Consider the following 72089-nt stretch of genomic DNA (forward strand, 5'->3'; position numbering starts at 1 on the left):
TCTGCGCAGCCCTAGCAGGAGCGCATCTAGCCACGTTAATCCAACGTGAACTCACCATTCCGGTGCACAGAACAATCTTGTGGTCAGATTCCACGACCGTACTCACATGGATCAAGTCTGATTCATGCAGATACAAGGTCTTCGTGGGAGTCAGAGTCACCGAGATTCAAGAGTTAACAGAAGCAGCGAGCTGGCGGTATGTGGACACCAAACACAACCCAGCTGACGTCATCACCCGGGGAATGTCCCTAGATGACCTCACCCGTCGCAACATCTACAGTGACGGACCAGAGTTCCTCAAGCTCCCGGAAGAAGAGTGGCCTACGCCCACCCCACGGGAAGCGAGTAAAGAGGAGGCTGAGAACAAGAAACCTATGTTCTGTGGACTGAGCACAGTCGCCTCCACAGACCCCAACATAGATGATTGCATTACCCTACAGAGTGCGCAGCTAAAGACATTTCTGCGGCACCACCCAGAGATTCAGCCCACTGCCGACATTTCAGCAGCTGACTACGAAGAAGCAGAACTTCTTCTACTACAACGAGCCCAGAGAGACTCGTTCCCCGATGAGCTAGACTGTCTACAGGGAGGAAAGCCCGTCCCATCAGACAGCAGACTGCTCCACCTGGCACCCGAGAGCGACGCCCATAATCTCATCAGAGTGGGTGGTCGACCACGGAGAGCCCCCGATCTACCGGATGACGTTAAGTACCCGATAGTCTTGAACAGTCGACACAAGGTCACAGAGCTGATCATAAAGAAATACGACGAGGATGTGCACCACGCAGGAGCAGAGAGAGTCTTCGCGGAGATCAGACGTCGCTATTGGATACTTCAAAGAAGAGAAGCAGTGCGACGCTTCCAGCGAACCTGTCTAGACTGCCGAAAGTGGCGCGCGCAGCCCAGCATACCCCGGATGGCTGACCTACCTCCCTGTTGCCTCCGACTCGGCGACAAGCCATTCCACTCCACAGGCATGGACTGTTTTGGCCCGTTGTATATAAAGAAAGGAAGAGGAACCGAGAAGCGGTGGGGTATTGTATTCAAATGCATGACCACCAGAGCGATACATATCGAACTCATTCCGACCATGAGCACAGACTCATTCCTTATGGCCTTCCGAAGATTCACATCACGGAAAGGAAAACCGTCTACATTGTTGTCTGATCACGGGACAAACTTCAAAGGCGGAGAAAGAGAGCTGAGAGAGAGCTTCCAAGCTATGGGCCCAGAACTTAAGACCCACCTCGCTCCATCCCAGATTGACTTCCAGTTTAATCCCCCGAACGCACCCCACTTCGGTGGAACCTGGGAACGAGAAGTACGTTCTATAAAGACAGCCCTGTACGCCGTGCTTGGGGCCCAGACTGTGGCGGAAGAAGTCCTAATGACAGTCCTCACGGAGATCGAGGGAGTATTGAACTCCAAGCCCCTCGGCTACGTCTCCAGTGATGTAGCAGATGTCGACCCAGTCACCCCCAACACACTCTTGATGGGGCGGCTGGACCCCGCGCTACCCCAGACAATGTACAGGCCTGAAGAAGCGAACGGCCGAAGAATGTGGAGGTACAGTCAAGTACTAGCTGACAAGTTTTGGAACAGCTTTCTACTCCACTACCTACCGTCTCTACAGACCCGCCATAAGTGGGTAAAAGAGAGAGACAATTTGACAGAAGGAACAGTCGTCATGATTATCGACCAGTCACTACCCAGAGCTATGTGGCCGGCTGGCCGCGTAAGCAAAGTGATCACCGGTGCCGATGGCAAGGTCCGAGCAGCTGAAGTGCTCGTCCAAGGGCGAACTTACACACGACCCGTGGCGAGGCTAATAGAACTGCCCAGACTCCCAGACACTATCGATGACGACCATGACCCCATGACTTTGTGAGTTGACTGACCCTTACAGCGGACCTTGAGTGGTAGACAGTGCGGTTAATCTGTCTCTGCTTAGCTAATTAGGTGGGACTAATTAGGGGGCGGCTGTTGTGAAGGATCAGATTAAACCGAATATATATATTTATTTATGGATATATATTTAATAGTATTTGTATATCGTTTGATATCCCTTGTATATTCCTTGTACATATACACTGAATATCCCTTTAGTCTACTAACAGCCCATAATAGTTTCATTCTCTCATTGGACAAGAACCTGGCGCCAGCAGCCAAGCCCCTTGGTTCAAGTTCAATCGTGCCGACGAACATGTCGTTACAAGCCCGGTTCCGCGTAGGAATACGTCTGGCGAAATACGAATGGTACTATTTGTTCACAGCGCATATATATATGGCGCAAGTAAAGTAGAACTTTCTTTTAGTCCATTAGTCCTTTACCCTCCAACCTAGTAACAGACGTGAAGCCTCACCCACGACCCACGTGTGGTGCAGTATGGCCTACTTGGCCTCAGAATAGGTATTGAGACATCGTGTGGATTAATAGTTGAATTGTCATAGTTTGGCACTATACCGTCGAGTGGGACGTATTTCTATTAAGTTAATAATAGTCTATTATGTATGGTGCATCGTTCGGTTAGAGTTATAAAGTGAGCAGTACCCCCATCGTTCCTGGCGTTATCTAGAGTCTTAACCAGGCTGGGCAGACCACGTGTGGTGCTTTCATCCGAGGAGTTCTGGGCCAGGACGAGTGGACCTGCACATTGGATTACTTTACCCGGACGACGGCGAGCCCTACACGGCTTGGATTATCTACTTGCTTTGGGTGCTTTGATTATGCCATGGATAACAGCCAACACTGCTGAGTGTTGGAACTACCCCCCGAGAGGAGTCCAGGTGAGACGGCGCTCTACCCCGAGTGAGGTCGCCTCACGTCTCTTCGTTGTGGACCGGCAGCTACCGTCTACAAGAGGGCCCAGCTGTATTCATCTGTGGACCGAGGTTCTGTGGGCACCGTGTTCAGCACTCTGAATTCTCCCAAGAAATCGTTGGCCAGATGGGATATCGCCGGCGGCTCTCCTAACCCCCCCCCCCCCCTACTGACTTACAACCAGCGGGACCCCCCCTTTAGTGTATCCAGCTATAATCATTTAAGTATCATCGCTATAGTTCCCTAAAGAACCAGGTTGTATACTTGCTCCCTGCGTAACCAGAGATTGGACATTCAATGTTGATTTGCCTACGAATACTCATTTGCCTTACAAGTGCATTCAAATCATAAATGTCATTAAGTGAACGTTGTATATACCCTTTGCTATATAAAATATTCGATTTATACATTTGTGTGGACTTCGTTTCATGGTGGGAAAGTGTTCATCATATCTATATCATGTACTGTGTGGCCAGTAGTTAAAGTACATAATCGGTAGTGGTTTAATGATACCATACTTATCAATACAGTCAGGGAATTGTACCCCTCAGTTACAGTCCCCATAATGGTCAATAATACTCCACACAAAATTGCTCTCCATGCGGATGATCTGCTGATTTTTATGGACGACCCCTCCCGGTCGGCCACGAAATTATTGGGAATAATCGACGACTTTGGTAAAATGTCAGGCTTTAAGATTAACTGGAACAAATCAGCCTGCCTACCTCTTAATGAGCTGGCCAAGGCGGTACGACTACCAGCTGATATCCCCATAGTAGAACATTTTAAATACTTGGGCATGGAGATATTCCCCACGCTGAATCAAACTACTAAGTACAACTTCACGGGTACTTATGATAAAATACGCCAGGATCTAGACAGGTGGTCGTCCCTTCCTAACTCCTTACAAGCCCGGGCTTCCATAATCAAAATGAACGTCCTGCCTAGGATACATTTTGTTAGCTCAATGCTCCCCCTGCCCCCTCCAATAGACCACTGGCGCAAGGTACAATCGATGGTATCTAAGTTTATCTGGAATAACAAACGCCCGAGAATCAAAAGGGCTACTACTCAACGTAGAAAACAAGATGGGGGCCTCGCAATCCCTGATTTTAAGCTTTATTTCTGGTCCTTTTCACTGAGACCTCTGATGTGCTGGCTAGACCCTGTTGAGGCTGTATCTTGGCGCACCTTAGAATCGGCGGCGGTTTCACCGCTAAGATTGCAGGATGTAGTGTACTCCACTGTCCCTATTTCGAAATGCCGACTGAGGTATGGACCGATCATAACTCACGTGATCCAAACGTGGCGTAATGTACAGAAGTCGTGTGGGGTTAAATGCCCATGGCACCTGGACTCTCCAATTTTTAATAATCAGCAACTACTTGTTGGGCATAAGCCGGTTAGTATTCCTCAATGGCAAAGGAGGGGAGTTCATACTCTGGAGGATATTTATGATAAGAACGGCCTTCGGGCGTTTCAGGACTTAAGAGAATTTTATGATCTTCCCGGCGAGTCTTTCTTTCTTTACCTTCAACTAAGGTCAGCGCTGAGGGCGCATGGCGTGCCGTGGGCTCAAGCTTTGCAACCACACCCCTTCCTCAGGCTCATAGTGGACAGGACGACCTCCAGAGGGTTTGTCTCAGACTTTTATACGCGTCTCAATCCACGTATTCAATCCACGTATTCAATCCACGTATAAAAATGTATCATTGGATACAATCTGGCGTGTGGATATCCCGGAGTTGGACCCCGAGTTTGACTGGGATGATGTTTGGGCAAATGTGGCATTGTCTTCCCGCAACCCCAATCACCAGCAAATTCATTTTAATTATATTCATAGGACCTATCTTACACCTAGGAAGCTATTTGCTATGGGACTGATAACCGACTCTCTGTGCACTTTGTGCTCTCAAAAGGCCACTGGCACTTATATGCATATGTGTGGGATTGCCCACCAGTGGCCCGCTTCTGGAGGTCAATAACGGACAAACTTTCAGATTTGTGTTTCTTAACTATCCTATTCACAGCTGTTACGCTACTCCTGAACGATATAACGACATTACCCGCGTCCGTACAACTGAAAAGGGTTGTCCTAGCGGGCGTCCAGGCCATGTGAGCGGATCGGAGCGTGAGCGGCGCGGGGCGCGGAGCGGGCGAATTTGACGTGAGCGAGGAGTGGGTTTTAAAATGAGTCGGCGCGACGTCCGGAGCGAGAGTTCTCCTCCGCTCCAATCCACTCCAGGCCGCTCACAGTGGTTTAACACTGTTGATGTAATATATACATGCAGTACAATGCCAAAGCAACAGATGGCGATGTACAAACATGAAGGCCATTTTCAACCAATGAGAAGGGTTCAGGCTTCGTCACTGTAGAGACGCCCACCATAGATATCTATGACGCCCACACTCACTCCTGGTAGAAAAAGTATCGACGCCATTGTTGTTGACGTTAGCTTACATGCTAACGTTAATGGCAGCGACCATAGCATTGTGGCTCGGCTAGCCTATCATCGCTTAATAGAGCTAGTTTATGGATAAACAACGTTATTTAACATTGCAGAATGGCTACAATTACAATGCGGCTCAATACAAACAATTGTTAAGGGGCCCAGGGGGTGTAGACTGTTGTAGTTTGAGCTCATTTACACCATGCTCCAAAAAAGAAAAAGAAAAACCCTGGGATCTTTTTTTATTCTTTTTTCAATCAAAGTCGACTATCCAAATCCTTAGTCGGGGACAGCCCTAGTGGGCACTGATGTCAACAACAACACTACTGAAGCTAGCACGGCACTCTGTGAGAATTCGTTTTCTACCCTCAAGAACGTCTTTACAGAACATCGCCATAGTATGCTTCATCGACGCAAGGCCAATTTAATTCAGTTGGCATTTGAGAAGGACTTAACAAAAAAGTTCAGGAATGAGTGGCGGGACAGTGTTTTAAGAAGATTTCACTCTGTCCCCAAACGCCGCTTGCCGCTCTACTAATGATGAGGAATTTTGTTTGCTTTTTTATGCACCTTATTTTTGTCAGTTAAGTTCAGTTTGTCAGTGAATTCAGAAGTGTTGAATAAATGGAGACTTTTCAAAGATATAGAATAGAATAGAATAGAAATGTATTATCCTGAGGGAAATTTGACACTGCAAATCACTCAACATTAAACATTTAGACAGAACAAGTCACAAATAAGAATAACAAAACAAATGGCCTAAGAATAGAATAAAATGAAATAGAATAAAAATAGAATAAAAGATACAGTAAATAAATAAAGTAAAAATATACTGAAGTCTACAGTAGGTGTAATATTGCACAGTGCTGTTTAAAAAGTAAGAGTCCAGGAAGATGGTAACTGTCACCCTGTGCTCAGTGATGCAGTGAGGCACAGTGATGCATTGTATAGTCTGATGGCTGTCGGAATGAAGGACTTCCTGTGCCGTTCAGTGCTGCATTTAGGTAGTGTGAGCCTATAACATGCTCCTCCTGTCAGCCAAGTCTGTGTATAGTGGGTGGGAGGGGTTTTCCCTGATGGCCTGGAGCTTAGCAAGGTTCCTCCTCTCCGCCACCCTCGCTAGAGTCCAGCTCCACCCCAACCACGCTACTGGCCTTCTTGACCATCTTATCCAGCTTGTTTGTGTCCCCTGCTCTCAGTCCGCTGCCCCAGCAGGTCTGTTATATATATCCGTTCAGTCTGTTTTTGTATAAGTGAAAGTTCTTAAGATAGAGAGAAATTAGATTTTTCAATTGCCTCTCTGCTGTTTAGTTCAGCACCGTGGGCAGCGCCAAGCAAGCCACAGCGCCGCTGTCCCAGCTGAAACGTATAAAAGGGAACCTGTGTTGAAAAACCATTGTGCCCCCCCGAGAACATTTTATGCCCCCCCACTAATTTGTTTCTGCAGCCTGGTCTGTATAGCACTCACAAACGTAAACAGTTGCCGGCAGCGTAATGAGAGAGATACTATTACGAGCACGGCGCAAGTCGACTAGAGAGTAGAGAGAGAGAGAGAGAGAGAGAGAGAGAGAGAGAGAGAGAGAGAGAGAGACAGAGAGAGAGAGAGAGAGAGAGAGAGAGAGAGAGAGAGAGAGAGAGGGGGGCGACCCAGTGGCCACACGGCCGACCCGGGTTCGACTCCCGAACCCGTCGTTATTTGCCGAATGTCTTCCCCCCACTCTGTCTCCCATTCCTCCTCTGTCTCTCTCTACTGGACTGCCCAGTAGCAATAAAGCGATAAAAATAAATCTTTAAAAAAAGAGAGAGAGAGAGAGAGAGACTGTCCGCGTGCCTGTCATTCATTTGAGTTGGGTCGCGCGCCACTAGGCGTCTGTCACTCATTTGCTCTAGATTAGGTCCTATATAAAGTTCGATCGCGTTCACACCAACAGCAAACGCACCATGGTCCACTTTGAAACAAACCGAGTCCCAACTTTTCAAGAGGACCATGGTTCTGGACACTTTTTGTATCACAAACAGTACTGTATTTGTCAGTATGTCATAAATGTATAGATGTAGCAGTACTGTCTATCTGTATGTCGTATATGTTATGATGAATTGAAAATGGGGGACCCTGATGTAAACAAGACGAAAGTCTTTCTCTGGTCTGCATCCCCTTAACAATGGTATGTATTGAGCTGTACTGTACTGTACCCATTCTGCAATCTGTTAATAAACTTTTCAATCAATCAATCAATGGTCCTCAAAATAGTTCGGTTTGTGTTCACACCTGTACAAACGAAACGGACTATTGATCTAAAGGGACCATGGTCCACTTAAAGTGGACCAAACAGGGTAGGTGTGAACGCGCCCTGTCACGCAATCTGCTTGGGAAAATTAATGGGAGTCCCAAGGATGCCCCAAACAAACACCTGTTGTCAGACTGACTCAACAGGTCCCTGCAGCCACCAGCCTCCAGAGGAGACAGTGGTCAACTCTCAACAGATTCAGGACCGGCCACAGCAGCCCATGCCTGGCCAACCTTCACAGGGCGAGGCAGCAGTCCAAGCCCACTGTATGCATGTGGAGAGGTTCTAACAATGGAACACATCCTTGAAGCTTGTCTTCTCCAAAGACTAAAAGGATCAGTCGCCCTCCGTACAGCAGATCAGGAGGCCACTGCTTGGCTCGAGGGCTTTGCATTTGCTAAATAAATAAATGCGACTGTGCTGTCATCCTCCATCGTGCTATAAACAGAAGAGGACGGCACTCCCAAAGAGAAAACAATATTTGCGCAAATCTCTCTTTGCCTTCCCTTGGCAAAGGTAATAATAACATTAATAATGGGTGCATTCCATTTAGGTGTGCCAGTGAGTTAGCATACCAGCAGATCTGAGAAACACAGGAGTATGGAGGAGTAGTAGTGAAAAATGTCTATTACCTTACCTCTATTGGCGTTTTTAAAGTCAACCTAATTGGTTCTGAATCACAACTTCTGACCGAGGTGTTCAATCTATAGCCTATCCATTCGGCTATCTTGTCCAACATTTATCAATCTGCTACTAGCCTGCAGTGTGTGCCATTTGGGCAGGCAATGTGTCAAGGTCCATGCATTGCTGAAACCATATAATTATCAGGTTGTGGCGATCTTAACATCACCCTTCTGTGTTCGTCAGCTCAGGTCGTTTGTTTTTCCATCTTATGTGTGATGTGGGTCAACTGGGTACAGCTGAGCACAAGAGAAGCAGTGAGCCTGGGGCTGCCTCAGTCTGCCGGACCACCCCCACCCACCCATTCATCCCATCTCTCTCTCTCTCTCTCTCTCTCTCTCTCTCTCTCTCTCTCTCTCTCTCTCTCTCTCTCTCTCTCTCTCTCTCTCTCTCTCTCTGAAACAATCCACATCCTTGCTTTTGGCCTCTCAGTGGGGTAATGAATGTAGCCATCCAGTGTTTTACAGAATACTATGCTGTAATGAATGGCTTCTGTAGGATCACAATGGTAATTATCAGGGTGCCCCGCCTCCCTCTATGGCACATTATCTTATTCCGGTAGGCCTGTACACTTGAGCTATCCTCAACGAAAGAAACCCTTCAGCGACTAATAGTCATAGGCAGGGGTGTAAATATTTGACCCTACAACAATTCGATTCGATTGCGATGCTTCAGGCAACGATTCAATGCATCATGAAATCTCTTAATTGAAGAAACGTGGCTTGGTTTCAAAACCAAATTCTCAGCAATACTAAACAACATGGCCCCCCTAAGAACCACCAGGGTCAAAAATCGCGCTGAGCCATGGATGCACTCCGAAATATTGGCCGCTATGAAAACCAGAGACAAAAAATTCTCTGCGTTTCGTAAAAGTCAGTCAAAGCTTACAAAAAGCACGAGCAGTGAACTCCAAGCCCACGTGACTGAACTCAAACTGGAAAGAAACAGACTAAGAAATGACGTAAACTCCATGATCAAAACGGCAAAAAAAAACTTCATCAATGACAAAACTGAGGAAAACAAAAACAAACCACGTGAACTTTGGAAATTACTCAACAATCAACTAGGCTGCAGTAAAAAACTTAAAACCAGATTCTCAAACATAAACATAAAGACGGACAACACACTCATCACAGACAAGCTAGATGTAGCCAATTACTTAAACATCTTCTTCACAAACATAGCCACAACACTGGTAAACAAACTACCCTCCCACTCAGGGCATTATGGGGTAGAACACATAGTAGCTTACTACAAAAACCTAGGGGTCCGCAAAGACGACTTCAAACTGGAAATGGTAACAACAGATGAGGTACTCAAAAAACTGAGCGCCCTCCAACCTAACAAGGCCACTGGCCATGACAACATCCCCTCCAAATTCCTCAGAGACTCAGCAGCCGCCATCACCCCAGTCATCACACACATAATAAACCTCTCCATAAAACAGGGACACGTCCCCAAGGACTTCAAAATTGCGAGAGTGACCCCTCTGCACAAAAAGGGCAGTAAATTAGACCCAGGCAACTACCGCCCTGTTTCTATTCTTACCTCCATCTCGAAAGTCATGGAAAAAATAGTCTACAAACAGATTGAAAAGTACCTAGCGGAAAAAAATCGAATCTACGAATTCCAATCTGGCTTCAGAACATCCCACTCCACTGACGCATGCCTTCTCTATTTGAACGACCACATCAAACAAGAGGTAGACGCGGGCAAATACTGCGGCATGGTCATGCTGGACCTACAAAAGGCCTTCGACACTGTCAATCACACCATTCTGATTGACAAGCTAAAAGCAATGGGTTTTGATAGTCTATCAGTGAGATGGATGCAATCCTACCTAGAGGGGAGAGAACAGATGGTGGAGGTAAACGGTACCCTAGCCCCCCCTTTAAGTGAGCTGTGGTGTTCCACAAGGAAGCATACTAGGACTGCTACTGTTCCTAATTTATGCAAATGACATGTCGTCAGCTTGTGACTGCAACTTGTTCTTGTTCGCAGACGACTCAGCCCTGCTGGTCTCTGACAAGAACAAGTTACAGGTTGAAAAAAACCTCAGCTCGGAACTAGGCAAAATCTGCATATGGCTCGCTGATGACAAACTATCATTACACATGGGCAAAACAGAGTCCATTCTCTTCGGTTCAAATAACAAACTCAGCAAGACCGACGGCTTCTCAGTTACAGTGGGTGACAATATTGTCACAAGGAGAGATGAAATTACCTACCTGGGCTCCATCCTAGAGGCTAATCTTTCCTGTGACAAAATGGCATCCAATGTAATAAAAAAAGTCAACCAACGAACTCGATTCTTGTACCGGATCTCCTCTCTGGTAAACAAGAACACCCTGAAGACTCTGGCAGGAGCACTCATACAAGCAGGGGTGCAGTGCTGGGCATACGCGGTCAAACGACGTTTGGGCTTCGTCACTGAGGCCGAAGTGCGCGCATCCTATTATTATGCAAAGTCTAGGTGATAAGTGCCGGCGCGACGACACAAAAATGACTCGTCGCGCCGTATACCCCGCCGCCGGCACTTATCACCTAGACTTTGTATAATAATAGGATACCGACAACCAAATACAAGCCCTGTAGTTGTGGTGGGGGGTTGCTTGATCTCCCGACTGGAAGGATGAGACAAGGTGTATCATCTGTTCTGTGCGCAACCGAGGGAACATGTATGCGCGCGCGTGCGCGGGCGTTTGGCCTTCGCCCATATTACGACTGCACCCCTGCATACAAGGGTACTACGACTATGCTTGCACCTCATGGTACCAAAGCACCTCAAAGGCGCTAAAAACAAAATTACAAACATCTCAAAACTAACTGGTCAGACTACTGCTTGACCTTACTCCTAGAACCCACCTCACCCCTGCCCACTTTGACAACCTAGGATGGCTTAGAGTAGACGACAGAGTACAGCAACTTGCAATGGGCCTGGTCTACAAGATACACTACACGACCAAGGTACCCATGTACATGTCAAAATACTTCCCAAAGGTCAGTGAATACCACGATCACAACACCAGAGGGAGCTCCACAAAACCCAGATTCGGCTCAAACAAGGGACTAAACACGTTTCGCAATTATGCCACATCAATGTGGAACGCCCTACCCAAAGCTGTAAAGGAATGTGAATCACTACCCACTTTCAAAAACACTCTCAAAGAACACCTACGGGAGACTGCAATTCGAAACTGGCCCATGTAAATGTCCTAACCCAACCCCCTCCAATGTACAGTAAATGACCAAGTATGGTTGTCAATATTCCAATGTACAGTTTTGCTTGTACAGTTGTACAGTGATCCCCCCCCACCCCTCCTGCCCAACCCCCCCCACCCCACCCACCGAACCACCTCCAATGTACAGCCCCCCCACCCCACCTACCCAACCTCCCCCAATGTACAGTTTTTACGTCAAATGTATATCTTTTCTGGACTATTTTTGTATCACAAACAGTACTGTATTTGCAAATCTGGTATGTCATAAATGTATAGATGTAGCAGTACTGTCTATCTGTATGTCATGTGTATGTCATATATGTCCTGATGAATTGAAAATGGGGGACCCTGATGTAAACAAGATGAAAGTCTTTCTCTGGTCTGCATCCCCTTAACAATTGTGTGTATTGAGCTGTACTGTATTGTACCCTGTAGTAGAATTCCAGCCAAACTGGTGTTTATTGTACTGTATATGATGAAGCACAGAATGGCGAAAACACAGAGGTAAGATACATACACTTTTCTCCCCCCCCCTCTTAAAGTACAAGAAACGAGACACCTCTGACTTAGTAATGCGGCTGTTGGTTCAGGCTTCCTCAAATCTCTGTGGAGGGGGGTTGAAACAAGCAGACGCTTATTGAGTGAGAGATAGTGTCTCGTTTGATCCTTCCTGGGAAAGTCAATAACATGGGTGATTTTACAACCCAGGGCCCTAGGCCATCTGTTCCAACAAAGAAACTGCCATGGGAAGATGCCAGTTTGTCTCTGCTGAAAACAAAAGAGCAGATAACCATCTAAGATCAAAAGAAAAGACCATTTGAAACCACATCGTGACGCAATTCGATGTAAAACGTCACGATAAGGAGTTAGCCAATGAGAATTGAGAGTACGTGTCCTCCAATAGGAACACTCGAGGAGAGGTTGGAAAACGCCCGCTTGCCGTAACATTAGAGGCGGAGCCTAAATTTGATATTAGCAGACTCCGTGCTAGTAGAGGACACAACAACAGACCCGAACAGAGACCCAGGAAGCGACAAAGAACACACACCCTTTTTCTCCACAACAGACTCAGCAGCAGAGAGACGGCCGCGAAAACCTACCATCTGAAGAAGCCGTGACGAGACATGCCCATAGATATTGAATATTTAGCCTAAAGTCTGGTGAACCTCGGCATAGTGAGGTCTTCCATCAGGTTTTATTGCAATTGTTCTTTCAAATCTTTGATTTGTATTGATTGAAATCCTTTTTATTAAACACGGATTCCTTTTCAAACTGCTCAGAACTCGATTTCTTCAACCGCCGCGCCGTGTTCTCTGAAGGTGTACGAGCAGAAAACCATCACATACATGGTTATCTGCATTTGTAGCTAAGTAGTACTTCAAAGAGCTTTATAAGGTTTAAACACAGCGCAGAGTACGAAGATTAAGCTAGGAAGTTACTACAACCCATTCTGCAATCTGTTAATAAAGTTTTCAATCAATCAAACTACAATACGATGCGATTCGATACATTTTCTATCCGTTAATTCCCCCAAAAAAAGATTATACACAAATGTGGCTGGGGGAACTGATTCACTCAGCATGAATGCACTATAGCTAGGTCAATAAAAAATCGACCTATTAAAAAATTATATATTAATAAAATTCTAATCGATTCTAACATTTTCAAATCGATGCAGTTGAAACATCACCTTAGGATCGATGCATTGTTACATCTCTAGTCATAGGATTTGTGACGTAATCGATTAGTTGATTTCACCAACAAATCTAAAAATGTTGTTTCCCACATTAGGACCTACGTACACGCAAATGTTGCATCCGGTCTTAATGGGTTTACATCTAGTGCTTTCCAGATATGTCCTTATCATTTTACCGGTAATAATGAATTCAGCGTGGGAAAAAAGCACACCAATCTAAGTCTTGGTCGACCAAACCAACCAATTAATCAACTTATTATTTGTTGGTTTTGGTTTTGTTTGTATATTTTTGATGTTTTGGGGGAGTGCATTTGTTTTTAATTTGAATGTCTATTTTCTTTATTTTATATTTAATTCTATTTTTGTGATTTCATAAATGTATGTTTAACTTTTGTTTATTAAAAAAGATTATTGAAAAAAAATAAACACACATAATACTACATTACTTCTATACACACATACACACACACTATATCACGTATGTTTGTTTAGCAGCTCACCCCGATGCACCTAAATTCCACACTGGACTGTGTTCTTCGTATACTTGCCAGCCAGCCAGCCCTATTACGTAACCACCTCACCACAATACCAGAGATGCTCATATACAACCACATGTGAAAAGCAAAACGCTCATGCTCTCTCTCTCTCTATCCGCCCTCTCCCTCTCTCCTCATCTCTGTCTGCTTTCATTCATCTTATGTGTTGCTCATACAACCACACATGAAAAGAAATAGCTCATTCTTTCACTCTTTTTCTCTCTCACACACATTCACACAGACAGTTACTCACATTTACTGGCAAACACGGTGACTTTCATTTTGTGCATGGCTTAGACAGTGCATGCCACTACTTTGTGGTTAGAGAGTGGGGGGGGGGGGGGGTGAATTAGTCCTTTATATTACTGGAATGTTAAGTATTTAGTCCTCACCCTGGCATGACCATCCATTTTGGCAATGACCATTCATTTGTAGAACATTACCCCCCATGATAAACTCTAAACAACAGAACAAAGCAACACAACATGATTATTTCACCAAGTGTGTTCATTTACATCATTTTAACGTGTTAAATAATATAATATTATGTTATATAATATGGCTATATACATATTATAATATATTATATTATTACATTAAATTATGAATATGTCATAAGTTAATTTTACATCCCTGTATGGTATGAAACTATGAATATTACACAATTGCATAATTTGTGCTGGAAATGTCAGGGCATTTGTAAATGGGATATTCCCTGTGGTCCTTCAGATGGTTGTTCTATTCATCAAGTGTATGGTAGCTTCATCATGCTGACCCAGTTGTGGTTCTTTGTGTCTGACGGGGGTTGTAAATCATCTTAAGAAGAACCGGTACCTTGGGAATCTACTGTCTTTACTTCACACATGTGTGTGTGTCCATATATCCTCTGCTGTCTCCCACGAACATACAAGCTTGTCCCCCTGTTTCTTGACATTCATCAACCTCCCTGGTTTGCTACTACACTGCCTTGTCTACATTTCAAGTAATTCCTTCTATCTTCTCATTCATTCCCCCTTCCCTCCCTCCCTCCATCCATCCCTCCACCCTTCTCAATATTCTAGCTGGTTTCTCCCTCTCACTCTCTCGTCTTCAATAATTGAGTGTTCGGGCGAAGGCGACATGGCGTCATTACGAGCGGGGCACAGTGGAGCACATTCAGGGCAGAGAAACCGATGGGATGTTATTTGCCTGTAGCCCGGCTCTGCCCCAAATATCACACGCACAATGTCACAAGAGACACGTGCGTCCTTGAAAGCGCAGTCCCAGTTCCCCGTCTTTCCCACCATGTCCCCTGTCAATGGCATCACGATGTGGGGGGCACAGATGGTGGTGGGGGGCAGAGGGGTGGAGAACAGCTTCAACAAACCCCACACCAAGGCCCCTCATTACTGGATGCTCCAGCATGGTGGAAATGGCTGAAAATAAGCTCTGATTTCCAGTGCGATGGGCTGATGGCCACTGTGTGTTTTTAATGAGGATCAAGGCTGTTTTAGGCTGTTCAACTCCCCTGAGGACTTGGGTGAGTAAGAGTGTGTGTGTGTGTGTGTGTGTGTGTGTGTGTGTGTGTGTGTGTGTGTGTGTGTGTGTGTGTGTGTGTGTGTGTGTGTGTGTGTGTGTGTGTGTGTGTGTGTGTGTGTGTGTGTGTGTGTGTGTGTGTGTGTGTGTGTGTGTGTGTGTGTGTGTGTGTGTGTGTGTGTGTGTGTGTGTGCGTGCGTGCGTGTGTGTATGTGTGTGTGCATGTTTTTTGCCTTTATCCTTGAAAAGTCATTGAGGGCAGGCCTTCATTCACAATGATAACTTAAAAAGACAGAATATACAAAGATACAAAATAAAATCTTTTAAAATAAGTATATAAAAACATTTGATAGGGCGGCTGGGTGGCGCATCGGACATTGCGCTCGTCACCAACGCAAGAGACACCGGGTTCGAATCCGGCTGTCGGCGTTGCCTCCGGCTTGGGCCGGCTGTCATACTAACTCAATTGGCAGAGTCAGCGGGTGGAAGTCGATGGGTGGTAATCTGGACGTTGTGGACAGCGACTCCTACAGGTCGGTTGGGGGACGCCTGCACAGCAGAGACAGGAAATGGCGGGGGTAGTGTGAGCCTCCCACACGTTACACCTCGCCAATGAGAGTCCGCGCTGGCAGGTGAAAAGATGTGACAGGCTGCCTCCTCGTGTATCGGAGGGGACACGTGATGCAAGGCTTCTATCCTCCCTACAACCGACCAGTGGGGGGCATATGCGAGCAACGTTCAAGACAGGGGAGGGAAGAATTGGCACAGCAAAAATTGGGATCGGAGAAAAATAGAAAAAGAGGAGAAAAAGTGGATCAAAGAAATTTGATAAAAGCTACAAAAATCCATTAAAACTGGTAAAACAGACAGAATGGTTTAAAATCATGGATTTAAAATGTCCAAGGGTTACAGAGTTCTTCATTTTTATCTTGAGTTCCAAGTGGTCAAATAAACTAAAGGCAGATCTTCCAAGCTTGAGGGACCTGCAGCGAAAGACAGACTGTGTGTGGTCTGGACCAGAGGACCAATCTAGCATAGATGCATAAGATGGCAGTTTTTCAATAAGGGCCTTGTAGATAAACAAATACATACTGTATGTCTATCACGTCTCTCAGACAGAGAAGACCACCAAACGTTTTCATACAGGATGCAATGATGACTGCTAGAAACATCACCAGTAATAAACCTAAGAGCAGAATGATACACATGTCTTATGTCTATAAATCCCCATGATCCATAACAGAGGGGAAATACAGCTTCAACAATCCTTTTCCTACACAGTATGAGAAAGTTAGTTCTATCTATACAAAAAAAATCTTTTGTCGACAATATTATCTATCTATATGATATTTTAATGTGAATTGAGATCATTTAAGATCAGCTTGGAGAATGTTAACTCATTCAGCGCCAAACCCGAGAAAAGTGGTTATCTCGCAAACCGTTGAGCGCCAGAAACCCGAGTATACTCGGGTTTTGATCCCCGTTCTATACGGTCAGCCGGAGCCCTCTAGGTGTCTCTGATTCATCTGCCTACGTTGGAATTGCAATGACGATCGAATCTCACCAGGTGGCGTGAATATTAAAGGCAACCAATTTGTGTTCGGCTTTTCTCTGATTGGCCGTGCCCCCCCGCCCCCACGCGCAGGCAAGCGCAGTCGTCCCACGTCCCAAATGAAATCCAAGGAGCGCAAGCGAGCGGCAGCGCGGGCAACCAACTTGTGTACCATGCTGTTCCAACGCACTTGTGTTGGGCTGCTGTTCCAACGCACTTGTGTTGGGCTGCTGTTCCAACCAACTTGTGTTCAGCTGCGGTAGCAGTGGAGCGCTATGAAATGCGCTGAACTAGAAAGCGTAACGTTATTATGTTTCGCGTTTTTAACAACCAACTACCAGATTCACTCGTGTTTAAACAAAGCCCATACAGTTATGAAATGCGCTGAACTAGAAAGCGTAACGTTATTATGTTTCGCATTTTTAACAACCAACTACCAGATTCACTTGTGTATAAACAAAGCCCATACAGTTATGAAATGCGCTGAACTAGAAAGCGTAACGTTATTATGTTTCGCGTTCCATTGATTAACGCCATTACCTGCTGTGCTGTAGGAAGCAGAGGTACAGTAAGTTACAGTAGGTGTAGGTTACATGTTTAATCAAAGCCCATAAAATTTTTTAGATGAATGATTGTGGATATAATATAGAAAACACATCATTATGATATTGTCAGATGGCGCAAAATACAATGGTGAGTGAGAAATATATCTCCAGTGATAAAACCCAGTGCTCTATGTCTCTATGATACACAGCGTGGATGGGCTTTCAGAGGGAGAGGCATGACTTCGCAACAGCCATATTAGACACTCACTGTACATCAGTGTGGAACTGTAACGTTATATGTTATTTCGCCCGTGGAGGCTGCTGAGCCTGAAGCGCAGCGGGGCGACGCGGTGGTTTATCCCCGGCTTCCGTGCGCCGCCCGCGGCTTGACTCGGTTCAGCTCCAGCAGCAGCAGCGGCCGTTCCTCCGTTGTAGAAGCCCTTCAATGACAGCGGCTCTCATATTTAAATTATGGCTATGTGTCTAATATGGCTGTCGCTTATCAATGACTTCGCGACAGCCATATTAGACACATCGCCATAATTTAAGATATAGTTTATGCATTCGCAAATATGAGAGCTCTGTCATTGAAGTGGGTGGTGGCAGCATTACTAACAGTAGCGATTTTTATTGTTTTGTCATGACCAAACATAATCCCAACATAGATAGGAGGTGTACTGTATGTCAAATGTCGGTCATGTGGTGGAAGAGTTTAGTACAGTCACACAACAGAACACTGCTGTAGTACAGTCACACAACAGAACACCGCTGGTTCGACCAGCGCTTCTGCCGCGCCGCAAGGGCGTGTGCTAGTGGATTGATTGATTGGCCGTGTGGCCAATCAGAGAAACGCTGAACGAAAAGCTGAACACAAGTTGGTTGCCGTTAATATTCACGCCACCAGGTGGCAGTATTGCCTACCTTTTTAACTGGAATGGCTTGGTGTTACTTACTTACTTACTTGCGCTTATCGCTCCTTTTGGGGGAGCATAGGCCGTCAACAACAGTTCGCCACGGTCCTCTGTCCTGTGCTTTGCTTTCCAGCTGTTTCCAATGGCTTGGTGTGCATACACCTTTTCCTTTTTTTTTTGCTTTGCAAGGGCTCCTCCCCCTCGCAGACTGAGAGACACAGCAATCGCCTCGAGATTTTGTTGCCTGAAGCCTATTTCCCATACACACGAGCAGTGGCGGACTGGGACCATAATTCCTACCGGGAATTTGACTCAGGCAGGCCAGGCCAGGCCCATACCATACACCATTTCACGGTCAGGTAAGGTTCCAACAAACTGTCTTCTTTAACTCCCAGTACATCCAATAAAGTGATCAAGTGATCAACATTCGGAGTTTCCACGTCAATTTCAATGTCCATCTGATTGCTTTCGTCTCATTCTTAAAATTTTAGTCCGACGTTCGTCTTCACCCATTCTAGAGCTATCCAAAACGTTCATATCTCCCGGGTTTCGGCAGTCGATCTCATCATGATTTAAATCAATAGGCTTGTTTGAGATTGGCAAGGCCTGCGCAGGCCCGCTCAGGCGCGCTGCCTCGCGCTGGGTTGTGAATGACAAGTTAACTCATTCCTGCCTGCTTGCCTGAACTTATATACGCGCTGTAAGGGGCTGAGGGGAATGGTGATCAATGGATGCTATGTTCCTGCCTGTTGGCTCCCCCCAATGGAGAGAGGAAGACTGACAGCTGCACACATGCAGACACACACACAGCTGTCTTTCAATTAGCAATCAGCATGCCTCTCAAAGAGGACAGACCAAGAACATCAGAGGGTGTCTTGGAAATGGAGAGTGGGAGAGCTGTGGGGAGACAACCAAACTGTGAGTTAAACAGCCGGTAAGCCGGAGAGCGGCCCGGCCTAGTTAAAGACTGGACTATAGCAAAGACAATTCGGTGCTTCACTGGGAGCCAGTATGATTTTTGTTTGTTTCTTAATTTTCTGTTTTGTTTAAATAAATGCCCCTGGCCATTGTCCAGCGGGGAGCTAAAGCTGTTTGACTGTGTGTTTGATTATTTGTAAAACCATATTGCACCTTCCACCTACCCCTGTCTGCTACCTTTGTTACATTGCTGGAGAATGCAGGCATTGCAATATGTTTGTACAATAATCAAACACTGTTAAAAGCTGCATGGACAAATAGTAAACAGACTTGATTTTGGAAAAAAAAAAAAAACAGCATGGAGAACCTGGTGATACAGCTGTTAAAGGCCAATGAGGAGCAGAAGACTATGCACCCGGAGATCCTGGCAGAACAAAGGCAGCAGAATGCTCTCATGTATGCAGAGATGAAGAAAGGTATGGCGCCAGGCCCTACCCATCACAGTGGAGCTGGGGGTCAACCCAACCCGAGCAGGTTTATCCCCAAGATGACTGAAAATGATGATGTGGAAGCCTATTTTCTGGCATTTGAACGAACAGCCACCAGGGAGGGGTGGGCTGAGGACACCTGGGCAGATCTCATTGGACCTTTTCTCACCGGGCCTGCGCAGCATGCCTATCTTGACCTCTCCCCTGAACAAGCTAAGGTATATACCCGTCTAAAAAAAGAGACTTTGGCTAGGTATGGTTACAGCCTGCATGCTCGAGCTCAAAGATTTCATGAGTGGAAATACACCCCAGAGATGTCTGCCAGAGCCCAGCTGTATGACCTAGCTCGTTTGGGCAAATCCTGGCTGATTAATGACCCAGAGGGGGTGAGTGTGTTGGAGAGAGTGGTTGTTACGAAGGATCAGATTAAACCGAATATATATATTTATTAATTGATATATATTGCATAATATTTGTATATCGTTTGATATCCCTTGTGTATTCCTTGTACATATACACGGAATATCCCTTTACCTAGTACAGACCATAATATTTCGTTCTCCTATTGGACAGCGGTCCATTAGGCGCCATTGCCATACCCCCAGGGTCTAGTTCAAAGTCACCGCCAAAGACATGCCTGGGCATGAACGGCTCTGCGCAAGGATACGAGACAGGAATAGGGCTGGTACTAGTTTGTTCACCTAACGTATAAATACGGCGCAGGTGAATACAGAAGTATGTTACCCCAATAAGTTGAAGCCTCACCCACGATACAACGTGCGGTGAAGTATGGCCTGTTTGGCCCCAAATAGAGCATTGAGACCGCGTGCGAATTAATAACTGAAGTATCAGAGTTTAACGCTGTACCGTCGAGTTCGACCTATTCTATTAATTCAGTAATAGTCTATTTATGTATAGTGTATCGTGCGGCTACCGTTCTACAGTGACCAGCATCACCAACGTTTCCTCGTACCAGCTAGTGTGCTTATCCAGGCTGGGCAGCTTACCCTGGCGCCTTCACCCGAGGAGCCCTAGACGAGGACCGTGTGGACATGTACACTGGATAACCTACCCGACGACTACATAGCCCTTTTCGGCTGGATTATATTTGCTTTGGTCCTGTAATTGATGGAGCGGAGAATCGTCTACACCCACAATTGTGTGGGATTTACCCTGTGAGGAGCAACGTCGAGCCCGCCTCTCAGAAGCCTGAGGCTGGCTAGCTTTCTTCCATGCGGAGCTGCATGCCGGAGAACAGCTGTTATTCGTCTGCGGATCAAGAGATTATTGCACCGTCTCCTGTACTTGGAGTCTCCTTATTCTTCGTTGACCCAGACTCTACTACCGACAAATCCTCTCCCCTTGCTGGCCTACAACCGGAGGGACCCTACCAGTATCTCCCGCTGCCTTACTAGTGTACCATAGATATAATTCCTAAGATACAGGTGGTATTCATTATCTCCTGCGTAATATGATAATGGACTTACGTTATTGATTTACTCACGCACATTCTTTCGCCTTATAAGCGCGACCCTACGTAAAGTATTGTTATATACTATCATTGCTGCTAATAAATATTATTAAACCCAGTTTTATGTGGAACCGTGTCATTGTGGGAAGTGTTCATCTGATATACCTGTGTACTGTAGTAATGTACATAAGACAGTAGTGGTTTAATGATACCATACTTATTTAATACAGTCAGGGAATTGTACCCCTCAGTTACAATTGGTCCTTCGAGCCGGAGGGTAACTAGCGTAATATTAATATAGTAGTATTAATATTGACATGGCCAATGATGAACACTCCACAAACGGTTCTCCTAAAATAGATCGCCCGCAGCGTAGACGGCAGACACCTCAGTACTTAGAGGACTACGTTGCCAGTATACTACCTAGCTTTCTACAGACGTTAAACGCGGAAAAAGTAGATAGTAAAATTATGTCCAACCCTACCGACCAGGCTACCCCGCCAGTAGAGACCCTAGTGGGTTCTAACGTAACTGACCAAGCTCACGGTGGGGACCAGGAGGGACCTGACATGACTTTACCCCCCACCAAGACCAACGAGGTAGTCCCCGGAGAGCTCCAGGATAAAGAAAGCCCTCCAGGGATGGAACCCGACCCACCACAAGAAGAGACGCGCACCCAGGAGATGGATCTCCTCGGTACGCGACAGGAGAACGGATCTCCAACGAGTACTACCAGAAGCCGATCACCTCAACCAGCGTCTTCCCCCAGCGAGGCGGACAAGATGCTGGCGCAGGCCTTTGTCGCCAGCCTGGCAGCCTCAACCGAGCACGATCGACTCCAAGCACAGACGCTTAGAGAGCGCGAACATTCTTCCATGGAACAAGAACGCTTCCACGCGAAACTCCAAGCGCAAGCCCTTAGTGAAGCCCAGGCGCAGCAACGGAGTGACGAAGACCGCATACGCCTAGAGACTAGACGCCTCCAGACGGAAGAGAATATGGAAAGAGACCGCGCCGAAGCCCAGCGCGCCGCCGCCGGTGCCCAACGCGAAGCAGAGCGCGACCTCGCTCTCACCAAGCGCGAAGCCGAGCGCGACCGATTACAAGCGCAGATAATGGAGCAGCTGATTGCCAGGGTAACCCCCCCTCCCTCCGCACGGGGCTCCAGGGCCTCGTCAAGACAAGGGTCAAGGGCACCCTCCCCTACCCGATCAAGCGACCCTGAGCCCGGCCAACAGAGAGAGCCTATACCCCTCTCCGAACCCCTTCCCCGACCGGTCCAAGCGAGACCCAGCAACAGGGAAGAACCGGCCTATGCCGCGGAGAGGCTAAATAGACGACTACAGGATCTAGATGACCTGGCAGAGGAAGAAGAAGAGGGAGAGGAGGAGAGTCAAGCCCAACAGCATCACCGTACTCCACAGGACCAGGAGGTCCAGTACAGCCCAGACTTTACCCCCGCGGCTCTGCGCTACAGACCCCTGACTCAATTCACGGGTGAGATTGACGCACGACCAGCCCCGAGGAACAGCACCTGGGTACGCGGGCCTTGGTACCCGGAGGGTACCAGCCCACCACGACACGTAAGAGGAGACTCGCCTAGGAGGCCTCTCCTCCAACGCTCACCGATGTGCCAGCCATCCATGGCATCGTACCTTGGCACACCGACGTTCCCGGACTTCACACACGAGAACAGAGCACAGTACACAGAGCTACGAATGTGCTTAGAGACAATGATGTCCGATGTAACTGATGAACCGTACAAGTATGCTATCCTACTCAAGCACCTCAAGGTGCCCCGAGCGCACAATATAGCGCTGGCATATTCCACCTCTACTACCCCATACACCGCGGCTCTAGCAGCCCTCGACCAACGATATGGACGCATATGGGACTACGTAATACAAGAGATAAGGAATATTGACCGTCTACCCCCAGCCACAGACAATCGCTCACTAGATGACCTGTCTATCAAGGTACAATCCCTGGTAGGGATGCTGGGGGCGCAAAAGGAAAAGGGTATGCACGAACTGTACGCGAACTCTAATGTTGAGAGGATTTTAGAGAAGCTTCCGCCCGCCCGACAAGAGCGCTTCAGGCGGCAAAGAGACCACCGTGATCCTAACGGTCCCGAGCCATCCCTCCTAGACCTAGCCGACTTCCTGGCGAGAGAAGTCAACAGCCTACGGTTGGATACGTTCGTGCGGAGCACATCAAGCTCCAGAGAGGGACCTAGGAGAGCAAACGATGGCCGCAGGATGGTGACCGTCATGCACCAAGCCGAATCAGTACCGAGCAACAAGAACCACAGTACCCCCTCGATGAAAGAGAAGTGGAAGATTGTATGCCCGTACTGCGAAAAGGAACACTGGCTGTCACACTGTGACACGTTCAAGAAGATGACCGCCGACGAGGTGAGTCAATGGATAAAGTCCAACCGACGCTGTTACCGATGTGCGCGCAGTCACATGGCAGCCGATTGCAGCTTAAAGAAGAGGTGTAGTCGGTGTGACGGAGCCCACTTGGACGTCCTACATGACAGTAACAGAAGAAAGCCTGCACCCTCAAGCAGCACAAAGGCAAGTGTTATGTACATTGACCCCGCCAGCAGCGGGGGCGCCCGGGTGCTCTTGAAGGTGGTCCGCGTAACATTGAGTTACGAAGACAAGGTCATGGACACCTACGCCGTCCTTGACGACGGGTCAGAGAAGACCCTTCTCCTCGCGTCCGCTGCGGCCCAGCTGGGGCTGCGGGGGAGCGAAGAAACGATGACGATTCGGACAATAAGAAGAGACCTGAAGACGATAAAGGGCGAGAATGTCTCCTTCACTATCGCAGCAAGCGGGCAGCCAGAGAGACGGTATAGGATCACTAACGCTTTCACCAGCCAAGACATAGGCCTGTCGCAGTACACCTACCCCATCGCCAAGCTGATGGATAAATATGTGCACCTGCGTCAACTACCTATACCGCTCATAGACGGTGCCACCCCGACCCTGCTGATAGGATCCGACCATGCACACCTCATCGTCCCGATGGACCGGGTCCACACTGGGCCCAGAGGCTGTCCTGCAGCAGTCGAGACCCGCCTAGGATGGACACTACAAGGCCCCCTCTCTAGGTCTCCTAACCGAACAGCAGCCACTAGCTGCCTCCACTCCAGAGTGACAGAAGAAGACACCACCCTCCTACAGCACGTCGAGAGGCTATGGACACTAGAGACAATGCCCTTTAAGAACGAAAAGAAACACATTCGTTCCAAGGAAGACATTTATGCTATAGCCCTCCTCGAGCGGGGGACAAAGAGAGTCAAAGTCAACGGAGTGATGAGATACGCAACTCCACTCCTGAGGCGAGAGGGTATGCCTACCTTCCACGCCCCAAAAGAAGCGACGGAGCGGTATCTATCGAACACAGAGCGGCGCCTAGCCAGAGACCCCGCTCAAGCGACTGTGTACCGCGCTGAGATTGACAAGCTAATCACAGCGGGACACATAAAGAAAATTGACATTAAAAAGGCTGATCAGACGACCGAATCATGGTACGTGCCGCACCACAAAGTCCACCACAACGGCAAGGATCGTATTGTGTTCAACTGCAGCTACCAGATCGGATCACAAAATCTGAATAAAGAGCTCTTGCCCGGCCCAACACTCGGCCCCTCTCTACTAGGCGTGTTGCTACGTTTCCGCCAAGACAAGGTGGCCATCAGCGGCGACATCAAAGGGATGTTCCTGCAGGTGCGACTAGTGAGGAGGACAAGCCCCTGCTGCGGTTCTTATGGAGAGAGAGGATCGGGGATGAGCAACCATCCATCTATCAATGGGAAGTCCTCCCTTTCGGAACCACATGCAGCCCATGCTGTGCTACGTTTGCACTGCAAAAACACGTCGCAGAGGACCCAGCAGCTGATGAAGAGGTCCGACAAAGTGTAGGAAATAGTTTCTACGTGGACAACTGTCTGCAAAGCGTCTCGACGCCAGAAGAAGCCGAGGCCCTCCTACTCAAGCTCCGCGCCTCCCTGATCAAAGGCGGCTTTGATCTCCGGCAGTGGGCCAGCAGCGACCCTCAAGTATTGCGCAGCCTCTCCCCAGAGGACAAGGCAGCAAGCAGCGAGACCTGGATGGCGACCATCCCAGGAGAAGCCCAAGAAATGACATTAGGACTAGTCTGGCGCTTCAAAACAGACTCGCTCCATTATAAACACACACCCCTGACCAAGGAGCAGGGAAGGTCGACTTCACTACCGACCACAAGACGGAGCATATACAGAACACTCGCCAGACAATATGACCCGTTGGGATGTATTCTACCTTACACCACCAGGGCAAAGATGATTGTAAGAGCGTTATGGGACAAGGACCAGGGCTGGGACGACCCCATACCCGAACACCTTGCCTCCACATGGAGAGAGTGGGAGACAGAACTCAGCTCACTCCCAGGTGTCAACATACACCGCAGCTACTTCCCACCCACAGTGAGGCCGGAGACGTGCCAGATGGACCTGCACGTCTTCAGCGACGCCTCCGAAGTAGCCTACGGTTCGGTGGCCTACTTGCGTGCCCGAGAGGAGGGAGGAGAAATACATACTGCCTTCATCCTGGCTCGCTCAAGAATAGCCCCCCGCAAGCAACAATCTATCCCGCGTCTAGAGCTCTGCGCAGCCCTAGCAGGAGCGCAACTCGCCACGTTAATCCAACGTGAACTCACCATTCCGGTGCAAAGAACAATCCTGTGGTCAGACTCCATGACCGTACTCACATGGATCCAGTCCGATTCGTGTAGATACAAGGTCTTCGTGGGAGTCAGAATCACAGAGATCCAAGATTTAACAGAAGCAGCAAGCTGGAGGTATGTGGACACAAAACACAACCCAGCTGACGTCATCACCCGGGGAATGTCCCTGGATGACCTCACCCGTCACAATCTATATAGTGACGGGGCCCGAGTTCCTCAAGCTCCCGGAAGAAGAGTGGCCTACACCCACCCCACGGGAGGCGAGTGAAGAGGAGGCAGAGAAGAAGAAATCTATGTTCTGTGGGTTGACACACACACTCGTCCCCACAGATCCCAACATAGACGACTGCCTCACCCTTGAGAGTGCGCAGCTAAAGACATTCCTGTGGCACCACCCAGAGGTTCAGCCCACTACTGACATTACTGCAGCTAACTACGAAGAAGCAGAACTCCTTCTGCTACAGCGAGCCCAGAGAGACTCGTTCCCCGACGAGCTAGACTGTCTACAGGGATCAAAGCCAGTCCCGTCAGACAGCAGATTGCTCCACTTAGCCCCTGAGAGCGACGCCCATAATCTCATCAGAGTGGGTGGTCGTCTGAGGAGAGCCCCAGACTTACCGGATGACGTCAAGTACCCGATAGTCTTAAACAGCCGACACAAGGTCACAGAGCTTATTATAAAGAAATACGACGAGGACGTGCACCACGCCGGGGCAGAGAGAGTCTTCGCGGAGATCAGACGTCGTTATTGGATACTGCAAGGGAGAGAAGCAGTACGACGCTTCCAGCGGACTTGTCTAGACTGCCGTAAATGGCGAGCACAGCCCAGTATACCCCGGATGGCTGACCTACCCCCCTGTCGCCTCCGACTCGGCGACAAGCCCTTTCACTCCACCGGTATGGACTGTTTCGGCCCGCTGTATGTAAAGAAAGGAAGAGGGACTGAGAAGCGGTGGGGTATTGTATTCAAATGCATGACCACCCGAGCGATACACATAGAACTCCTTCCAACCATGAGCACAGACTCATTCCTTATGGCCTTCCGGAGATTCACATCGCGGAAAGGGAAACCGTCTATATTATTGTCTGATCACGGGACAAACTTCAAAGGCGGAGAAAGAGAGCTGAGAGAGAGCTTCCAAGCTATGGGCCCAGAACTTAAGACCCACCTCGCTCCATATCAGATTGATTTCCAGTTTAATCCCCCGAATGCACCTCACTTCGTGGAACTTGGGAACGAGAAGTACGTTCAATAAAGACAGCCCTGTACGCAGTGCTTGGGGCCCAGACCGTGGCGGAAGAAGTCCTCACGACAGTCCTCACGGAGATCGAGGGAGTATTGAACTCAAAGCCCCTCGGTTACGTCTCAAGTGATGTAGCAGATGTCGACCCAGTCACCCCCAACACACTCTTGATGGGGCGGCTGGACCCAGCGCTACCACAGACAGTGTACAGGCCTGAAGAAGCGAACGGCCGAAGAATGTGGAGGTACAGTCAAGTATTGGCTGACAAGTTTTGGAACAGTTTCCTACTCCACTATATACCGTCTCTACAGACCCGCCAGAAATGGGTGAAAGAAAGAGACAATTTGACAGAAGGAACAGTCGTCATGATTATGACCAGTCACTACCCCGAGCTATGTGGCCGGCCGGCCGCGTAAGCAAAGTGATCACTGGTGCCGACGGAAAGGTCAGAGCGGCAGAAGTGCTCGTCCAAGGGCGGACATACACCCGGCCCGTGGCGAGGCTGATAGAGTTGCCAAGGCTCCCCGACACTCTTGATGATGACCATGACCCCCTGACTTTGTGAACTGCCCTACCCTCACAACAGACATTGAGTAGTGGACAGTGCGGTTAATCTGTCTCTGCTTATCTAATTAGGTGGGACTAATTAGGAGGCAGCTGTTACGAAGGATCAGATTAAACCGAATATATATATTTATTAATTGATATATATTGCATAATATTTGTATATCGTTTGATATCCCTTGTGTATTCCTTGTACATATACACGGAATATCCCTTTACCTAGTACAGACCATAATATTTCGTTCTCCTATTGGACAGCGGTCCCTTAGGCGCCATTGCCATACCCCCAGGGTCTAGTTCAAAGTCACCGCCAAAGACATGCCTGGGCATGAACGGCTCTGCGCAAGGATACGAGACAGGAATAGGGCTGGTACTAGTTTGTTCACCTAACGTATAAATACGGCGCAGGTGAATACAGAAGTATGTTACCCCAATAAGTTGAAGCCTCACCCACGATACAACGTGTGGTGAAGTATGGCCTGTTTGGCCCCAAATAGAGCATTGAGACCGCGTGCGAATTAATAACTGAAGTATCAGAGTTTAACGCTGTACCGTCGAGTTCGACCTATTCTATTAATTCAGTAATAGTCTATTTATGTATAGTGTATCGTGCGGCTACCGTTCTACAGTGACCAGCATCACCAACGTTTCCTCGTACCAGCTAGTGTGCTTATCCAGGCTGGGCAGCTTACCCTGGCGCCTTCACCCGAGGAGCCCTAGACGAGGACCGTGTGGACATGTACACTGGATAACCTACCCAACGACTACATAGCCCTTTTCGGCTGGATTATATTTGCTTTGGTCCTGTAATTGATGGAGCGGAGAATCGTCTACACCCACAATTGTGTGGGATTTACCCTGTGAGGAGCAACGTCGAGCCCGCCTCTCAGAAGCCTGAGGCTGGCTAGCTTTCTTCCATGCGGAGCTGCATGCCGGAGAACAGCTGTTATTCGTCTGCGGATCAAGAGATTATTGCACCGTCTCCTGTACTTGGAGTCTCCTTATTCTTCGTTGACCCAGACTCTACTACCGACAAATCCTCTCCCCTTGCTGGCCTACAACCGGAGGGACCCTACCAGTATCTCCCGCTGCCTTACTAGTGTACCATAGATATAATTCCTAAGATACAGGTGGTATTCATTATCTCCTGCGTAATATATATATTATATATTATATTTAATATGATAATGGACTTACGTTATTGATTTACTCACGCACATTCTTTCGCCTTATAAGCGCGACCCTACGTAAAGTATTGTTATATACTATCATTGCTGCTAATAAATATTATTAAACCCAGTTTTGTTTGGAACCGTGTCATTGTGGGAAGTGTTCATCTGATATACCTGTGTACTGTATGGCCAGTAGTAATGTACATAAGACAGTAGTGGTTTAATGATACCATACTTATTTAATACAGTCAGGGAATTGTACCCCTCAGTTACAGTGGTTATGGACAAATTTATCCGTACATTACCCTATGATGCCAAGAAAATGGTGAGCCATGGTAACCCAACCGGGATTGATGATCTGGTCAATCTTGTTGAAAGCCACCAGGTCACAAGGACTGAGCGACCAGAGGCTGGGAAAAACAGGAAAGTCCCAGAGAAGGCCAGAGTGTGGGAAAAAGAACCAGAGCAAGAAGACCAGGTGCTGAGACGCAGACGGTTCCCAGTGCTTGGGGATAGGAGGAGGTGCTTTGAGTGTGGAGAGGTGGGACACCTCGTCTGGGACTGCCCCACAAGGGATGAATCATGCCTACTGCCGCCTCGGCTAGTGGAGGCTCAGGGAGGCCTTGCCACCTACTGGACTCCTGTTGGGCCACCGAATGCTCCCCTCCCCACATGGTGCCAGTAAAAATAAATGGAAAGGATGCAGGAGCACTGGTGGATTCAGGTAGTTCAGTCTCACTGGTCCAACCCCATCTCCTTGACCAGCTGGAACCTGGTGAGTCGATACCTGTGTCCTGTGTTCATGGGGATACCAGGGAATATCCTGTGGGTAAGGTTCAGCTCACCACACCTCAGGGTACCTGTGAACTGAAGGTGGGAGTGGTTCCCTGTCTCCCTGTCTCGGTGCTGGTTGGCCGAGACTGCCCCCTCTATGAGAAACTATACCGGAGGAAAAAGGTGAGCGAGAGAACTCAATATACTCGATGTAATGTAACCTCAAAAGGACGCAAACGTATACTAACTTCCCCAAAGGTGTATTCCCCAGGAGGAGAGGCCTCCAAGCAGGTGTGTGTTGCTCCGGAGAACGATGACCAGAGCTCCACAGGGCCCAGCTCAGAAGAGGAGTTGGAGAACCCATTTGCTTCCTTTCCAGATGAAGTGAGCTCGGGGGAAGCCGAGCAGGGAGCCCAGCCCTTACCCCGGTTGAGAGGACAGTTTGGTACGGCCCAGTTGGGGGATCCCAATCTGCTGCATGCTCGGAGCAATGTGCAAGAGATAGAAGGGAAACTGGCTCCCGGTGAGTAAACTCTCATATCCCCATTTTCTGATAAAAAATCAACTTCTCTACTATGCTCAGATGGTGGACCGTCAAAAAAGATGTTTGCTAGTGGTGCCCAAACAGTATGTGTCCACAGTTTTACACCTGGCCCACAGCCATGTCCTCGGGGCCCATCTGGGGGTCGAGAAGACCAGAGACCGTATCAGGGGACGGTTCTATTGGCCAGGAGTGGTAAGAGCGGTAACAGACTACTGTCGCACATGCCCAGAATGTCAAAAGATGGCACCAAAACCCCACTTCAAAAATCCACTGATACCATTGCCGATTATTGAGGTGCCCTTTGATAGGATTGCCATGGACCTAGTGGGACCGCTAGTGAAATCTCCAAGGGGACACCAATATATCCTTGTTGTCCTTGACTATGCCACCAGGTATCCGGAGGCCATTCCTCTCCGGAACATGACAATGACGGGCATTGCACGGGAGCTGCTCCAGATGTTCAGCAGAGTTTGGATACCCGGAGAGATACTTACGGACCAAGGGACCCCCTTTATGTCTAGGATCATGAAGGACATGTGTCGGCTCCTCAAGGTAAAACAAATTAGAACTTCAGTATACCACCCACAAACGGATGGTTTGGTCGAAAGATTTAACAAGACCCTGAAGTCCATGCTCCGGAAAGTGGTTGATAAGGATGGCAGGGACTGGGATCAGTTGCTGCCTTACCTCATGTTTTCCATTAGAGAAGTACCACAGGCATCTACAGGATTCCCACCATTTGAACTCCTGTATGGCAGGCAACCAAGGGGCCTACTTGATGTGGCTAGAGAGGCCTGGGAAGAGCAGCCCAGCCCACATTGCAGCCTAGTGGAACATGTGGAGGTGATGCGGGACCGCATGAAGGTACTGTGGCCAATGGTAAGGGAACATATGTCACAAGCCCAGGAAGCCCAAAGACGGTTCTATAATAGGGGTGCACAGCCACGTGAGTTCCAACCTGGGGACAAAGTGTTGGTACTGGTACCCACCACTGACCACAAGTTTCTGGCCTCCTGGCACGGACCATATGAGGTGGCCGAAAGGGTAGGCCCAGTTAACTACAAAGTGCGGCAGCCAGGACGCCGAAAGCCTATTCAAATCTATCATGTCAACCTGCTTAAGATGTGGTATGCCAGAGATGTGCTGGTATCTTGTGTTTCTCCTTGTGTCTTCCCTTACTCCTCACCAAGGGATGAAGGTGTCGAGGTGACGTATGGGCCAGGGCTCTCAAAAATGCAGCTGCAGCAGATGAAGGAATTGGTGCAGAGAGCCTCAGGTGTGTTCTCCAGTGTACCAGGCCAGACCACCCTGGTGGAACACCACATCCAGACAGAGCCAGGTCGGAAGGTGAAAATGCGGCCGTACAGAACCCCAGAAGCCACGAGGGTCATCATTGAGGTCAAGAAGATGCTGACACTGGGCGTCATAGAGGAGTCCTTTAGTGAATGGGCTAGCCCGATCGTCCTGGTCCCTAAGCCAGACAACACAAAAAGGTTCTGTAATGATTTTCGGAAGCTTAATGAAATATCTAAATTTGATGCCTATCCCATGCCTAGGGTTGACGAGCTGATTGACCGGCTGGGGGAGGCCCGGTACATCAGCACCCTGGATCTAACCAAGGGGTATTGGCAGGTGCCTCTAGCAGCTGACTCCAGGGAGAAGACTGCGTTTGCTACCCCCACAGGGCTGTACCAATACACTGTGTTGCCCTTTGGCCTGCATGGAGCCCCAGCCACCTTCCAAAGGCTAATGGACAAAGTGTTGAGACCTCACCGTGAGTATGCAGCTGCATATCTGGATGATGTGGTAATCCACAGTGAGGACTGGGAGAGCCACTTGGACAGGCTAGCCGCGGTATTGGAGGCTCTCCGCAAAGCAGGTTTAACAGCCAATCCAAAGAAGTGCAAGCTTGGTTTGGAGGAGGCTGAATACCTTGGTTTCACCATCGGACGAGGAAATGTGAAACCACAGGAGCGTAAGGTTCAGTCTATTGAAGAGTGGCCCAGACCAGCAACTAAGAGACAGGTAAAGACATTCCTGGGACTTACCTCCTATTACTCTCGTTTCATCCCTAACTACTCCTCTATAGCTGCTCCCCTCACAGTTCAAGTTTCAAGTTTCTTTAATAGTTGTCATACAGAAGTACAGAATACTTTTATACAAAATGCTTCTTACTGTTACGCTCCAGAGACTGTGCAAGACAAGATAAGTATGAAATAAAATAACATAGTATAGCATGTAAATTAGAAGTAAAAAAAAAATAAAATAAAAATGAGGTCACAGTGTTCAGTATAGACATATGTACAATGTTCGATGCAGAATAGACGTAACTGAGTTACCATATAATATACAATACTGTGCAGTGTACTAATATACAATACTATATAGTGCAAGGCAGAAATGGGATGAGGTGCAATTTAGGTACAATTTACAGTAGGTGTACGAGTTGTAGTGCAAATCCTTTATCAATAAATATAAAATGTGTTTGTGTGATCTAAAGTGTGGAGTGTGGGTGCTGCAGTGTGTTGTTTGTTTAAGTGAGTGTGTGCGTGTGGGTGTGTGTGCTGTGTGCATTTGATGGTTGTTGCATAGTGTTTATTGTTCGTTTAGCAGCCTGATGGCCTGGGGATAGAAGCTTCTTCTGAGTCTTTCTGTGCTCGCCTTAAGACTCCGGTATCGCTTGCCTGACCGCAGCAGTTCAAAGAGGCAGTTGTTCGGGTGGCTCGAGTCCTTAATAATTCTCTTAGCCTTCCCCTTGCACCGCTTGTTGTAAATGTTCTGGAGGGTGGGAAGCCCCCCTCCAATTGTGCGTTCGGCTGAACGTGTCACTCTTTGTAGTCTGCTACGGTCTTGTGCAGTGCTATTCCCAAACCAGGAGGTGATGTTGCCAGTCAGGATGCTCTCTATTGTACATGAGTAGAAGTTCCTAAGGATCTTCTGACTGACTTGGAACTTCCTTAGGCGCCTGAGGAAGTAGAGGCGTTGTCGTGCCTTCTTCACAACACTGTCAATGTGTGTGGTCCATGTCAAATCCTCGGATATGTGGGCTCCGAGGTACTTGAAACTGTTCACTCTCTCAACCGGTGCCCCGTCGATGCTGAGGGGGCTGTAGTCCTTGACCCCCGACCTCCTGAAGTCCACAATCATCTCTTTTGTTTTGCTGACGTTCAGGGAGAGGCAGTTCTCCTGACACCACTGTGACAGGTTCTCTACCTCTTCCAGGTAGGCCCTTTCGTCGTTGGCAGAGATCAGGCCCACCACTACTGTGTCATCAGCAAATTTGATGATGGTGTTGTTGTTCCGCTGTGCTACGCAGTCATGTGTGTACAGGGAGTAGAGGAGGGGGCTCAGAACACAGCCCTGGGGGGCCCCTATGTTGAGCGTGATGGATGAGGAGGTGCAGTTGCCTGCTCTTACCACCTGGGGTCTGCCCGTCAGGAAGTCCAAGACCCACTGGCAGAGGTCATAGTTCAAGCCCAGGTCCCTGAGCTTGGCTATGAGTTTGGAGGGGACTATGGTATTGAATGCTGAGCTGTAGTCGATGAACAGCATTCTCACATAGTTCCCCTGCCTCTTGTCCAGGTGTGATGCTGCTGTGTGCAGCACATGGGCTATGGCGTCCTCCGTGGACCTGTTGGGGCGATATGCAAATTGCAGAGGGTCCAGGTTGATGGGGAGGGAGGAACAGATGTAGCCCTTCACTAGCTTCTCAAAGCACTTCATGGCTATGGAGGTGAGGGCTACAGGGCGGTAGTCGTTGAGGCAAGCGGGCGTAGATTTTTTGGGTACAGGGATGATGGTGGACTTCTTCAGACAGGTGGGGATGACAGCCTGTTCCAAGGACAGGTTGAAGATGTCAGTGAATACCGGGGCCAGTTGGTCGGCACAGACTTTTAGGACGCGGCCGGGGATGCCGTCTGGTCCTGCTGCCTTCCTGATATTCACTTTTTTAAAGATCCGTCTCACCTCATGCTCTGTTACCCTGAACACTGAGTCTCCATCAGCAGACCCCCATTGCCGTGGTTTGTAGGCTGGTGTTTTTATTCACAGCCTCAAACCTCGCGTAGAATGAATTGAGATCATTTGCTAAGGAGATGTCACTGTTCAGTTTGAGGGAGGTGCCTTTGTAATCTGTCATTGTTCTGAGGCCCTGCCACATGCCTCTAGAGTCAGCCTGTTTAAACTGAAGTTCAACTTTATCCCTGTAATGCCGTTTTGCCTCTATTACTGCTCTCCTGACGTTGTATCTTGCCATCTTGTGTTCTTCCATGTTGCCTGTCACCAGCCCGGTGTTGTATGCTGATGTGCGCACTTTCAGAGCCTCACAGACGGATTTGTCTACCCAGGGCTTTTGATTTGGGTAGATTTTAATTGTGGTGGAGGGGATTGTTTCTTCTACCAGAGTACAGACATAGTCAAGCACCGTTTCAGTGTATTCGTTAATATTGGCTGTGTTATCACGGAATACACTCCAGTCTGTGCATTCAAGTGCAGCTTGGAGTGACTCTTCTGACGTCACGGTCCAACGCTTAACCTCTCGCGAGACCACCGGCGTTCGCTTGAGACTTTGTTTATACTTTGGCAAAAGAAATATGGCGGCGTGATCGGACTTACCGAATGGACTAAGAGCCTGTGACTTGTACCCATTCTTAAATTGCGAGTATACATGGTCTAATATGTTCTCGCCTCTGGTGGGACAGGTCACATGCTGATAGAAATTCGGCAACACCTTTTTAAGACGCGCGCTGTTGAAATCGCCCAGAACCACAATGGCAGCGTCAACGTTTGCTGTCTGGAGTTTGTTTATCTCGTCGTGAAGTTTTGAAAGTGCGGTACCAGTGCTCGCGTGTGGTGGGATATACACTCCGATGAGTATGATGGACGACAGCTCTCTCGGAAGAAAGAAGGGTCGACATTTGATCGCGATAAACTCCAGGTCTGGGGAGCAGTGGTTAGACAATTCCTTTGCGTTGCCTATATCGCACCACTCCTTGTTTATCATGAAGGCAATGCCGCCTCCCTTCGTCCTTAGTGACTCCGCCGTCCGGTCTTTGCGGAGGACAAAGAAGTGGTCTGCCGGTTCTATTGCATGATTCGGGACATCAGGAGACAGCCAAGTTTCTGTGAAACAGAGGACATTACAGTCCCGAATGTCCCTCTGGAATTGGATCCGTGCTCTGATGTCGTCCAGTTTATTTCCTATCGATTGCACATTGGCCAACAATATGCTGGGCAATGTGGTTCTGTGTCGTTTGGACCTCAGTCTGTTCCGGACCCCGGCTCTCTTCCCACGTCGTCGCGGCCTTTCCTGGCTTTGGCCACAGCCACAACAAAGGATCTCAGCGGGCCACTGCTGCTGTTCTGCAATCCGATCCAGAGAGCAATCCAATCGGTAAGTTTTCCTTAATCCAATGTCAATGATTGACTGATGGTCATACACATATAATGCACCAACAGTAGGTGCAAATAAAACTCTTAATACTATAAAAATTAACAAAAGAAAGCACAGTCTCGACGGAGCGATCAGAGAGGCAGCCGTTCGTTGCGGCGCCATTTTTACAGCATAACCAAAGCCACCAAGCCCCTCATGGTGGAATGGACGGAAGGGGCAGAGAAGGCGTTCCAGGGTCTCAGAGAGGCACTTTGTGCACGGCCCGTTCTGGTCACCCCGGATTTCACGCAGGAGATGATCGTGCAAACGGATGCGTCAGAGGTGGGAGTAGGAGCCGTACTCTCTCAAGAGATACGAGGTGAGGAACATCCAGTACTCTACATCAGTAGGAAGCTGAACCAAAGGGAGCAAGGATATGCTACGGTAGAGAAGGAAGGACTGGCTATCAAGTGGGCACTGGAGCGTCTCAGATATTATCTGGTGAGCCGACATTTCTCTCTCGTAACTGACCATGCACCCCTAGTCTGGATGTCCAAAAAGAAGGAGACTAATGCTCAAGTCGGTAGATGGTTTCTTTCCTTGCAAGAGTTTGACTTCTCTGTGATCCACAGGTCGGGAACCAAACACGGGAACGCAGACGCCCTGTCCCGGAGGGATGCCCTCTGGACCTTATTTGCCTCTCCCAAGCAGGGACTGAAGGGGGGGGTATGTAAGGGGCTGAGGAGAATGGTGATCAATGGATGCTATGTTCCTGCCTGTTGGCTCCCCCCAATGGAGAGAGGAAGACTGACAGCTGCACACATGCAGACACACACACAGCTGTCTTTCAATTAGCAATCAGCATGCCTCTCAAAGAGGACAGACCAAGAACATCAGAGGGTGTCTTGGAAATGGAGAGTGGGAGAGCTGTGGGGAGACAACCAAACTGTGAGTTAAACAGCCGGTAAGCCGGAGAGCGGCCCGGCCTAGTTAAAGACTGGACTATAGCAAAGACAATTCGGTGCTTCACTGGGAGCCAGTATGATTTTTGTTTGTTTCTTAATTTTCTGTTTTGTTTAAATAAATGCCCCTGGCCATTGTCCAGCGGGGAGCTAAAGCTGTTTGACTGTGTGTTTGATTATTTGTACAACCATATTGCACCTTCCACCTACCCCTGTCTGCTACCTTTGTTACAGCGCAAATAGAAACACGTATACTGACCTGGCCTGCTTCGGAGTTCAGTGGCCTGACAGCGGGCACAAACAAATACAAATTTTTTATTTAAAAAAAAGCATTTGCCAGTCTGCCAGGGCAGCCAGGCCATGCCAGTCTGCCAGGCCACCGGGAAAACTCCCGGTGCTCCCTATGGCCAGTCCGCTAGTGCACACGAGTATAGACATATACACAGGTAATCGTGATGGCGATGCGATCACTGGGAATTATTCTTTTTGGAATACCTTATGGCTAAGGTAAGGTATATTCTATGTCTATTTTACCGAACCTGAAACATGTTTTTGTAACGATCACTGTAGCTAAGGGGCTACACAACCCTGACTGTATTTAAATAATGAGATTGACAAATACTAAATTATTAATTAACCAATATTAAATGTACACAAAATGGCAGACACACACATTAAATGGGAGGGGACAGGGGTACCAAGTTGAATAATCACATTTAATGTGTAACATAAACACAAATGTAACTAAATATCAAAAACAACAAATATCATGGGGCTAATACAAATTTTCATATAACCAGTATCCTAATTATTATACAATTTATATTACACCTAGCTGAGATATCAGAGATTTTACTATCAGACCATTTCCATATCTTAGCTATAACACACCTTTTGCTATGACTAAATTTCCAACAAAAGGCCTAATAATGGTTCATCTAAATGTATGCAGTCTTAGAAATAAAATTCACGAGGTAGAGCGCCTGACTTGTCAGCATAATATCCATATTTTTACTGTATCAGAAACCCACCTTGAACCCTCATTTGGTAATGAAGAGGTGTCAATACAGGGCTACAACATATTCAGAAAAGACAGAAATAGATATGGTGGTGGTGTGGCTGTGAGAACTGGAGTCTGGAGCACAGCCCAATTGCTGAATACACGAGAAGAGAAAGGAGCGGTTTCAAGGGTGTTTAATGGAAATTGAGCAACACAGGAATTGGGGGGAAATAGAATGGGGTTAATGTTCTGTCCTGTGGCAGAGACGTCGTACCTGGGCAGTGGTAATTAATACCACGACAGCTTCTGGTCAGCGTCGAGGTGCAGATATAGTCCCCTCATCAGGGGAGGATAGGGTGCAGCTGGGGAGAGTGGGGTGTTTGCCCGTGTGTGAATTAGGGGGATGGAATACAGCTGGGTGAATGAGGGTGAAGGAAGGGGTGACTGAAGAAAGAGAGGATGATGAGGAGTGCGCAGTGGATAGAGAGGGGGATGAAGAGGAGCGTGTGGAGGACGTGAGGGGAAAAGGAGGGGGAGTAAAGTAGGCCCGTGCTGTGATTATGACAGGACCCCCCCCTCGACGGGCACCTCCCGGCGGCCCAGGCTTGTCAGGGTGAGCCCGATGAAAGTCCTGGACGAGAGCTGGGTCCAGGATCATTGGCCGGGAGATCCAGCTCCGCTCCTCCGGGCCGTAGCCCTCCCAGTCGACCAGGTACTGGAAGCCGCGGCCGCGTCGCCGCACGACCAGCAACTTCCGGACCACGTAGGCCGGGTGGTCGTCTATCACCAGCGGAGGAGGGGGCTCTGGAGCAGGGGGAGACAGGGGGCTGGAGACCACCGGTTTGAGCTGGGAGACATGGAAGGAAGGGTGAATGCGCATATGGGGGGGGAGCTGGAGCTTGACAACAGAGGGATTAATGAGGGACAGGATCTTGTAGGGCCCCACGAAACGGGGGGTTAGCTTTCGTGAGACGGATTTGAGTGGCAGGTCCCCAGACGAGAGCCATACCATCTGACCTGGTACATAGGCGGGAGCCGGGGTCCGCTGGCGGTCGGCGAAGCGCCGGTTCTGGTCCGCAGTCCGGAGCAGCGCAGCCCTCGTCTCCTCCCAGATCGTCCTGCAGCGACGGAGATGGTCCTGCACCGACGGCACGGTGATCTCCTCTTCCTGGGCAGGGAACAGCGGGGGTTGGTAGCCCAAAGATGACTCAAAGGGGGACTGACCTGTGGCCGCCGAAGAGAGGGAATTGTGGGCGTATTCCACCCACGACAGGAAGGCGCTCCAGCCGGAGGGGTCCCGGGCTGTCATGCAGCGGAGTGCGGATCCCAGGTCCTGGTTGGCCCGCTCCGACTGGCCGTTGGTCTGAGGGTGGAACCCGGAGGAGAGGCTGACCGTGGCCCCCAGAGCCCGACAGAAAACCCTCCAGACCTGGGATATGAACTGAGGGCCTCTGTCGGAGACGATGTCAGCTGGGATCCCATGGAGCCGGAAGACGTGGAGTACCATCAGGTCAGCAGTCTCTGCAGCAGAGGGGAGTTTGGGGAGAGCAACGAAGTGCACAGCCTTTGAGAAACGGTCAACAATGGTGAGGATGGCAGTGTTACCGTGTGAGAGGGGAAGGCCGGTGACGAAGTCCAGGGCGACGTGCGACCAGGGCCGACCGGGGACTGGGAGGGGACGAAGGAGTCCGGCGGGCGGTCGGTGGGAGGCCTTCGCACGAGCACACACGGTGCACGCCAGGACGAAAGCGCGGGTGTCCTCTCTCATGGTGACCCACCAGAAGTGCCTCTTCAGCAGAGATAGTGTCGATCCCCGGGTGGCATGCGAACCGGGAAGCGTGAACCCACTCGAGCACCTGGGAGCGGACGAGGTCAGGGACAAAAAGCCGGTTAGGTGGACTGTTGTGAAGGGCCAGATTAAACTGAGAATCTACCTTTATCGTTTGATATACTTTGTATATTATTTATATATATACACGGAATATCCCTTTACCTGCGTTCAAACCAGAGTAATATTCGCTCTCCTTATTGGACAGCGCCCCCAGGCGCCAGCGCGCAGGCCCCCAACGGCAGGTTCAAAGACAAGTTCAGGCATGTCAGGACATGCCCGGAGTCAGCGTATTGATACCAGACAAAGACTGCGGTTTGGGACTAGATATTCACTTAAGTATAAATACAGCGCAAGGTGCGCACACCGTTACGTTCAGTACCTTACCCCACCTTCACCACGAGTCAACGTGCAGTGAAGTGAGCAACCTTGCGTCTAACAGAGCATTGAGAACCACGTGCGAATAGGATAGTAAAGTGTCAGAGTTTAATGCAGTAACGTCGAGTTCGACCTAATCTAATGTGAAGTAAATAGTCGTTCATTTATTGTATATCGTGCGGCCACAGTTCGTTCGTGTGTAGCATTACCCAGCGGTTCGTCGTGTCTTTAGCTAGTGTACTTAGCCAGGGTGTGTGGCCTAAATACGTCGCCCACACCCGAGGAGTCCTAGGCAGAGAACTGTTGGATGTGTACACAGGAGAATCGGCGTCGGCGATTGCAGAACCATTACTGGTTGGATTATATTGATTTGGAACGTGGTACCCGGAGAAGAGCATCGTTGATTTCCACTATCGTTTGGGATTCAACCTCGTGAGGATTACAACTCGGGCTGGCCTCGTGGACGGAGGCTGGCTAGCTGTCATCAATGCTATCGAGCATTTGGATTACAATTATTGCTTTGCTGCTGATCAAGGGAGTTTACAAGGACCGACTCCTGTACCTGGAGTCTCTTTATTCCTCATTGAATCAGACGGAGTACCCGAACATTCCTCTACCCTCCAGGCCTTACACCCCCGGAGGGAACCCATTGTCTCCAGGCGGTACCAGTGTTGCCCTATATAGTTGCTACTATACGACAGGTGGTGTCAACTTAGACCCATCGTAGGATTCCTGCTATTCTTAGTGACTCATGCTATTGACTGATGTGGTAAATTCCCAAACATAAATATCTCATGATTAACTAATGTGTAGAAATACTTGGCCCTCAAAACAATAATTCATAGATTGTGTGTGTGTGTTTACATAGACGTGATTGCCATTGTAGGCACACAGGTCGATTTACATATGAAGTGAGTGGTCAAAGGATTCTATCTATGACAGGAACCCAAGCCATCTGCCATGGCCTGGGAAGAGTTGGAGACAATGGGCTCTGTAAGATCAAAACAAAAGACAAAAGGTCACGTAAACATGTTATCTCGCTGGAGTTTCCTGTCACACACACACACACACATTCAGACACACACACACACACATAGACACACACACACACACACACACACAGACACACACACACACACACAGACACACACACACACAGACAGACACACACACACACACAGACAGACAGACACACACACACATACACATAGACACACACACCCACACACAGACACATAGACACACACACACACAAATAGATACACATACATATATATATATATATACACACACCCAGATCAGAGATATGAGCATTTTGGACTGATCTTAACTACAGTTTGCAGAAATTCAATGTCTACAATTAGTTAATGTGCCTGTTCTGTTTTCATTTAGGTTCAATATGATTAATTGATTGTTCTATATGGTATTGATTTGTATTCTATTAAGCTTGTTCTATATGGTATTGATTTGTATTCTATTAAGCTAACAGAATGATTAGATATGTTCTGAAAGTCAGCAGACTTAGTGATAAAGAAATATATCTGTGTTTATGTAATCAATATATCTTGAGGTTCATCAAAGTATTAACAAGTCAAGTAATGTTTAAGTAAAATATAGGGAAAATATTCTCTGGGTAAATGTGAAGAGGGTTTGGCCTATAAGCCAAACCCCTATTTTCAAATGCCAACTTAGCAGGCTTGTGATTGGGGCAATAATGTGATGATGTCATCAACTCCGAGACACTGGGCCTTGGCTATAAGATCCCAGGTGTAATGGGGGAGAAGGACTCTGAAACAACCAACCCACAAGACAGGACAACACCTACCATCTCACCCATCTACAGCAGGCAACGAGAACAAAGGACTTTTTGGAGGGAAAACAGACTGCTTTGTTTTGTCAGCCAAGACAACAAAGACCAGCAACAACTTATCAACTATCATTCTTTATACTGTAATATTAGTCTGGTTGTATCACTTACGGCATAGTGTTTGTGATTACAACTATAGCATTTTCTTATTGTAATTTGTATACACTCTTAAACTTTGATTAAACAACTGTTAAACTACCTTCCTCCTAATTCCTTCTGCCTGCTCAGTCAGTTTGAACAGAAGTGATTCCCAGAGCTTTAAGGTATTGAATCACAACGCAGAGTACTAACAAACAGGTTCTGATCAGAGCAGAACCGAAACAGCTTGGGAATCCACTTCATTTTGGTGCCGTGGGCCACAGGACGAGTTGGCCAGTGGAATGTCATTGGTCGGCAGGATTTTCAATGTGGGGATGGTGTCGCCGCCTGTGGTTATGAACGGGTTGTGTGACGCTGTTCTAAATGCACGGGGACTTCAGTGACATAAGGCACTGAAAATTGATTTCTGTTCCCGTGAGAAGTGCGTTATTTTAACACCTAAAGGGTTAGGTGTTACGGGGGATATATAGTAACTGTGTGAGAGGTTATGAATGGAAAATATGTATGTTACTGATATGTATAATGTAATATGAGCGAAATACATACTAGGCTTTCACGGACAGAAATAAATATAGTTACACATACACATAGTCATTTGCAAAGAACGATTAGAGTAAAAGTGAGATTATTCACCTAAATTACCATGTCCGATACAGATGTTTAGAAATGATAGGCTGTAAATAACAACTTTCTGATTGACCAACAGAAGGAAAAGGCTGATGCAAAATGAGTTCCCCGGAGTGGTATTAAGGAGGATCTTGACAACAGGATTGAGAGTCTGAGTTTCCAATGGAGACAACTGGAAAAAGATTAAGGCTGTGTCATTGATAAATCAAAAACGAAAATTGCACAAATGCTCTCAAGTGATCTTAGTATAGGAGATGCCCGACATTCCATGCTTAAAGACAAATGATGGATTGTGAATGGGAAATATCACTGATAATTAAGTGTATTTTTTGCTTCTCTCTTCACAGCTGCTCCAGGACGGATGGCCAGCGCTGACAATTCCGAACCCCAACAGGGAAATCAAAGAGACTGTTGACAGTCAGGGGGTATAGTATCACAAGACCGAGATTATCAATTCCTGTTTACACCAATATAGAAGTGTGAGTGAAATTAACTCAAGTTTGGTAAAAATAGTTTGAATACAGAGAAACTTGCTTTCCAAACGGTGACGTTACGAGTGGTTGAGGAAAAGTGAGAATGGAAAATACACAGATAGGAGCAACCGGAGGGTTAGATGCACTGACCATAGGAAGGGTAGACAATCTGTCTATTTCAACGACTGGAGATGTCACAATAAAAGTGACGAAAAGATGGCCAAAGATATTCAGGCCATTACAGAACCTTGTAGTTAAAGGAGGCCGGTATAGAATGCGTACCCAAATCAAGATAATGCCGATAACCTCTGCAGACATTACATTGACCGAATTGGACGTTGACTTGATTGGCTGGAATGTGATCGACTCCCCTCTAGTGTCCAGTGAGACGGAGGGACTGGAAATAATGTCTTTTACTCCGCCACAGGGAGTCGTTGCAGCAAGCGACCCAGAGACAGCTGTATTACCCGAGTCAATCCACGCTGAAGTGTCCGTTGCAGATGACTGCCAGTTACAGACGTGCCTCCCTCTCGAAGAACAGCTAGCCGAGGCTAGACGGGTAGTGGACTATCTCCAAGGCCTACTCCAGTCCACACAGCCCGGAGGGGAGACAGGTTCCAATCGCCTCTCTCCCTCTCCCTCTGGAGAACCAGATGGCCAGAGACAGGCCCAGTTGGGGCCACAAGGGGGTCCCGTGCCGGAACAACAACAAACCCCAATAAGACCACCCACGAGGTGGCAACCACGAGGAAAAGGTCGAGGCAGAGGCAGGAATCCGAATGGCTACCGTGTGCGGCAGGTGCACTGTTGGACGTGTGGGACCCTCGGACACATTTCTCGGGACTGTGTAGAGCGGGACCATCTATCCATAACAGGGCGTGTTTGTACAGAAACAGGTGGCGGGCCCCTCCCAACCACGGGCCCCTCTCAAGGAACTGTGACTGGACCAAATAGGTACGTGGCTTTCTCCTCCGAACAGGCTCCAGGGAACCATGGCGATGATGGCATACCACCAGGACATGTTCTGGGCCCGATGACCCCAGGGTCATCCGGTCACAGGCAACTGACCCACCTGGTCTCACAACCCGGGGGAGACCGCCAGTGTTGTTGGAGCTGTGGAGTGAAAGGTCATTTTCAAGGGTCATGTCTGCAGAGGCCACCGGCAGAATAGAGGTATATGCAACTGACTAGGGTAGAGGTGGGATATATTGAATGATAAAATATGCTCCTATTTGGATTAGAATAAAAAATAAAAATAGATAGAGGTGTTAGGTGATTAGATTATGAATGAAAGTTACTAAAAACGGATGTATGGGTGACTGACAAATGCATGAACTAATCAGACTAACAAGAGGATCAAATTATGTTAAACAGTTAATCGATATTAGACAGTGTGATGATGTGACACTGCGGCAGCTAGTGATCAGTAAATTATCCATGCTTGGTCAACATTCGGATTGATCAAAGGGTGGACTGCATGATTAAGAAATTAAAAAGACTCATAGTTGTTTCTAGTGTTTTCTAGTATTGATAGAAGCGTATTAACAGTTATGAGCAATAGGATTTACTTTTATTTTTACTTCTCTTTTCTAGTGTGTTACGAGCAATTCCTGACTTAGGCCGGGAGCGTACATTTTGTTTATTCATTTGATTTCTCTTTTTTGTTTCTTAGTTAAAGATGAGCTCAGAAGAAAAGAGAAAAAGCTCACAAGATTGGTTTATTTTTTCATTTATTGGTTTGGCAGCGTTTTCTTTGTGTTTTGTTTTCTGTTTTCTTTCTTTCTGTGTGTTTTTTCTTAGGGTACCTGGCAAGCTGGGAGTGATCTCGACACATCAGGACGGGGTAGTATATGTCTGTAAAATGGACTGGGAACAAAGTGAAGGAACATGAGCTAGTTATGGATTTTTGTTCTCCGCCCATTGAATACCCAGTTTTAGGGGCTGGGGGTGTGTCGTGGTTGGTGATAGGGTTGGGAAGCATGATTCTCTGTACATTAATGAAGCTCAATAGATTTGGTCGCTATTGGCCAAATTAGTCTTGTGTAGGGTGTGAACATGTGCAATTGATAATTGGCTTGTGATGTGGAAGATGTGTGTTTAAGGCGGACTGTGATTTGTTGCCATACACACAGGTTACTGGGAGAATGGATGTGTCAGTGCTGACTGTCCGGTCCGGGGTGCAGCTGTCCAAAACCAGAGGAAGACGGTAACGATGTTTGAATGTGTATTCCACATCGAGAGGTGGAGGAGTATACTGTTTTGACAGCATAATATAATGAGAGCCATGTGAATTTTTCAGAATTTTGAAAATTAATGATCTAGAAGCCATGAAATATATAGATAAATGATTTGGAAAAGAAAGTTGTCAAAGCTCAGACCAGTAAAGAGAGTCTGAGGGATGGAAATTATGGATTCTCAATCAATTGTTGTGCTAGAAGTGACCTGCACTGTCCCCCGAAGGATATATATTCACTGCAGGATACGGATGGGAGATTAGGAAGACCGAGGACTCCATCGGTACTGTTGATGCAGGACACTGGCTAGTGTCTACCCAGCGGTTCCATGGGGAACCACAACACTGCGGAGAACCAGGAGACGCCTACCTCTCGGGCCGGGAGAGTCTTGGCCAACGCAGTGACCGAGTCTTGAGGCTTCAGAGGGAAACGACAGACAACTAACGAGGAGACAGGCGGCTAGGCCTCAGCAACAACTCCGGCTGTCAACAGAAGCAAGGCCTCAACCATTGACCAGGGGGTCAACCAGTGAAAGGGTCGAGCAGCCAGCAACGACCTCCCCACCGCGATGACAGCAATAGAAGATACAGCAGGGGGCTCTACCCCCTAATAGAGGTCAACACGAGTCAAGATGTTCTTGACAGAAGATGGAGTGTGATGGGAAAGGCAATTTGCTTTCTAAATTCCACCTCCCAGAAAGTGGAATTGCACCCAGCAGTCGTGAAATTGCACCAGCTCTGAGCAATAAAGAGGAGGCAGGGTCAAATCTAGAAAACATGGACCCCCCTCCTCAAATGCTCCAAGTCAGAATTTGACAACTCACAGTTGAAACCAATGGAAATTGATCTTGGTACGAGAACAAGTTGTTAAAAACTGTGCACATGATATATTTTATCCTAATATGATATAAAATGTCTTAAGTGTTATCTAGATAGTAGTGTGTAGAGATTGATATCTATGTTTGACATATTAAGGATAGGTAAACTATCCAAGTGGGGAACTGTGGTAAATTCCCAAACATAAATATCTCATGATTAACTAATGTGTAGAAATACTTGGCCCTCAAAACAATAATTCATAGATTGTGTGTGTGTGTTTACATAGACGTGATTGCCATTGTAGGCACACAGGTCGATTTACATATGAAGTGAGTGGTCAAAGGATTCTATCTATGACAGGAACCCAAGCCATCTGCCATGGCCTGGGAAGAGTTGGAGACAATGGGCTCTGTAAGATCAAAACAAAAGACAAAAGGTCACGTAAACATGTTATCTCGCTGGAGTTTCCTGTCACACACACACACACACATTCAGACACACACACACACACATAGACACACACACACACACACACACACACAGACACACACACACACACACAGACACACACACACACAGACAGACACACACACACACAGACAGACAGACACACACACACATACACATAGACACACACACCCACACACAGACACATAGACACACACACACACAAATAGATACACATACATATATATATACACACACCCAGATCAGAGATATGAGCATTTTGGACTGATCTTAACTACAGTTTGCAGAAATTCAATGTCTACAATTAGTTAATGTGCCTGTTCTGTTTTCATTTAGGTTCAATATGATTAATTGATTGTTCTATATGGTATTGATTTGTATTCTATTAAGCTTGTTCTATATGGTATTGATTTGTATTCTATTAAGCTAACAGAATGATTAGATATGTTCTGAAAGTCAGCAGACTTAGTGATAAAGAAATATATCTGTGTTTATGTAATCAATATATCTTGAGGTTCATCAAAGTATTAACAAGTCAAGTAATGTTTAAGTAAAATATAGGGAAAATATTCTCTGGGTAAATGTGAAGAGGGTTTGGCCTATAAGCCAAACCCCTATTTTCAAATGCCAGCTTAGCAGGCTTGTGATTGGGGCAATAATGTGATGATGTCATCAACTCCGAGACACTGGGCCTTGGCTATAAGATCCCAGGTGTAATGGGGGAGAAGGACTCTGAAACAACCAACCCACAAGACAGGACAACACCTACCATCTCACCCATCTACAGCAGGCAACGAGAACAAAGGACTTTTTGGAGGGAAAACAGACTGCTTTGTTTTGTCAGCCAAGACAACAAAGACCAGCAACAACTTATCAACTATCATTCTTTATACTGTAATATTAGTCTGGTTGTATCACTTACGGCATAGTGTTTGTGATTACAACTATAGCATTTTCTTATTGTAATTTGTATACACTCTTAAACTTTGATTAAACAACTGTTAAACTACCTTCCTCCTAATTCCTTCTGCCTGCTCAGTCAGTTTGAACAGAAGTGATTCCCAGAGCTTTAAGGTATTGAATCACAACGCAGAGTACTAACAAACAGGTTCTGATCAGAGCAGAACCGACACAGCTTGGGAATCCACTTCACTGACTTTACGTATATTCTTCGCCATACACGCGCAACCCTAATTCTCATTCTGTAACCTAACGTTGCCTAATAATAATAAATTACCCTGGGCAGTGGTAATTAATACCACGACAGCTTCTGGTCAGCGTCGAGGTGCAGATATAGTCCCCTCATCAGGGGAGGATAGGGTGCAGCTGGGGAGAGTGGGGTGTTTGCCCGTGTGTGAATTAGGGGGATGGAATACAGCTGGGTGAATGAGGGTGAAGGAAGGGGTGACTGAAGAAAGAGAGGATGATGAGGAGTGCGCAGTGGATAGAGAGGGGGATGAAGAGGAGCGTGTGGAGGACGTGAGGGGAAAAGGAGGGGGAGTAAAGTATGAGCATGAGGTGAGGCGGACCTTTAAAAAAGTGAATATCAGGAAGGCAGCAGGTCCGGACGGCATCCCCGTCCGTGTCCTAAAAGTCTGTGCCGACCAACTGGCCCCAGTATTCACTGACATATTTAACCTGTCCTTAGAACAGGCTGTCATCCCCACCTGCCTGAAGAAGTCCACTATTATCCCTGTACCCAAAAAATCCAAGCCTGCTTGCCTCAACGACTACCGCCCTGTAGCTCTCACCTCCATAGCCATGAAGTGCTTTGAGAAGCTAGTAAAGGGCTACATCTGCTCCTCCCTCCCCATCAACATGGACCCCCTGCAATTTGCATACCGCCCCAACAGGTCCACGGAGGACGCCATAGCCCATGTGCTGCACACAGCAGCATCACACCTGGACAAGAGGCAGGGGAACTATCTGAGAATGCTATTCATCGACTACAGCTCGGCATTCAATACCATAGTCCCCTCCATACTCATAGCCAAGCTCAGGGACCTGGGCTTGAACTATGACCTCTGCCAGTGGGTCTTGGACTTCCTGACTGGCAGACCCCAGGTGGTGAGAGCAGGCAACTGCACCTCCTCATCCATCACCCTCAACATAGGGGCCCCCCAGGGCTGTGTTCTGAGTCCCCTCCTCTACTCCCTGTACACACACGACTGTGTGGCTCAGCGGAGTAGCAATACAATCATCAAATTTTCTGACGACACAGTGGTGGTGGGCCTGATCTCTGCCAACGACGAGAGGGCCTACCTGGAAGAGGTCAAGGTCCTGGCGGGATGGTGCCAGGAAAACAGCCTCTCCCTGAACGTCAGCAAAACAAAGGAGATGATTGTGGACTTCAGGAGGTCGGGGGTCAAGGACTACAGCCCCCTCAGCATCGACGGGGCACCGGTTGAGAGAGTCAACAGCTTTAAGTACCTCGGAGCCTACATATCCGAGGATTTGACATGGACCACACACATTGACAGTGTTGTGAAGAAGGCACGACAACGCCTCTACTTCCTCAGGCGCCTAAGGAAGTTCCAAGTCAGTCAGAAGATCCTTAAGAACTTCTACTCATGTACAATAGAGAGCATCTTGACCGGCAACATCACCTCCTGGTTTGGGAATAGCACTGCACAAGACCGAAGCAGACTACAAAGAGTGACACGTTCAGCCGAACGCACAATTGGAGGGGGGCTCCCCACCCTCCAGAACATTTACAACAAGCGTTGCAAGGGCAAGGCGAAGAGAATCATTAAAGACTCCAGTCACCCGAACAACTGCCTCTTTGAACTGCTGCGGTCAGGCAAGCGATACCGGAGTCTCAAGGCGAGCACAGAAAGACTCAGAAGAAGCTTCTATCCCCAGGCCATCAGGCTGCTAAACGAACAATGAATGAACACTACACAACAACAACCACCAAACGCACATAGCACACACATCCACACGCACACACTCACTTTAAACAAACACACTGTAGCACCCACTCCACACACTTTATAGCACACACCCACTTTAAACAAACACACTGTAGCACCCACTCCCCACACTTTATATTTATTGATGAAGGATTGCACTACAACTCGTACACCTTACTGTAAATTGTACCTAAATTGTACCTCATCCCATTTCTGCTTTGCACTATATAGTACTGTACATTAGTACACTGCATAGTATTGTATATTATATGGTAACTCAGAACATTGTACATATGTCTATACCGAACACTGTGACCTCATTTTCTTCTTCTAAAATTACATGCTATACTATGTTATTTGATACTATCTTGTCTAGCACAGTCTCTGGAGCGTAACAGTAAGAAGCATTTTGTATGAAAGTATTCTGTACTTCTGTATGACAACTATTAAAGAAACTTGAAACTTGAAACTTGAGTAGGCCCGTGCTGTGACTATGACAGTGGCAATATATATTCAAAGTCATATCCCTGCTGAACCTATGGATGATCTAACTATAGATGGTATAGAGCAGGGGTTCCCAAACTTTTCAGGCCGGGGCCCAGAAAATAAGGCGTCAGAGAGCCGCGGCCCAATGCACATCGTCTGGCTTTTTTTTTTTTTTTTTTGCCAGGCGACCGATTTTTTAAGCCAAATATCACTTCAATCCTATTAAGTTAGTTCAAGTTAGTTATTCATTTATATGTGCTATTTATGAGAGGGCTAACTTGTTGCAAAATAATAATGATAATAATAATAGCCTCATTAAAATACTATTGTTGCTTCGGTTGTTTTCAGCGTTTTATGTGCATAATCTGTTATTTAGTTTGAAATGTTTGTTGAAATAAGTAGATTTTTCGTTTTTGTTTATTTATTAAGTTAATATAAAACCATATAGTCACATTTTAGAATACAATAGAATAGAATTTTAGAATACAACTAGAAACACTGTCCTGGCCTGCTTCTAAGTTCAGTGGCTTGACAAAAAAAAAAAATATATATATATATATATATTTTTTTAAATCATCTCGCGGCCCATCCGTGGCTGCTCGCGGCCCACCTTTGGGTCGCGACCCCGACTTTGGGAACCACTGGTATAGAGCATAGGTGTCAAACTCACGGCCCGCGGGCCAAATCCGGCCCGCCACGTCATTTGATGTGGCCCCCCAAGAGCTCAGAAAAAAAATAAATAAAAAATTTACATTAATATTGGGTTAAAAAAATAGCAGTGTTAAAATAATTGTGGGTTAATGCATTAATAAAGCTTTAACTTTGACAGCCTTAGTTATTACACATTCTTACACATACATGTATGTTGAACATCTGAGGTAACAAAGGAAAAAAGCCAAAAGCACTTACTCCTCAGACATTCTTTGACAATTTTACAGCCCAAAATACAAAAAAGATCCAGGCGGAATAGGTAACAAAGGGTTGAAGAAATATTGTCTGAACTGTCAGATGCAAACTGGCTGTGTGACATAACCGAGCATCTCGCTCAATTGAATAAGAAGCTGTAGGGACGCAAACAAGTCCCACCCAAAACTTGACCAATATAGTTGTGAACTGAGACAACCCTTATTTTGTTATTTTTGAGTACAGAGGCAAAACGGCGTTACAGGGATAAAGTTGAACTTCAGTTCGAACAGGCTGACTCTAGAGGCATGTGGCAGGGCCTCAGAACAATGACAGATTACAAAGGCACCTCCCTCAAACTGAATAATGACATCTCCTTAGCAAATGATGATATGATATGCGAGGTTTGAGGCTGTGAATAAAAACACCAGCCTACAAACCACGGCAATGGGGGGGGGGGGGGGTCTGCTGATGGAGACTCAGTGTTCAGGGTAACAGAGCATGAGGTGAGACGGATCTTTAAAAAAGTGAATATCAGGAAGGCAGCAGGACCGGACGGCATCCCCGGCCGCGTCCTAAAAGTCTGTGCCGACCAACTGGCCCCGGTATTCACTGACATCTTCAACCTGTCCTTGGAACAGGCTGTCATCCCCACCTGTCTGAAGAAGTCCACCATCATCCCTGTACCCAAAAAATCTACGCCCGCTTGCCTCAACGACTACCGCCCTGTAGCCCTCACCTCCATAGCCATGAAGTGCTTTGAGAAGCTAGTGAAGGGCTACATCTGTTCCTCCCTCCCCATCAACCTGGACCCTCTGCAATTTGCATATCGCCCCAACAGGTCCACGGAGGACGCCATAGCCCATGTGCTGCACACAGCAGCATCACACCTGGACAAGAGGCAGGGGAACTATGTGAGAATGCTGTTCATCGACTACAGCTCAGCATTCAATACCATAGTCCCCTCCAAACTCATAGCCAAGCTCAGGGACCTGGGCTTGAACTATGACCTCTGCCAGTGGGTCTTGGACTTCCTGACGGGCAGACCCCAGGTGGTAAGAGCAGGCAACTGCACCTCCTCATCCATCACGCTCAACATAGGGGCCCCCCAGGGCTGTGTTCTGAGCCCCCTCCTCTACTCCCTGTACACACATGACTGCGTAGCACAGTGGAACAACAACACCATCATCAAATTTGCTGATGACACAGTAGTGGTGGGCCTGATCTCTGCCAACGACGAAAGGGCCTACCTGGAAGAGGTAGAGAACCTGTCACAGTGGTGTCAGGAGAACTGCCTCTCCCTGAACGTCAGCAAAACAAAAGAGATGATTGTGGACTTCAGGAGGTCGGGGGTCAAGGACTACAGCCCCCTCAGCATCGACGGGGCACCGGTTGAGAGAGTGAACAGTTTCAAGTACCTCGGAGCCCACATATCCGAGGATTTGACATGGACCACACACATTGACAGTGTTGTGAAGAAGGCACGACAACGCCTCTACTTCCTCAGGCGCCTAAGGAAGTTCCAAGTCAGTCAGAAGATCCTTAGGAACTTCTACTCATGTACAATAGAGAGCATCCTGACTGGCAACATCACCTCCTGGTTTGGGAATAGCACTGCACAAGACCGTAGCAGACTACAAAGAGTGACACGTTCAGCCGAACGCACAATTGGAGGGGGGCTTCCCACCCTCCAGAACATTTACAACAAGCGGTGCAAGGGGAAGGCTAAGAGAATTATTAAGGACTCGAGCCACCCGAACAACTGCCTCTTTGAACTGCTGCGGTCAGGCAAGCGATACCGGAGTCTTAAGGCGAGCACAGAAAGACTCAGAAGAAGCTTCTATCCCCAGGCCATCAGGCTGCTAAACGAACAATAAACACTATGCAACAACCATCAAATGCACACAGCACACACACCCACACGCACACACTCACTTAAACAAACAACACACTGCAGCACCCACTCTCCACACTTTAGATCACACAAACACACTTTATATTTATTGATAAAGGATTTGCACTACAACTCGTACACCTACTGTAAATTGTACCTAAATTGCACCTCATCCTATTTCTGCCTTGCACTATATAGTATTGTATATTAGTACACTACACAGTATTGTATATTATATGGTAACTCAGTTACGTCTACTCTGCATCGAACATTGTACATATGTCTATACTGAACACTGTGACCTCATTTTTTTACTTCTAATTTACATGCTATACTATGTTATTTTATTTCATACTTATCTTGTCTTGCACAGTCTCTGGAGCGTAACAGTAAGAAGCATTTTGTATAAAAGTATTCTGTACTTCTGTATGACAACTATTAAAGAAACTTGAAACTTGAAACTTGTTGTGTGTTCATGCAGACACATAATAGCAATTTCATTACGAATTGAAAATGGGGGACCCTGATGTAAACAAGTCGAAAGTCTTTCTCTGGTCTGCATCCCCTTAACAATTGTGTGTATTGAGCTGTACTGTACTGTACCCATTCTGCAATCTGTTAATTAAAGTTAATTAAACTATCTTCCATTAGTTGGATGTTTGGCCTCTGCAAGGTTGTGTGCAGCCATTTGTTTTTGTAACATCTGCTACATCTGTCCCACGTGTTCTTTGCAGCTCACAGTTGTTAGTTCTGCCCCTCTTGACTGTGACAAAAAGGTTTTGAACAAACTTAATGTCATAGCTTGTATTTGATGATATTCTTCTTTGTTATTTACTTGAATGGTTTGATCATTGATTGGTGGAGTAATATGGGGTTCTGATAAACTAAAATTATTTGTTAAAATAACATAAGCTAACATATATTTTTACATTTATGCAAATTAATATGCAATATGTATAACTTGAATAAGTAATAAATACAGAAACACCATGTTTAACAATATGTAAATGTATAGCTACATTTATTTTACATTACATTAACATTTATACAGTCTTTGGCCCTTTGAGGGCAACCATAATGCTGATGTGGCCCTCTGTGAAAATGAGTTTGACACCCCTGGTATAGAGGCACTATGGGTCATGGTACATCTACCACATACTAAGCCATTTCTTATAGGATGTTGTTATAGACCCCCTAATGCTGGCATGAATTATCTGTCAGATGTATGCAGTATGGTTGATAAAGCCTCTGATGGAAACAGAGAAGTATAGTTTTTGGGTGACATGAATATTGATTGGCTTTCTGATAAGTGTAATATGAAAAGCAAGTTATTATCTATGGCTCAAACATGCAATATGACACAAATGGTATCGCAGCCAACACGAATTTTTACCAATAAGCACGGTAGAACTTCTTCTACATGGATTGTATTTATGGATTTGTATTTACCAACTTTCCAGAACGCTGTTCTAAAGTAGTCTCTATAGCAGTGGGATTTAGTGATCATAATTTGGTTGCATTATCCAGGAGTACTAAAATCCCAAAAGGAGGTAATAAAATTATCAACAAAAGATCCTACAAACACTTAAATAAGGAAGTATTTGTTGGTGAGGTAGACAAGGTAGACTGGTCTATAGTGTGCAAAGAGAACAACCCCGAAATAGCAGTTCATGTATTTATGAATCTGCTCATGGAAATTGTGAACAGGCATGCACCATTTAGAAAATTTACTGTTCGGTCGAAAGGTGCTTCATGGCTGGATAAAGAAATCCTTGACCTAATGACTCTGAGGGATAATGCAAAGAAAACAGCACATAAACTAGGCTTGAAGTCAGATAGACAAATCTACTGTCAATTAAGGAACAGAGTGACAAGGCTAAATAAAACGAAAAAGAAAGAGTATTATAAACATAGGATTAGTGAAACAAAAAATGATGGGAAAAAACTATGGTCAACACTGAATGAGATAATGGGCAGGAAATCAAATACATCAATATCCTTCATACAATCTGAAGATAAATTCATAACAAAACCTCATGACATGGCAAACTACTTCAATGATTTCTTTAAAAATAAAGTTGATAAATTAAGAGGATGTCTACAAAGTAGTGATGGTTCACTATCTCATTCACTAATAAAGAAAGAAATAATGAAAGGCAAAAACTGTCTCTTTAGCTTTAATGAGATTGATAGAGCAACAGTTTTGAAATTAATTATGTCTCAAGCTGATTCCACTTCCTCCGGTATAGACAACTTAGACAGCAAAATACTTAAACTTGTGGTTAACTCTGTACTCCTATATGTCATATATTCAACCAGTGCTTAATCAGTGGGGTTCATCCTACAGCATGGAAGGAAGCTAAAATCATCCCACTTCCGAAAGACAAAAATAAAACATTTAACGGTCCAAATAGCCGTCCGATCAGTATTTTACTATTGCTAAGCAAAATAATAGAAAAAATAGTATTCAAACAGGTCATGGATTACTTTTTCAATAACAATCTGCTCTCAGCCTTTCAGCATGCATACAGGGAAGGTCATTCTACGAGCACTGCACTCTTGCAAATGAGTGATGACTGGTTATCAAGTATGGATAACAAGAAATTAGTAGGTGCCGTTATGTTGGATTTCAGTGCAGCATTTGATGTAATTGATCATACCTTGCTTGTAGATAAGCTACAGTGTTACGGTTTCACCTCCAATGCACTATCATGGTTTATTAATTATCTCTCAGGGAAACAACAAAGAGTCTTCTTTAATGGCAGCTTTTCAAAATGGAATCCCATTAACTGTGGGGTTCCACAAGGAAGCTGCCTAGGGCCTTTGTTATACTCCATCTTTACTAATGATTTACCGTTGGCTGTAAAAAATGTAAAAAGAATTATGTATGCTGATGACACAACATTATACAGTGCAGCTACAGCTGAGCAAAATGTAACTGACACCTTAAACAGGGCCTTAACAGACATTTATGATGGATTGAGTGCAACAAGTTGGTGTTAAATATCTCTAAGACAAAGGCCATTGTGCTTGGATCTAGACACATGTTGGGCATGCATCCTCAATTAAAACTGTCAATTGGCACCACACAAATTGAACAAGTGAACACAATAAAACTTCTCTGAGTTACTATTGATAGCTCATTATCTTGGTCTAAACATATAAATAATATTGTCATTAAAATGGGTAGAGGAATTTTTATGACTAGGAAATGTTCTGCTTTTATCACTCCCTCCATAATGAAATCTGTTATTCATTCTTTGGTTTTGTCTCATTTAGAATACTGCCCTGTTATCTGGTCGTCAGCTACAAAATTGAATTTCAAAAAGTTGCAGGTTGCTCAGAATAAAGCGGCTCGCCTGGTACTAGGCTGTTAAGGACAAGTATTGCATGAACATCTGGCATGGCTGACGGTTGAAGATAAAGTATCGATGAGTCTTCTAATGCTGCTGCGGAACATTATTAGCACTGGTAAGCCATCTAGCTTGGCTCAGCAGTTAGAAATGACTTCTGAGCATGGTTACAACACTAGAGGGGTTCTGGTAACATCAGAACAAAATCACCACCAAAATCAAATTTTCTCAAACTCACTGGCATATATAGGTCAATAGCACTCTGGAATGCTCTGCCGAAAAACATCTCATCCACAATACATAATAAAATTACTTTCAAAACAAATATTAAGAGATATCTTGCAAACATGTCAAGTATGTAACTGTTATCTGCTCATGTGTATTATATATATATATATATTTTTTTTGTTTGACGGGAATGTTAGATTTTATAATGTGAATTTGTATATTTGTATTAATTTGTGTTTTGTCAAGTATGTAACTGTTATCTGTGTATTTTATCTTTTTTTTGTTTGACTGGAATGTTAGATTTTATAATGTGAATTTGTATATTTGTATTCATTTTTAATTTGTGTTTTGTTTAAATTTTTATTCGAATTCTTTGTTGTACATTTGTATTGTATTTTTTTTGTCCAGGACCCGAGGAACACTAGAGGCTCTTTTATGAGTCTCTAATGGGGATCCTTTAATAAACATAAACATACAATTTATATATATCACAATTTCCGAATTATTATTATTCCTAAGTTAATGGTACCAGGCCGTTGGAGCTCTGAAGGAGGGGGGTGGATGGTGAATTGTCCGTAGGAGAATGGCGATGACGGAGACAATGATTTCTGGAGTTCCGGTCCAGAGGCTGATGTAGGAAGACCGTCGGGTAGTCGCTGCTGGATAGGAGGGTCTCATACGGACCGGGTTCCTATTGTCAAAAAACGCCTGAGCTTCTGGTACGATAGTTCGTTAGCCCTTCATACTGGGGCTAACTAGCATATTGGTTGGTGGTTATCTGAGTTCAGCCGCAACCGAACTCAGTCTAACGTCGCCGCTGTCTCCTTTATCCTCTGCCCGTCGGCAAATCGATGCTGGAGTATGGTACTCCTCCTCTCCCTTGGCGACACAACGACACCGTTTCCAACTAATAACCCACTAACCCCCATTCTGCAATCTGTTAATAAAGTTACTGTACATTATAACGTTAACCAAACAGACTGCGTGCGACGTATCCCCCCCCCACACATACACAACCTAGTGAACCTACAGCCTATAACTTTTATATCAGTATAATAAAACTCTCAAAGCCAACGTAGAGTTTGTGCACAACTTAGGAGAGACATTGTGAATATGATTAGATTTATTGTATAGCCTTAATAAGTAACTTACCAGTCTCAGGATTCTGGAGTTGTACAGTGTGCAACAGGTAATTTGTGAATGAGAAAAGCCTGCCCCTAAGATGGCTGGCTGCTCAGCCCCGCCCCCAGCCTAGTGAATGAGAAAAGCCTGCCCCTAGTGGAGCAGGACAGTCCCTACACAATTACAACAGTACAGGACACAAAATGATCTAACCCCTACTGCCACTAACGTTACCACCACAGAGCTGTAGCAAAACACCTCTCTCATCATACACTTTTCTTGCCCAACTAACGTTATATAGTCGTACTGGCGAATCGCGTCTCGCTCTTTCGCCATCGAGATATACCTCATCTCCAGTACCTACTGTACTACATGAACGAAAACAAAACACCCTTGCACTTGACCAGGCCCCGCCCCAGTGACTTACTATAAGTCACCAGGCGTGGTCACACTCGCCCTTCTTATGTTTTCGTTTTCCATCATGGACGTGCTTTGCACCCTGTGTAACTAGCGTGAATGAAATGCAAAGAGAAATTGAACAATGTTGGTTTTCGCCGGAGATTTGCCAGCCCCTGAAATCTTCTCGGCATGTTCCAACGGCGCCGTATGGGTTCTGCGGTCCTGCAGCTGGATGCATTTCGATGCATCTCCGCGTCGGGCCTGTCCTGGTGTTTCCTCGTCTTTTGACAGCAGATTGAGGGACGTCACGCGATGTTTAGCTATCGGGCTAACTCGCGTCCAGGTAGGATCTGCGCCACTAGGCATAACAATGCTGGCGTTGGTGATGTTGCTCGAGTTGGAGACAACCGAGTTGTGTATTGGCGCAAGGGGCAGGATATCTGGGTAAACGTTGTTGTTTTCCCGGTTATCCTGGAGCACGCGGCTAACGCTATGCTATATGCTGGGCTACTGTTTCTGTTTTTGAATCCCCGCTGAGGGATGTCTTTCTAAAAAGTCTTCCCTCCTCTTAACCATTCATGCTGACGGTCAATCGTGTCTACTGTTGGGAGTATTGCGGGGGTTTGTTTACCTTTTTCATGGGTGAATGGGCTGAGGTCTAGGGCTGGTGTGCTTTTTGTGAATATTATGAATGGTATGCGGGACTGGTGTTCTCTGGTCCGCATCCCCTTAACGTTGTGTGTATGGGCTAGCCCATTCTACAGTGTGTTGGTGGTGTTTTAGTTCATTTATTCATTAACCCCTTCATGGGTGCACACCACAGTGGAGGTTGCTGGTTGCAACCACCACTGGTGCTCCGTGTTTATGAAGCAGGTGGCATAAGTCCTTTGCCTCTGGCATGTTGAAACAGTGCCCCGCCCGGCCGACGCCATGAGGTGAGTCGGCCCGGCGGGTGGCTGGTGGGCTGTTAAAGCCTATACCGCCACGGTATAGAATTAGCAGCGATTAGTGACTTTGTTCGAATTGCTGTTTTTTCTGTCAAAAATGGTGTCTGGTGGCGGGGCCATGAGGGCCAGCCGACATCGAAACATCGCGCGAGGTTTTTGACGTTATTACCGCAGGGAGGGGTCTCCTTTTGAGGGGGTGAGAAGTTAAAAAAAGAATCTCTCTCATCAGGGCTCCCCTCTCCGCAGAGGATCTTTGGTCTTCCGCTGGAGCGTGGGCGGTATTGGACCTAGGCCCCACACCGCCTCACGCCACGCAGCCAGAGGTGAGAGCACGGCCTCGCCAGCGGCTGTGGCAAGGCCCTCAACCGGCGGCCATGTTTCCCCCGCCGGAGGTACCCTGGGCGTTAAGTCAACGGGTGTCCACAAGGCCGACAGCCTTGGCGGCCGAGGGATCGGCCACATTGGATGAGCACGGCCTGAGAAACCGTCGCCGTCCTGCCGTGTGCAGCCCGCTCTCCGATCACTCCCTCCCCCAACAACAGCGGAAAAGGGGCTCTGATTTGTTTTCCTTTGGCTGCGGGCCGCGGGCCTTCAATGAAGCGCATGCGGCGCCACGTTTCGCTTCTCATGGGGACAGGGGCTGACACCCAGTTGATGGCTGAGCTTGGGTCTGTCCGTGAGAATGTTGTGCTGTCAAGTGGCTCCCACACCATAAGCTGTGTTTGGTTGAGCCTGGTGTTACGTCTGTCAACTACAATTGTTGTCAGCAGGGGGGCTCGAGACCTTTTTATTCGAATTCTTTGTTGTACATTTGTATTGTATTTTTTTTGTCCAGGACCCGAGGAACACTAGAGGCTCTTTTATGAGTCTCTAATGGGGATCCTTTAATAAACATAAACATACAATTTATATATATCACAATTTCCGAATTATTATTATTCCTAAGTTAATGGTACCAGGCCGTTGGAGCTCTGAAGGAGGGGGGTGGATGGTGAATTGTCCGTAGGAGAATGGCGATGACGGAGACAATGATTTCTGGAGTTCCGGTCCAGAGGCTGATGTAGGAAGACCGTCGGGTAGTCGCTGCTGGATAGGAGGGTCTCATACGGACCGGGTTCCTATTGTCCAAAAACGCCTGAGCTTCTGGTACGATAGTTCGTTAGCCCTTCATACTGGGGCTAACTAGCATATTGGTTGGTGGTTATCTGAGTTCAGCCGCAACCGAACTCAGTCTAACGTCGCCGCTGTCTCCTTTATCCTCTGCCCGTCGGCAAATCGATGCTGGAGTATGGTACTCCTCCTCTCCCTTGGCGACACAACGACACCGTTTCCAACTAATAACCCACTAACCCCCATTCTGCAATCTGTTAATAAAGTTACTGTACATTATAACGTTAACCAAACAGACTGCGTGCGACGTATCCCCCCCCCCCACACATACACAACCTAGTGAACCTACAGCCTATAACTTTTATATCAGTATAATAAAACTCTCAAAGCCAACGTAGAGTTTGTGCACAACTTAGGAGAGACATTGTGAATATGATTAGATTTATTGTATAGCCTTAATAAGTAACTTACCAGTCTCAGGATTCTGGAGTTGTACAGTGTGCAACAGGTAATTTGTGAATGAGAAAAGCCTGCCCCTAAGATGGCTGGCTGCTCAGCCCCGCCCCCAGCCTAGTGAATGAGAAAAGCCTGCCCCTAGTGGAGCAGGACAGTCCCTACACAATTACAACAGTACAGGACACAAAATGATCTAACCCCTACTGCCACTAACGTTACCACCACAGAGCTGTAGCAAAACACCTCTCTCATCATACACTTTTCTTGCCCAACTAACGTTATATAGTCGTACTGGCGAATCGCGTCTCGCTCTTTTGCCATCGAGATATACCTCATCTCCAGTACCTACTGTACTACATGAACGAAAACAAAACACCCTTGCACTTGACCAGGCCCCGCCCCAGTGACTTACTATAAGTCACCAGGCGTGGTCACACTCGCCCTTCTTATGTTTTCGTTTTCCATCATGGACGTGCTTTGCACCCTGTGTAACTAGCGTGAATGAAATGCAAAGAGAAATTGAACAATGTTGGTTTTCACCGGAGATTTGCCAGCCCCTGAAATCTTCTCGGCATGTTCCAACGGCGCCGTATGGGTTCTGCGGTCCTGCAGCTGGATGCATTTCGATGCATCTCCGCGTCGGGCCTGTCCTGGTGTTTCCTCGTCTTTTGACAGCAGATTGAGGGACGTCACGCGATGTTTAGCTATCGGGCTAACTCGCGTCCAGGTAGGATCTGCGCCACTAGGCATAACAATGCTGGCGTTGGTGATGTTGCTCGAGTTGGAGACAACCGAGTTGTGTATTGGCGCAAGGGGCAGGATATCTGGGTAAACGTTGTTGTTTTCCCGGTTATCCTGGAGCACGCGGCTAACGCTATGCTATATGCTGGGCTACTGTTTCTGTTTTTGAATCCCCGCTGAGGGATGTCTTTCTAAAAAGTCTTCCCTCCTCTTAACCATTCATGCTGACGGTCAATCGGTGTCTACTGTTGGGAGTATTGCGGGGGTTTGTTTACCTTTTTCATGGGTGAATGGGCTGAGGTCTAGGGCTGGTGTGCTTTTTGTGAATATTATGAATGGTATGCGGGACTGGTGTTCTCTGGTCCGCATCCCCTTAACATTGTGTGTATGGGCTAGCCCATTCTACAGTGTGTTGGTGGTGTTTTAGTTCATTTATTCATTAACCCCTTCATGGGTGCACACCACAGTGGAGGTTGCTGGTTGCAACCACCACTGGTGCTCCGTGTTTATGAAGCAGGTGGCATAAGTCCTTTGCCTCTGGCATGTTGAAACAGTGCCCCGCCCGGCCGACGCCATGAGGTGAGTCGGCCCGGCGGGTGGCTGGTGGGCTGTTAAAGCCTATACCGCCACGGTATAGAATTAGCAGCGATTAGTGACTTTATTCGAATTGCTGTTTTTTCTGTCAAAAATGGTGTCTGGTGGCGGGGCCATGTTTCCCCCGCCGGAGGTACCCTGGGTGTTAAGTCAACGGGTGTCCACAAGGCCGACAGCCTTGGCGGCCGAGGGATCGGCCACATTGGATGAGCACGGCCTGAGAAACCGTCGCTGTCCTGCCGTGTGCAGCCCGCTCTCCGATCACTCCCTCCCCCAACAACAGCGGAAAAGGGGCTCTGATTTGTTTTCCTTTGGCTGCGGGCCGCGGGCCTTCAATGAAGCGCATGCGGCGCCACGTTTCGCTTCTCATGGGGACAGGGGCTGACACCCAGTTGATGGCTGAGCTTGGGTCTGTCCGTGAGAATGTTGTGCTGTCAAGTGGCTCCCACACCATAAGCTGTGTTTGGTTGAGCCTGGTGTTACGTCTGTCAACTACAATTGTTGTCAGCAGGGGGGCTCGAGACCTTTTGGAGGCAAACAGTGCAGGCTTCCCCGACCTCGCCTTCGCCAGGCCGGGTGTCACGTTGATGCCTCCCACTCCCGCAAGATCTGCCGTGGTCTGGCAGGCGCGCGTGATTTGGATGGTAGTAATATCACTGCAGGGCTACAGTGTGTGGGAACCCATGGGGGCCACACACCTTGCATGTCTAGCTGCAGAACAACTCCTCAGCATGTTCTGGAGGGGTGTTCAGTGGGGGAGCTTTTGTCACCTGGTATGGTGTCAGCTTCTCCCGTATCAAACCGGCCCTTTCTGTCGGGGTCCCCCCTTGGGTGCGATTGCCTCGTGGGTTGTATCAGGGACCGTTGTCCCGATTCCACGGAACGCCCTGCCCGCACGGTTGGCGGGTTCAGAGTTGGCTATGCACAGCGGGAGGGACCGGGCCACCTATCTACAGTTCCTTGCGGACCAGCGCCAAATGGCGGGAGTATCATCACATATGGCTTCAGCAGTACCATATGTCGAGGTGGATGGGGAGAACGTTGAGGCGGGGGCTTGTCTTGCAGTTCGCACAACCCCACCCTCCGTTTTCAGGTTTGGTGCAGACCCTGTTGTCAGGGTTGGCAGCAGTGACAGCTCTGGTCAACGAGATCCAATCTCTGTGGGCGAAGCAAGCCATCGTTGTGGCGTTTTCCTCCCGGTATTCTCTGGTGCCCGAGAAATCGGGAAGGGGGGTGTCAGACCCATGCTGGACCTGTCCCATCGGAAGGTTCAGCATTTTAGACCGTCTCCTACCTGTTGAACACTGTCAGGTGGGGCCTGGTTCTCCTCCATAGACCTGTAGGATGCGTATTCGCATCCCCGATCTTCCATCCTAGGGCTTACCTACGCTTCCTTTGCAGGGTTTAGCGTATGAGTACCAGAGGCTGCCGTTCGGCTTTTCTCTGGCTCCCCGCATCTTCACCAAGTGCGTGGAGGCCGCACTGGGGCCTCTGCGTCGTCAGGGGTTACGAAGTGTATTCTGCCCTGATGACGTTCTGGTCCTTGGCGGTCGAGGTGGATCGTCAGGTCTCATACCAGGCAGGTGGTGGAATTCCTCACCAGCCTGGGGTTTGCTGTAGACTGGGAGTAGAGTACTACTCTTCCCAGTCAACGGGTGGAGTACTATGGGCATCCCTCTCAGAGCATGTTATCAACACGCTCGGGAGGTTCTGTCCTAGGACGATTACGGCGCTGTCCGTGATGCGCCTGCTCGGTATGATGGCATCTGCTCATTCCGTGGTCCCTCTTGGCCTCCTCTTCACCTCATGAGGAGGATACGGAGGTGGTTTTCCAGTATGGAAATAGACCCGGTGAGAGGCAAGTGGAAGCGGCTAAGGTTCCCGTGTCAGTACTGGGGGACCTCGCCCTCTGGGGAGGGCCTGGGGCCCTCACCAGGGGGGTCCCCATGGGCAGTAGGCTGTCACACGTCACGGTTTTCACCGACGCCTCCCTCACTGGGGACGCATCGGGCCAACGCAGTAGGGGGCAGCTGGCAAGACCATGCTGCCCGGTCTGCGCTACGTTCAATGTGTTGGTATTGAAGGCGGCCCTTCTGGTCCTCAAACGGTGTTTTGATCAGGACGGACAATACGACGTCAGCGTCTTATATCGACAGACAGGGAGGAGTACGCTCCCCCCGTCTGCACCGGGCGGCGGTCGGCTGACTATGGGCGTTCTCCATCTGCGCAGCCTGAGGGCTCTCCACATCCCCGGCAGGGTGAATGTGGGTACAGGGGTGATGTCGCGGGGCGGTCCTCACCCTGACGAGTGGGGATTACGTCCGGACATAGTCGGGCAGGTCTGGGACCGATGCCGTGGCCGCCTGGGATTCTTTCCCCCCATACATCTGATAGGTCAGTTGTTGGGGCGGTTCCCTGTGCTGGGCCAGCCGCTGATGGTTTGGCTGGTGAGAGGGTGAGAGGATGGACCCTTCTGTGGTTGACACCATCCGGAACGCGCATGCTCCCTCCACTATTGCGGTTTTTACGCGGGTAGGTGGCGTATTTTCCAAGAGTGGTGTAAGGTGGGGGGCTGGGACCCGGTATCCTGCCCCCTGGACGCTGTCCTTACCTTCCTTCAGTCTATTTTTGATAGACTGTCGGCTTCGACGTGAGGGTATATGCTGCGGCTATATCCTCTTGTCATGAGGGGTTTGAGGGCGTTACATTGTTCAGCCACCCTCTTGTGAAGCGTTTCCTGCTTGGCGCTCAGCGCCTTAAGCCAGTGAAACGTTCTCTGTCTCCGAGTTGGACCTTCAATTGGTCCTCGGTCGGTTGTCCGAGGCCCCGTTTGAGCCTCTTGAGCAGGCACCTTTGGAACAGCTGTATTTCAAGACTGCGTTCCTGCTGGCCATCACCTCCGCTAAGCGCGTGGGTGAGCTCTGTGCTCTCTCGGTGCGGCCTGAGTGCTTGTTTATTCGTGTCAATAGCGGTGCAACTCTGAGGCCTAATCCAGTTTTTGTGCCAAAAAATATCCGGAGCTCTTTTCGCTCCAGGGATATTGTGGTTCAGGCGTTTCATCCGCCTCCTCATGCTGGTGAGTTAGAGGCGAGCCTTCACCTGTCGTGTCCAGTCCGGGCTTTGGGGGTTTACCTCAGCCGGACTCAGGGCTTCCCACCTTTCGGTGGGTTAGCAGGGATGTGTGGGTGTGTGCCACAAGGTGTTGTGTCACACGTGGTCCCGCCTGTGCTGTGCGTTAGAGGTTTCTAGTTCCCTCTTTTTCACACTTGGGTGGAGTTGACTGCCGCACCCTCTTCGCTAGGAAGGGGGGGTGACGGGACTCCTCTCCCCCCTGGTGTAGGGCTTGCGGGTCCTCAGGGGGTACATTTGTCGGTCCTCGCGTCTGCTCTGTCCCCATATCTCGATGGCGAAAGAGCGAGACGCGATTCGCCAGTACGACTATATAACGATAGGTTATGTATATAACCTACTTATATGAGTACTGGCTGAGCGTCTCGCCCTGAGGTCCCTTGGGGGGGGGTTTCTGATGGAAAACTCTTCCCAAGGAAGGACGAGTGTGACCACGCCTGGTGACTTATAGTAAGTCACTGGGGCGGGGCCTGGTCAAGTGCAAGGGTGTTTTGTTTTCGTTCATGTAGTACAGTAGGTACTGGAGATGAGGTATATCTCGATGGCGAAAGAGCGAGACGCTCAGCCAGTACTCATATAACTAGGTTATATACATAACCTATTGGTAACTTTTCTCCGTCCCAATACGTGGGTGCGTGGGCTCGTGCAAATATCTTATACAAATAAACAATACATAGGGTATAGAAAATAATAAACGTGGACTTTAGGTGATAGCCTAATCTACCTTTTTGTTGAACTAATTCTAATCATTAATCTGGACCTTCAGAACAATCACAGTTTCCGGACGTAAAACATACTCGACAAACACGATCGCAGTTTCTAGTTGAAACGACCCCCTTGATGATTTTGTGAAGGCACATATGTGCATGGTATATACGATCGCGATCTATGGAAAAACACTGGATTATTTTGGAAAGGGGCGATGTTTAGCATGTAGCGTGTAACAAACTACAGTGTGTAGAAATTAACTAATTAGTCAGTAATGGACTATGAACAATGCCTGTCAAATGAGCCATACCATTGTCTCCATAGCTATAATACAGAACACACGATGGGTCCGCAAACACAGGCCAGGAGTCTATCTGTCCTCGGCCCCCTGCTGTTCACCATGTACATGCTCCCCCTCGGCCGCATCATCAGCCGGTACGGTGTGTCGTTTCACTGCTATGCTGACGACACCCAGCTGTACATTCAAATTTCACCATCTTCACCATCATCACCCCCCACACTGACTGCTTGCCTGGAGGAGACTAAGGCGTGGATGAACCACAGGTTTCTACAGGTCAACAGCTCCAAAACGGAAGCCATGCTGGTTGGTACCCCACTCCAGGTCCGGTCATCCACCATCTCCTTCTCCGGCCAGGACATTCCTCTCTCCACCCTTGTCACTAACTTGGGCGTGAAAATGGACCCCCACCTCTCATTCGAGACTCACATCAAATACATCTGCAAGACCTCTTTCTTTCACCTCAGGAACATCTCAAAACTCCGCTCCTCACTCACTCTGGCAGATTCTGAGAAACTCGTCCACGCCTTCGTCTCCTCCAGGCTGGACTATTGCAATGCACTCCTCATCGGGATCCCTAGTAAAAGCATTCAAAAACTGCAGACCATCCAGAATGTCGCTGCTAGGATCCTGATGAGGGTGCGCAAATATGATCACATCACCCCCACCCTCAGATAACTTCACTGGCTCCCCGTGGAACACAGGATCGAGTACAAGGTCTCCCTCCTCACTCACCAGTGTGTACACGGTGGTGCCCCTGCCTACCTCAAGGAACTCCTCACCCCCCAGTCCTCCTCACACTCCCTCCGCTCTGGCACAGCCTACCTCCTCAAAGCCCCCAGGACTAAGCTGCACACCATGGGCGATCGAGCCTTCTGCTTGGCCGCCCCCAGACTATGGAATGCTCTCCCCAACCACCTGAGAGCACCACAAACTGTTAATACTTTTAAACATGGACTCAAGACCTACCTTTTTAGAAAGGCCTTTGTAGCACTCTGAGACTCTCAGGAATGTATGGTGCGTTATAAATTAAATTTATTATTATTATTATTATTATTATTATTATTATCGCTAAAATGGCCAATAACGCTGGCACCATTGAGTAAGGATGCATTGGGAAAGAGCGTGGCGCTCAATAAGTTAAAGGCAGTACAACACAATAGTGTATCATCCGTGTATAAATGCATGGCATTTATTATTATTATATATATTTTTTTGATCTACTTTTTCTCCCATTTTCTATTTTTCTCCCATCCCAATTTCGTATCGTCCAATTCTACCCTCCCCTGTCTCGAACGCTGTTAGGCCATGCCTCCCACAAGCCGGCTGCAATGTGGACGAAGCCTTACATCACGTGTCCCCTCCGGTACTCGAGGAAGCAGCAGTCGCATCTTTTCACCTGCACAGCGCGATCTCTCAGCATCGGGGGTCTGCGTTTGGAGGGCACGCCGCCCCCGTCGCTTCCTGATTCTGCTGCGCAGGCGCACCAACCGACCTGTAGGAGTCGCTGTCCACAACGTCCGATCCCCACCCATCAGCTTCCCACCCCCTAATACTGCCAATTGTATTAGTATGAACGACCAGCCAAGCTGATAGCAATGCGGAGAGCTGGGCTCGAACCCAGCGTCTCCTGCATTGGTGGTGAGCGCCTTGCCCACTGCACCACCTAGCCGCCCTGCATGGCATTTATTAAAGATTAAATAATAGTATTAATATAAATTGTAAAAACAACTGGACCTAGAATTGATCCTTGTGGAACACCCTTAGTTATTGGTAAAAACTCCAAGTTCACCGACCGCTGCCGATCAGACAGGTAATTCCGTGCACAAACACTTGAATTAAAACCAACATTACGTAAAATATGTAAAATGCCTTGGAGAGATCCACAAAGATGGCAGCACAGTGTTTCTTCTCATCCAAGGCATTGACAATGTCATTCACAACCAAAGTAATAGCATAGTGCTGTGCATAGACCTGAACCCAGATTGATACAGGATCAGAACACATTGTATTGAGAAGTTCCTTGAATTGACAATTTACAAGAGACTCTGGAGAAGTCTAAACAAGACTATTTGGATATTGGTCTATAATTATTTGCTATATCTTATACACGGGAAGGACATATGCAGTTTTCCAAACACTGGGAAGTACACCAGTAGCAATAGAAAGGTTAAAATGTGGGTTATTTGCACAGTAGTAAGGGGGCATCTAATATTCTCGTCCTCAAAAGTGTGTCCAACTGCTGCAAAGTGTCAGCAGAACAGATCATCAAACTTGACACGAGAAGGTAGAGAAGCAGCAGAATGACTTGTATTCGTTTTTACCGCCTTACAGAATTTTGCAGGATTTGAATAAGAGCTTGAAAGTAAAAATAATAATCAGATTCAGCTTTTCTCACAAGAGACGTACATTTATTCCTAAAGCTTTCTTAATTAAACCCAGCGGGAGACCTCTTTAGTGCATCTAGCGAGGGACCAAGCTTTGTTTCTTGCCATGAATAAGGTTGATAGTTAGGGAGAAAACCACGGACTAGGTCTATTTTTCACCCTAATCTTCTTAAAGGGTGTTTGTTCATAACAGAAAGGAAGGTTTTTGTAAAGAGAATTCAACATCAGTAATTCCGGATGTAAGATCAATGTTACTGGATTACAGGTGGTTTTGAAAAGCTTGTTTATTAAAATTCCTTACATTTCTCTCAGCTATAATTCGTGATGAAGTTCTCTTCAGACGTGTGTTCCTAAATAGGCTACATACAATACAGCAATGATCACTGATCCCTAAAGATCTTGCTATGATTTGAGATCTTAAAGGGTTCTTCAGATCAGGCCTGGTTCATTGATCACTTGCGATAAATTGAGGCTAGAATAAACCTTCTTCAAATAATCAGAAGCATTAGTCAACCAATCAATGTGAATTAATAATTTGTATAAATAGAGTAACTAAGAACACTTGTAGCATGTAAAGTAGAAACAGAAAAACAAGATTTGACATAAATGGCCGCGCCATCGCCTCTACCGTTTCTAAATAGATTAGAATCATTCATGGCCACCTCAGAATCACTAATGATAATCCTTAAGCCATGTTCCTGAAAGAGCCACAATGGATCTGCATGAGAGACTAGTATATTCAAGTGATCAAGTTTCTGATGCTGAAGAAGACTTCTAATGTTCTAATGAATCAACCCTGAGCCTATTCTGGTCTTAAACGTATAAGCATTATTTAGACTGGGGTCATTATTTAGACTCTGGTAAACAGTCAGGAGCAAAATTACAGGGAATATCAACAGCATAGGAACTCGGAGAGGCAGCAGGCACCGACTCAGGTATATAAGGGGGACAGGAGATAAAACATTGATTTGGCAAACTGACTACAAATGTAGGTGACTGTTATGTGTGCATCAGTGTGTGTGTGTGTGTGTGTGTGTGTGTGTGTGTGTGTGTGTGTGTGTGTGCGTGCGTGCGTGCGCGCGTGTGTGTGTATGTCTGCGTGTCTCTGTGTGTTTATGTGCTTGTGAGTGCACAGTTGCAAAGTTACCGTGTGGCTTCACCTTAAGATAAGATAAGATATTCCTTTATTGATCCCCTTGGTGAAATGCAGGCGTCATAGTAGCATGGGGGAGGGGAGTTACAGGTATGGGCATGGTAAAATTATAGTACAGATCAAAATAAGCAGTGTAAACAATATAATTAACTCTGAATATAAGCACATGAGCAGGTAAACAGTGTAATCAAAGGTGCAGATGAGTCTGAATCAGTTATATTATACGTTACAATAAATATGGTCAATGACACTTATAATTTGAATATATACTTTGAGTAAGTAAAGTATATACAGTATACACCTTGTGTAGAGTTCTAAGGGAACGCATGCGGTGGGGGGGAGGGGGGAGGAGAGGATGTAAAATAAGTGAGTAAGCACATCGTTCCCTCGGTCCTCCGTCTCCCTCAGATGCTGTTGAATTCCAACGGGCTCCCCTGCGTCATTGAATTGTTAAACCCAATAATGAGATGAGCAGAGAGTGACCTACAACCAAAGCCTGTAGAACAAGGGATAAGTGTAGAGGGTAATTGCATTATGTACAATCCTATTGATGCATATGCACGGGCAGTCGGACACACATGCCCAATTAATCCCGCACACATGCTCGCGTGAAAACAACACAATAGTGGATATAATAATAAGAATATACAACACTAAATAAAACAATTCTGGATTTTCTTTCTGGAAACATTACAGATTCCCTTTGTTGAGTGCGCTATTTTATGTATGGTAATCTTTTATAGTTTTATAGTTTAAACTTTTTTTTATACAGTGGTTATCACCTGCACTTCGAAGCCCAAACGCCGTTTGGCCGCGGTTGCCCAGCACTGCACCACTGGGTGTATTACCAGGGCAAGTTGGCTGTGTGGTAAAGTGAGTGTCACACACCTCATTATAGGCCGCAATGTAACTCACTCACTCACCCAGGGTTGCCGCTCTGCCCCTTGTGGCGACTCGCAGGCATTGCGTACGGCCAGTTCAATGTCAGCATCTATGCATCTGCGTGTCCTTGTTTGAACTACGACGTACTACGTAACAAAACAAAATGCACCTAGCTCAAACCCTGCCCTCTTTTCTTGATCCTCCAATCGCAACTGTGGTCGGAGGATCAAGAAAATAGGGTCAATTGTGAATTGAACGTGAAATAATACAATTGTTAAAAAATATATTTAAAAAAAAAATAAAAGAAAGAAAGAGAAAGAAAGAAAGTAAAACAGGAATACAAACCACAGCCCTTCCTGCACTGAGGTCAGTCAGCAGCACTCGGCATCTCCTCCCTGTGCCCTCCACAGCATCCTGCCCCCGTTATCCATCCTCCAGCAGAGAAGGGGAGGGATGGAGGGGTAAGGGCTTCTCTCTGCTCAAAACTGCATGGATACAAGGGGGGGCCAAGGGGGACGGTGGTGGTGGCGGAAGGGTAGGAGGGAGGGAGGGAGGGAGGGAGGGAGGGCGGGCGGGCGGCCGGTCTCTATTGTTGTAACGTAGCAGTCAGTGTGTCAGAGACAGGCCCATCCTCAAATCAGCCAGTCAGTGTGTCAGAACGCGTGGAAGGGGGGGGGGGTGTGTGTGTGCGCGCGCGCGCAGTATCTGTGTTTATTACTGTGCTGTGTGTGTGTGTGTGTGTGTGCGCATAGACCGCATGGCAATGCTCCATCCCGTCTGAGAGCAAGGAGAAATATAAAACCACACCCTTCCAAAATGTCTGTCCTCTTTGCCTATTTAAATACAGTAGCCATGGATGTGATGCTGGGAAGGAATATTTGTTTGAAAATTGTGACTATGTATTTTCTGAAGTGAACATTGTGAATGTGTATTTTCTGAAGTGAACATTGTGACTATGTATTTTCTGAAGTGAACATTGTGAATGTGTATTTTCTGAAGTGAACATTGTGAATGTGTATTTTCTGAAGTGAACATTGTGAATGTGTATTTTCTGAAGTGAACATTGTGAATGTGTATTTTCTGAAGTGAACATTGTGAATGTGTATTTTCTGAAGTGAACATTGTGAATGTGTATTTTCTGAAGTGAACATTGTGAATGTGTATTTTCTGAAGTGAACATTGTGAATGTGTATTTTCTGAAGTGAACATTGTGAATGTGTATTTTCTGAAGTGAAAATCGCCATGTTACATAATAGTGCCACAAGCTAGCACACACCGCGTGTTTGAGTTCACTCGCTACACTATTGGGTTTTTATTGATAGATATCAAGAAGCAGCCACCGCACAGAAAACCACCTCTCGCGTGTGTGTTGTGTAACATGTTCCCCTCTTGATACCTTCATATTAGAAAGAGCAAAGTTCTTATGTAACCCAACCCCCCCCCAGCAGTGTGGTGTGAATACTTTTCTTTTTTCTTCTCCTCCGATCTCCTTCAGCGCTCAACTCTGGGCTTGGATCCAGTCCGACAGCTCTTATTACAGAATCCCAGCTACGTGAACAGAACAGTGTCTTGTGTAGTGAACGACTGACGATACACACATGCTCATGTACACACAAGCACTCATCCCTCCACCCTTTTCTAAATGTAGTCTCCAAATGAACAGAACATAGTGTCTTGTTCTCTTCTAGTGTATATCTACTGTAGTCAGAAACTGACAATACACACATGCTCATGTACACACACAAACACCCTTCCCTCCACCACCCCCTCCTTTTTTCCAAATGTGGTCTCCAAATCGGCCCCCCCCCCCCCCCCCCCCCCCCGAGCCAGATCCTCCTAACCACAGTGACCTAAGAACACGGTGTCTTCTTTTCTTCTAGGGAGAGAATATTATTCACCATATCTACTGTAGTCAAGACATGCTCATGTACACGCACACACAAACAGGGATGGAGAACGGACTTGGCTTTTCTTTATTTGTATTTTTATTTTCAAAATGTGTCATTTATTAAAAGATTTTCATTTTCGTATATCATTATTGAAAAAGTCAGAAGAGTAATATTACGTAACTGTGGGGTGAGAGAAGATAGTCGGGATTGTTGGGAGATGAGGGAGAGAAACAGAGAGAGAGAG

The sequence above is a fragment of the Notolepis coatsorum genome, assembly GCF_963971535.1.
Source record: "Notolepis coatsorum genome assembly, chromosome: 19".
Lineage (NCBI taxonomy): Eukaryota > Metazoa > Chordata > Actinopteri > Aulopiformes > Paralepididae > Notolepis > Notolepis coatsorum.